At 37.9% G+C, this 53,391-nt stretch overlaps 1 protein-coding gene across 2 annotated transcripts; it reads left to right on the top strand.

The window, feature by feature from the left end:
- The first annotated feature begins 11,292 nt into the window (after positions 1–11,292).
- Positions 11,293–51,250, top strand: LIPC (lipase C, hepatic type). Of its 2 annotated transcripts, XM_056499740.1 has the most exons (10): positions 11,293–11,413; positions 11,629–11,744; positions 36,198–36,385; positions 37,938–38,117; positions 40,519–40,636; positions 42,535–42,768; positions 43,550–43,792; positions 47,119–47,239; positions 47,907–48,125; positions 50,132–51,250. In XM_056499740.1, exons 2-10 carry the CDS (start codon positions 11,663–11,665, stop codon positions 50,235–50,237), a joined length of 1,491 nt encoding a protein of 496 aa, XP_056355715.1. In that variant the 5' UTR covers positions 11,293–11,413; positions 11,629–11,662; the 3' UTR covers positions 50,238–51,250. The 2 variants fall into 2 exon arrangements, with proteins under 2 accessions (XP_056355715.1, XP_056355716.1); XM_056499741.1 differs by lacking the exon at positions 36,198–36,385 and having other exon boundaries at positions 11,396–11,413.
- The last annotated feature ends 2,141 nt before the right edge of the window (positions 51,251–53,391 follow it).

Here is a 53,391-nt window from a genome sequence, read left to right as displayed (position 1 = left end):
AGATTGCAGCACTGCTGCACCTATGGCATTCCACCACAATTCTCCAGCTGCATATTGACTTCAGTCCTTGGGACACAGAGTAACTCTTTAAAAGTCAGGTTTTTGAGGGGTTTCCTTCTCCACACCCACTAGTCTCAATGCACCCAATTTCCCTGGACAAAATCCCAAACCAACTTCCTTAACAGAACCGCACCACTCTTATTCAAAGGCTTCAGTGAAAATAAGAGGCCTTGCAGGGAAGCGCTTCCTTCCAGAAATATGGTATACATGGATATTTTACACATTAGGATACTGCCAACATTTTAAAATGCCAGTTGTTGTCAGATCTGCAGTAGCTGGGCCCTGTAGTTCATTAACAGTAGCTATTTCTGTGAAGCCATGTTCAACGTAACATTGCTTACACAGTTTAATTTAGCACTGAATTAACATAAAATACTGTCTAAATCCTATTTCCTGTTTTATTAACTGGTTATTATCTATTATTTGTTGTCATATTCTGTTGTATTCATTTTGATAAGCATTTAATTTAACATCAAGTAATTTTTTCTTCTAAGTAATGGGATCATCTTCTGCCAAAAGCAATTCCTTTTTGCTTGCTTTTTTGTTTTGTTTTATAAAATGAAATCATTACCATGTAATCCAGACTAATCACTTCACTGACAATCTGTCAGCAAAATACAGGGATACATGGCTCAAAATATAATACAAGCAAAATATGTAATGTCAAAAGCTGCCTTCCTTGGGCTCATATTTCCTGATGAAGACTGGCTATACGTGATATGCTCCATAGCAGTACTAATGGCTCTCTAAGGATTACAGCTGAAGTGATTTGCCAGCGATACAGCCCAGATATCCCTTGCTATGAAATCTGAAAAATTATACACTTTCCTTGTAATTCCAAGTAAGAACTTAATTTCATTATGTCTTTTGTTCTTCTCAAAGGGAACAGGTATTACAATGCATGAAACAAAGCCTTGAGAAAGGGAAAAATAATATCAAGAACTTATAGTTAAAACAAAAATAATCTGAAAAATACTCCAGGTCTTTGACTTAGACCAACCTGCCTAAGTCTACATAGAAAAAAATGGAGAGAATGATTAGCATTCAGATAGGCCTGAGAGGTTGGTCTGTATGAACCTCCCAAAGTTCCACAAGGGCAAGTGCAAGGTCCTGCACCCGGGATGGAGAAATCCCAAGCCCAAATACAGGCTGGGCAGAGAATGGAGTGAGGGGAGGAGGGAGAATGGGGAGGAGGACTTGAGAGTGCTGGTGGAGGAGAGGCTGGACACGAGCAGAGTGTGTTTGCAACTCAGAAACACAATCCCATCCTGGCTGCACTGAAAGAAGTGGGATCAGCAGGTCAAGGGAGGGGATTCTGCCTCTCTAGTGTGCTCTTGAGAGAGACCTGGAATGCTGCATCCAGCTCTGGGGCTCCCAGCACAAGAAGGACATGGACCTGCTGGAACAAGTCCACAGGATGGTCCCAAGTATGATCAGAGGGCTGGAGCACCTCTGCTGTGAGGACAGTCTGGGAGAGCTGGGCTGCTCAGCCTGGAGAAAAAAAGGCTTCAGGAGGACCTTACAGCTCCTTCCAGAGCCTAAAGGACTCCTAAGGAGCTAGAGAGGGACTTTGCAGGGACAAGGGCCTGGAGTGGTAGGACAAGAGGAAATGGCTTCAAACTGAAAGAGGAAAGATTTAAATCAGACACTAGGGAGAAATTCTTTGCCATGAGGGTGGTTGGGCACTGGCACAGGTTGCCCAGAGAAGCTGTGGCTGCTCCATCCCTGGAGGTGCACAGGGTCAGATGGGGCTCTGAGCCCCCTGGTCTGGTGGAACAAGATGGTCTTCAAGGGCCCTTCCAACCCAGATCCTATCATCATTCCATGATCTGTGCTTATGCATGACCTTAAAGCGTCTCTTAATGAATGATTCTTGTGAAAATTGCCTGGGGAACCTCTCCTTCATTTGAAATGGATTCTTTTCAGAGGAGATGAATTAGAAGACAGTTAAAAATCAGGAATATACAGGTTCTTTGAAAGCCAGTCCTTGGGTTATGCTAGTTGAAATATTTCAGAACTGTTCTTAAAGTTGCAATATTTCTTTAAAAGTTCACAACTTTTTCTAGTGTGAAATTTTCTAAGATTAATTCATAACAAAAATTATCATCACCTCACTGGAATCCTTAGGGATAGCTGTAAAAGCTTTTAAGCAGACTTTTTCTTTTGCTAAAAAGAGTTATGGAAAGCTTCTGCACCCATTTCAGAATTTACATTATATATGACCTATAAAAATATAATCTCATCTTCATTTCTTGATTTCTTATTTCTGCACCAAAAAGGAATGGAAAAGATTATATTAAATTAACTACTCAGCCTTAAAGTTTGAGTAAATGACTGATATGAATTTTTGCATTATGTCTTGACAAATACTATGGACAGGCAAAACCAGAAGTAGTATTTTGCAAAATTTGTTTGCTGCCATTTGCAGACTGTCATTTCAGAACAAATGGAAAAATCAGTTTTATCTTTTTTGAATTAATAAAAACTGATGTATTTAAAGTGCATGTAGAATCTCACATGGTAATTCCACTAATCTGGAGCAAACAGACTGAAAGACACATTTTTCAATACAACATGTGGTCACCAGAAACACAATAACTTTATCTAAAAAAATTAAGAGGATTAAAATGGTCCTGTAGTAAATAAAGAAAAAAAATCCTAAATTGTTAGTCACAAATTGCTTTCTAAATACTTTTCTGACCTTAGATTCATGATCCCGAGCAAAGGTGCATATTTGTTGTATTTTCTGTATCAAAGGGGAATTACTGTGTTTATAATAAATTGTGTATTTCTGTATTGTGCCATTAAGACAAAACACTCCACAATATATTCTGTTTCCTTATTACATTTTTCTAAGACTTCCCAGAGTCCATGATGAGAAACGTATACATGCCATTCAGTAATATTCTATAAATTTTGTAGAGAGATGGTTTAACCAGATAGAGAGCAAAATTTGACCTATCAAATACATAGCATAAAGCATTCATCCAATGCTTTGCCAAAGTTTCAAATAAATTTTGTTTAGTGAAACGTTTTTCAATATTTTTACTTTCTTCTCTTGCTTTCTAGAGGAGATGAAAGTCCATGACTAACAAATTCAGCCCTACCATGAATGGGTTTGCTTTTCTCAGTCACCTTTAAGAAATTGCCCTAAGCCAGTGGTATAAGTATGAAAATATTGTTAGTGTATTGCAACAACACAAACATTCCTAGTTACATCTCGATTTCAGAGTTACGTTCTACAGTATACCTTATATCTGGAAAACACACTCTTGACATCTTTAAGGAGAAGAGAGACTGAATTCTTCAATTTCAGGGTAGAGAACATAGTTGAGGTGCCTGCCTGAGGCTGATGCCAGAACCTGCATTTTTAAATGTGCCAGATTAACTAGTTGTCAGGCATGAACTGCAGAGCAGATTGGACCATCTGTGGGGGAATATGACAAGGAAGATTTCTATCCAATAATTTGAATTCTTTCTCTGCAGGAAATTTCAGTAAGATGCCAAATGGAATTTGGAAATTAAAAAGAAATTAGTAATAATTTTGAAGCTATAATTAGACACAGAAAATCAAGGAATACAGAGTAGGACATGGAGCTATTAAATCTCCATGGAAAGGCCAGCTGCCTGCCTCTGTGCTTTTCCTAAGGGTGGTGTGAAGACAGTGCAGGCCAGTGGTGGCTGCCCTGGACTTCATGGCACTGTGTAGAGTGAAGGAACACACACAGATAAGGAGACACAGGTCCATGTGCAGTGGCAGTGGCATCCCATGGATGAGGCCCTTGCAATGGCAATGCTCTTCTCCATAGTAAATACATTTTAGACTCCTCACCTATTCCCCAATCACCACAAACCGAGGAGTTAACTTGAAAATTCACAAGACTGACACCTGTGCTCTGTCCCACAGGTTATTCAACAAATAACATGTCACATGTTAAGGTTTTGGAACATTCAATCTGGGATAAACATACATGAAAGAAACTTGGGAAGTTGGTACACACTGTAATTTTGAGTAGTTTTGCAATGCATGTTATGGTCAGGGTCACTTTAATGCTTGCTTCCTTCTCTTTCTTTGTCTCTCAAGCAAGTTACTCGAAGATGAGCTTTACCATCATTTTATTGGAGTGGATCTGTGGCAACTCTCTGGGTTACTGACTTTGTTACTCCCACAGAGCTCATCTGGTCACTCAGCACTGCTTGCCTCCAGCCCTTCACTCAGCTTCCTCTCCAAAATAAAGGCACTTCTCCAGCACTTCAATGAACCACAGCTACTCAAAAGCCATAAGCACAAACTGGTCACTTGGCAAAGAATATTATTCTTTCCCAACTGACGTAATCAGCCTTTCTCAATTAGCACTTATGGATGCAGCATATGCTCCAGGGCTTGTTTGCAGTGCACTTGGCTGCAATAGGCGTGACTCCCAGATGGAGAGCTAGCTTTGTCTTATCCATGCTGCCACCCATGAAATGTTTCCACACACAAATGAAGGAACACAGCTAGGCAAAAAAAAAGAAAGTGGAGCTAGAGAAAACACCCTCATGGGGTTTCTTTTTAATTATATGCCTGCTTTTTTGGCCTATTCCACAATGCTAAAAATGAATACCACAGATGGAGGGTGGGTGCTAAAGACCCACTGAACACTGAAGTTTTACTAATCTGTTATAACAGGAAACATCTGTGCTAAATACAGTGTTTAGTAGCTCTTCCCATTTCAGCTGTGGAACATCAGTATTTACAGGACACTACCAAGAAATTGTCTGAACTCATGGTCACAGTCACTTCAAACCTAGTACTTTTAAATTTGTTGCTCTGAATCATTTCAACGATTTTGGATTTTGGAACACAAATGTATTTAATCAATTATCCTATGATTTATCCAGACATCAAAGATTTGCAGTTCCAGAACTAACATAAAAACTACTATTCCAATTCTTTCTAGTAGGCTACATTCATTTCTATTTTTGTGAACAAAGTCAACAATTTTTTTACCAATCTGTAACATTTTCAGGCAGTTTTTCAGACCAGATTTTCAGAAAGCTTGAAGAAGATTTTAAATGCATGTTTATCTTAACTATGCATAAAGTATTTAAGGCTTCTTCATCCCTCAACTAAGCCAATTTTCTCTCTTTTAATCTCATCTTTCAGTAATGTAGGAACTGCCACAATACATCAGATCCAAGGCTCTACCCACCCCAGTATCTAAGTTCTGCTAGGACTAGCAAGAGCTGTGTCTGGTCCTGGAACAAACAAAACATTTAGGTTTGATAATTAACCACCTCAAACAGTCTGCTGCCCCTCATCTACTCTGTATATATTAATCCTATTCTTCTCCTTTGGCTTTCTTGTCTATTTGTTCTTCCCTTTTCATGAAGACTCAATTTTAATGGCAGCAGCTCCACAGAGATTCAGGTTTTGCTCCTGCGAGCATGTTAAGTTCTAAGAGACATCATCAATCAGCCTTTGAATGCTGAGAGTCTTTCATGTTTCTTTACTTTGGCATGGATCTTTGCCTTTTGTGTAAGTGCCTCCATGTGTATTCTCTTCAAATATGTTACCTACAAGAAGCCCTGGTTGTCTTGTTCTTGCTGCCTTCTTTACCCATAAGAGCCATCAATCAACAAGTCTGCTTTCTATTTGTTTTTACAAATTCTCCCTCCTAAATAGAGTAGCTCAAAAGCAAGGGAGAGAGCCCTTTTGGTTTTCCTCTGTATTCATCTGTTTCAGATATGCTTCTGTTTGATGTGAAGGAGGTGAAAAAGCAAGGCAGCTTCAAAAAGCATTGCTCTTGTGTTGGTTTTGCTGAAAACCATAAAGCTCAGTCCTCAGGGGAGATGGAAACTGGGCTGGATCTCAGTGTTCCAATGAGGTTTGTTACACGTGTTTGGCTGTTTCTTACACAGACCAGTGAAGGGAAATGCCCTCAGCATGCACACTGAGGTTTCCAAAAGCACATCTGCTTTTCACAGTTACATCTATTGACACCTCAGTACTGATTTGGGGAAGGTTTCCAATGTGCTACAGCTCTGTGTAAAAGAAGCTTTAACAACAGAAAATCCAATGCAAACTTTTACAGGTCATCCCTGAAATAGGACACTGCCAACAGTGAATATCCAAAATACAACAGAATGCAGGTGGATAAGAGGTCTGCAGCTGCACTACCCCTTCCAGTAATGCATAATCATGCAGAAGATATAGTCCTGTCCGCTGAAGAACAGAACTAATTGTAATGGGAGGCAGGGAGTAAGCCAGCTCCTAACCTGTTTTAAGGCAGGGGTAATATGCAAACCCAATATTCTACATATAATGGAAGAACATGGCAGTCCAGATGTATTGGGATTTGCTCTGCCCTTTTATTTGGTTTATCAGTTCTGTGCTTTTCTGATTTGTCAATCTTTCAGAGACATAGCCCACATGAACACAGTGTGCACATGAGAAAGACAGACCCAGAAGAAACAGCATTCTAAGGCAATTAAACAAGTACTGCATTGTTATGAAAAGCACTCCATGAACATCAATCTAAACAAAAAAATGCCTTTTTTAAAAGTATGAAGTAGAAGCAGATGACCCACTTATTTTACAATTATATTTATGCTTGGCAATTGTATTTGGGTTCTCTTCTTTGTTTATAGCTATTTATAATAAGAATTACTCAGTGCAGCACATTAAAAAAACTATTGAAAGGCAAAAAAAATACAACATCTGCCTAACTCTTGGGAAAACTTGAAATTGCAAGAATGCCATTCCTAGTTCCAAATGTGCTTCCAAGGAAATTCAGATAATACTCTTGGTGATGAGTCATGGAAGAAGACTACCTTATCAGGGGCTACAGAATATGAAATGCATCTTGCAGGGAGAAATTCATACTTCACAACACTGTATTCATGCAAATTAGTGGTTTTTTTATATCAGAAAGCAAAGTTTGCTGATCAATTATTTAGCTTTGAACTGAAAAGACTGAAAAAGTCTGATGGCTCAATAGCTATTGCTGAAAAGGAAGTTTCAGACTCATGTGCAGCTGCTCCATGTTTGACATACACCATGAATCTACACACAAAAGTCCATCTAAAAATGTCTCTTCAGAGTTATTTGATATTAAAAAATCCTAGAAAAGATAAAACAGGCAGAATAAATTTTGGATTTAAAAAGTGCATTAAAATTCAACCACATAAAATTTTTCTTTTTCTATAACCTCAGATATATTAGCATAACTATCACATGAATCTTTTTTCAGATGCTAGGGTTATTATAGGAACACAGGGTGGATCCTCAGCTGGTGAAAATCATTAGAGCTGCACAGAAGCCAATTTATGCTAGCTGAAGTTCTGGCCCATAAAATCTCTTCAAAACCTGAAAGAACATCTTGTACTACAATATAACTGGTCTTCAGGTGATTGAAAAGCATCTTGATGAACATTGTGGTTTCAGGAAAAAAAAGCAGGACTGACAAATTTCTGTTCTGTGTTTCTTTCTTTAACTTGATTAGAAAGATATATTCAAGCAAAAACTTGCATGGTACAATGCATCATTAGTCACATGCTGCTTCCCACTAGTGAAACCATCAATTTTATTTTAGATGTGAATATGTGCAAGAGGTCTAACTGTAACTGGAACATTAGCCAGGAAGCAGATGGGGACTGTGATTGAGAGCCTACCTCCTGGGTATATGTTGTACAAGCAGCAGCTCAGCAGAAGAGAGAAGGCTTTTCAAGCCTCCTTACAGTATATGCAAATGAGATATAAACACATCGACATAAGCTACAAATTTGGGTTTGGCCACTGTGTGTTTAAGAAAAGATTCTATTTCATGGGAAGTTGGCATAGGAGTAGCCTTCATGCAATACAAAACATGTGTTCTGTCTGTTTCACAGAGAGCAGTTTGGAATATCTATTTCTAAATTTGGAATCCAAATCACTACAGTAGGTATGAGTGATTTCAATGTGGAAAATGAAGTAATAGCAAATATTGGGTGTTATGGAAAAGAGAGATCATACCTACAGATTTTTTTTAATGGATCCTTTAAATTTAAGAGTAACATATTTAACCATAACCATATTTACACCTTAAATTTAAACAACTTAATTTCAGACAGTTTTTAAGAATCAGGATTTTTGCAAATACCAAATTAGCCACTTTCCTTATCCAGAGCATGAGGAACAAACATATCCAATTCTAAAGAATAAACTTTCCACTCACTCTTTAAAGTAACATCAGGACACAGTGTAGCTTGCATATTCCAGGTGTCATTTCAGCCTCCCAGCCTTCTTTACAGTCCCTGAGATGTCTGTTCCCTGATTTCCCTGTACCTGTGCTGTACATTTTGTCACTGCCAGCAGTGCAGGACTGCAGCAGAACAGCCAGACAGCTCATAAGGCTCTGGCAGAACACTGGGAGTGTCTCAGGGCTATTGAGTTTCACTCAGGCACCATTCTTATGATTAAACAGTGGAAAAATATGAAGACCCAGAGCACCCTCATATTCCCAGAGGATTCTCTTTTTTTCTGCAGTGATTTTTCACCCAGAATATTGCAGCTCCTACTCTCTAGACCTCATGCAGATTCAAATGTGGCTGAAAAAAGGCCATTTAATAAGTGATGCAACATGCTGCCAGTAACTCTGAGTAGCTGTTGAAGTGTTGCTTCTGGTAAATACCTGGCTCCACTTTTTCTATTCTCATAATGTGCCAAAGACTCTTCCTTGTTATGCTTTTTGCATTAGAGTAACTAATTACTAAAATAATTTAGGGTATATATATTCATAGAATATTTTATATGCAATAACAATACAAATGGCAATTAACCCACCTAAGAGCATATCAAGCAAAGTAGTTATTAAGTGACCAGATAAACATGTTGAAAATTGCAAAGGTTATAATTTCAATATTTGGATTAATGGGAAAATTATTTACCAGGAGTTTCCTACCTCTAATGATCATTCCATTTGCAGAAGACACATTCTTTTCTTTATGAGCAAATAATAAAGGTAATTGGAAATACTCATGTAGATCAAATGGAGAAGAACAGAAAACCTAAACTCACACTCTGAAAACACACTGTGTGACAAAGCTATAGAGGCCATGGGGAGCAGCTCCTTCCTCTGGAACACAATCACATCTGCTCTCTGCAGACTAATGTGCCATAGCAGGCAATTTAGTGCTACATAAACTCATCCTCAACATGCACAGTGAAACCTCTCATTCAAATGCTGTACAATTATTCCCACAACACTGCTTAATGTTCTCATCATTATTGCTGACAATCTGTGAATACTGGAAAGACAAATAAATATCAGCAATAACTGATGTAGAATTGCCAAATAAAGTAAAAAATGCCAAAGGAAGGCAGGTTCCTCCACCTTTTTTTCCCAGTTTTCCTTTTACCAATTTAAGCAATCCTTCATAAAATTCTCATAATGTCATCCTGGATTCCTACATGGGCTCCACAGTGAGAAGTAAATCTAAACATTTATCTCTATAGATTTTATTTTGACACAATCTCTTCACAAAGATCCAACAGCCACTTCTGTCCCTGACAGATCTGCCACCTTGTTCCAGGACAATTCCTGTCTGCAGAAAGTGAAGCTTGCAATCTTTCTCCTCTAAATGCTCTCTACTTTCTTGATTACTGTGCCTAATGTCAGCATTCAACCTTTCAGTCAGATCTGTCATCTTCACATAATCTTCAGCCAATATTATTCTAAGTTCACTGCAAAGCTGTGCTAAATCACACCAGTAATTTCCACCATTCTTAACTTCACTAAAATACAGCATTTCCTGTCCAGCATCAAAGCCCAAATTCTTGTCCAAGTTCTATCTTCTGTTTCCTTTCCTTGCTCACTACAAATACTGCTGTGATCAGTATTTTTCATTTATTAAAAGTAATTTTGATCCTGTCACTTCCTTTTCTGTATTTCCTCTTTTTCAGTAGTGAGCCAAGATCACTGCCAGCTGTGGTGACAGGTATAACCTTAGAGATTCCTTGAGCATTTTCCAGCTCTGTTCTGTATCCTGGCCTCACAGCTGCTTGGAATGAGCAAGGAAAGAAAGCATCTGCACTTTCCTTCTGCATTCATGCAGCCCCCAGTCATACAGACTCTTCTCCATGCCTGTCTGGGACAGTTGAAAATAGTTCTTGATTATAAAAAAAACAGGAAAATGAAATTTTCCTCAGGATGGGATGGTATGGCTATTATTTAATATATTCTACATTTAGTAATTAACATAAGAGGCTTCATTAAAAATCTGGGGTTCACTGAATACTCAAAATATACTTTTTCAAGTTTATAAGCTCTCTTTCAGTCAATTTGACACAAAACCAGAGTTCTTGAAAAATTGTCTCCATTTGCTTTTACTAACATCAAATCCATAATAAACTATGTTTAGCAAAGAATTTACACTATGCACCCGTGTGCATGAGGGCTTCTTAATGATTCAGAGTGTGGGAGAAAGTTTCCTGTGTCTACTTCTAAGGAAAATTCCAAAATGGTGCAAAGCATGTAAGTGAGGTATGATACACCTGTCTGGCTAATTATACCTTAGCTCAAGTGTGCAGGTAGCCATGGAGGTTTGGAGCATTAACCCACATAAACGGGCAATCCAGTTATTTGTGGAAATGCAGGTGGATTTGCAGCCCATGATAAGGCCATGGCTACACCTAGCAGGCACTTTGTTCCTTTAAAATGAGCCAGAGCATTCTCAACACCACTGACTGGTGTGGCAAAACTGTGGTGCTGCAGACTAGTGATACCATGGTAGAGGCCAGCATGGTGTCCTGCTCACATGGGAGACCAGCTGGGTGTGAGGCCTGCTGCCTATCCAAGAGGAATTTTTGTCCTCTCAGGTTTTGCAATATGTACTTACTCATTGTTGACTACGTAAGCACTGTGCTGTAATTAAAATTCTGCTCTGATTTCCAGTGTAAACTACACTATTTTAGTAGAAACCTTTCCTCTGAAATGACTCCTACATTTAGTACCTACAGTTTCTTATCATTCTCTTATTGGAAGTGAAGAGAGATGTTGGTTAATTGTACTGTATTAGTAAATGTCTTATGTGTTAAAATTTTTCACCTAATTTGAAAGGAAAGACCTTGTGATTATCCAAAATCTGGTATTGATTGAATCACTGGAATAAGAAAAGTGTTTAATATATGTAAAATTTTGATGATTGCCTAGCTGAGATTTGTCTATGTTAATGAAATATTTAGATTAACCTTCAGCTCTTGCCCTTATTTTGCAATGTGTTCAGACTGAGCTGTTGACCAGCTGAATTCAAGCTGGTTGCCCTGGCCTTTAGCTGTATTTCAGAGAACAAATGCCCTCAAGTCTATGTTCAGAGCTGGGCACTGTTGAACAAGGTAAGAGGATCCAGTTCCAAATTATTTCTGCCACAAGTGGCATAAAATAAAAAGGAAGAGGTTGGAAACAGGCAAATTCCAATTTCCTTTAAAAGGAAAAACCCATGAAAGGACAAACCGGAGCAGGGGACAGAAGAAATCAAAGTTAATGATTAACGGGCAAAGAATTTCTTGCAAAGCACTCGTAATTCTTTCTTTTTCCCATCTCTTGGCAGAATTCAGCAGAACTCTCATTCAAAGAAAGAAAAAATGACAAGTTTGCAACTTCTTTCATTTCTATTGCTTTCTTGTATCATCGTCTCAGCAAATACATATGAAGGAGAGGAAGAAGGTAATATACTATCAAATATAAATATTGATCATGAACTTTTAAAAAATGTCTATGCTATAAAAATTTAGTAGTATTGACTGTCTGTTCACCAGGATGTTGGGTTTGGCTGCTATGTTCCCTAAAATATGGCATTTATTTATGTCCGTATTTATCAGAAAATGTAGTTGTTCGTAATTACCACAAGTATTTCCCAGGGAGAACCCATTTATGTTGACACTATAGGATTAAGGTAATCTGACCTTTAGCAAAATTTCTGATGAATCTAATTTTATAATGTATTATGTTGAAAATATTCACTGAATTGATAATGTTATAATCTTCTTGGGCTGGAATTATTCTGTGTGACAGATTTAGTCTCCTACTATAAATCAAAGTTTCCAGCTACCTGACAGTGCTTAAGCTTTCATTTTCTGAGTTGCCTAATGCAGACTGCCTTTCATCTCAAGTGGATGAATATTTTGAGTGAAGGAGATACATCTGCAGTAGGTTTTGTTGAGCAGTGCTGTGAAGCGTCTTTATCACTGGCATCGTTTTACAAACATTTTCTATGCATTTGTGACACTGCACATTATGTCAGTATCTGCGTGACTGCTGAGTAAGACAGGGCATCAAAAAACTGCATTTCTTAAAACCTCTCAGATGTGATTGACAAAGATAATGCCATGTTTGACCTCATTATTGATGTATACAAAGCAAGAATTAGTTTTCCTTTTTATCTAACCACATTTCTAGTACTCTAAGTCTGGAGGGGGTAAAGGTAGTTTTCTCCTTGGCTGGAAATAAAGCAAGATAAGCACATTCACAGAAGTATGGCCCCTTACTGCAGCTGTGTTTTGTATTTTTGTTAATTTATATTAACAGTTTTAGAAACCATTTGCTACAAAAATGCTTTAAATGCAATAGGCATTGTGATTTCAATCTACAGGAGGCAGGACCACCTTTCTTTGATTCTGCACATTAAATTTCTCCTTGGGTTTAACTTTGAACAATATAAAATCCCTGAATTAAAACACCGTGAGAAACTTCAATTAATGCCATAACTTGGACTGGTTTAGCAGACAAGGCTTGCACATCTTTCAGAGTCACTGAACCTTAGAAAGCTATTTAGAAACATTGAGCAATTCTGTATTTTTAAGAGAACCTAAAACAAGAGCACTAAGTTTAGTCTGGGGTTTCTCCCATCATCTTTGCTGAGATCTATTCAGAATCCACTGCGTGGTCAAAGTTTAGTTCCCCATAGATCCACAGGCAGAGGGAGGAAGTCACTGTCCCCCTGTTCTTTCACTGTCACAGGTCCTGCCTCCTGCACTCACATCCTCCCACCCCACGAGCTGTGGCACCATTTATAGCAGGGTCAGTCCTTCACTCTCTCCACTGCCCTTTCCCCTCGTGACCTAGGACTCCTGTGTCATGGACTTCACTTGTTTGCTCATGGCTTCTGCAGTTGAAAACCTTACTTGTGAGCCACAAACAACATGTCACATGTCATATTGGCACTAGCAGATATGCCCAGCTCACAGCATGTTGAGGGAAGAGACTGTTTTCAGAAGCAGAGAAGGTTTATTTCTAAAAATGCAAAAAAATCTATTACATTTTCTTCCACAGGCTCCCCACAGCCTAACTAGATCTGCTACAGGGGGTAGTTACAAGGCTAAAGGCCCTGGTATTCCATTATGTTGAACTAAGACCCTCATCTCTTGTCACTTTTAAATCAGTCCAATTCCAACAGTCCATTTGCAATAATGTGTATTTCTGCATCTTTCACTCCTTTGGTATCCTTCTCCAATCCAACCTCAGCCACACCATCCTTGGCCACAAGATAATGTAATTCCCAGTTGTCAAAACCTTGCCTTATTTCTGTAACCATTTGACTTGTCAGCAAAGCTCTGCTTGTTCTCTGTGTGTTGGCTGCACCTGGGAACCTCAGGGAGTCTTTTTCCTCATTTCATTTCTCAGTGAGGCAGATTAGTTTGCCTCAATGCAGATGCAAATGACAGGAAGGCATTACTTCACACTAAGGAAGGGAGAAAAGCTTTTAGCTCTGCATAAGAAGACTTTTAATGCTATCAAGTGGAGACAGCTTTGCATGAGCACTGTATCTGTTGTACCTGGATATCCTCCTATCTTGGAGCTTGCTTCTTGTTTTAGCAGGAACTGCAGCATAGAACAGTACAACTATCAGGAGTGCAAAGCTTTCTCAGGGATGAGTGTCTAGTACATAATTCTAGCACAAGCAATTACCTATGAGAGAGCCATTCTCTAGAAGAACACTGTGTAAAAGTCTTGGTCATTCATTTGTACCCAGAAAATAAACAACTACTTCAAATTTTTTTCTGCATCACTGAATCCACCTACACAGCAAAAGAAATCACATAAAGAAATCAGAACTTGAAAGAACTAGAATGCAGCAGGTAAATCAATTTAGATGAAAGTATGTAAATATTTTTGATCAAGTTATGTATATACAAAAATATATATTGTAGGTTCTTATTTTATACTTAATTATGCAGAATAAGATGGAATGCATTACCAAGCAAAGACAACACCAAATTTAAAACACAGACAGGGTTATTCTTAAAAAAAACCAGAGGGTTTCTGAAATGCTATGGTTTTCTTGTACATTTATATAGCAAGAAAGAAGTTCAGCATTTTTGGCAAAGGTTCATTATCTAAAAGCAGAATCTGGAATGAGAAATTAGCACCTAAAAATAACATCCCTGAAACTGAGCCAAGATGATTCTTTCTACAAGCATGTGAAAAATACATAAGCTCTTATTTATTTTGATTCTTCTTAACAATACATAAGCTCTTATTTATTTTGATTCTTCTCTTGTAAACATAAAAGTAAGTGGGAATATTTTCCATTATTCCACTTCCTTGTGTAGAGCAGAGTTATACACTAGTTAAGATGAAAATGCATGCTGTTGAGCTGGTACTTATTCAATAGTCTCACAGCTGGCAGTGAGCTGCACTTTTTTTGCCCAAAAGAGAAGGCAACAGCTGTCATCCAATTCTGCTATGTTTTAAGTACTGCAGTGCTATCATCACCTTAGCATTATACACAGGCCATAGGAATGGATTATACAAAAATCTGAATAGCTGTTATCTTTTCTTTATTGCCCAACTGGATTACAGATGCAAGAGATATTTGGTATAGCAAATATATATCAAAGTCTATATAAAATTCCTCAACAAAATGCAATGTGCAAGGTATACCCTATCAGATCCAAAAAACTACCAAAATTATAATTTCTACCTGAAGTGGAAAAACTATTAGAAACACAAAAAAACCATAGAAGATTCAAAAGCCATGTAAACTGTAGAGACAGAGAACTAAAGTTAGCCCACAGAAACAAGTCTAAAAACCATTAATATCTCTTATTTATTTCAATGGACTTATTGATCACCTCTGAAGTTTAAATTCACATCCCTTCTAGTTAGATCACCTAAACAGGGATTCAGGAGCTAAATTTTGTGACATACAAAAATAAGGGTCCAAGAAGACCTGAAATTTGAAAGTTCAGATACCCATTACACTAATGATCTATGTTATGATATTATCAGGAAAAGTTCTGCAAAACTATTTGCTGCCATTTTCTGACTGGCTGTGTTTAAGATTTGCTCCCAAGAGTCTTGGAATTCTATCAAAACTCCTATGACTTAAACCAGTTATTTTTCCTTTTGTCATCTGGAAAAACCTACAAATATGATTTCAGACATAATTTTTCACTACAGGATGCAAAATATAATCATAGTTTTACTAAAAGAAGGTCATTTGCTTTTCCCATGAAGAGAGACAATAACAGGAACCCAATTGACAAAGGAACTATCCATGCACAAAACAACTTTCAATATTTCTACTAAAGCAAGTGATTGAACATCTTAATGAGGAGCCTAAATTCACCAGTGAATTGCAATTCATATGAACTTGAGCATTATATTCTTGTGACTATTGCTGTCTGAATAGTGCTTGCCTGTGGCACCAGAAAAATCTGAACATACAGAACAGCTCTTGGTGATGTGGCACTGCCATCTTAACTTCTTAACTGATGATCTTCCTTTTCCTCAAACTAGAGAAGGCTAGAATTACTTTTAAATACAAATACACAGTTTCAATGGAAAATAAGTATCAATAAAAACATACTGCATCAAGCTCTGGGATCCTCAGCACAGGGAAGATGTGGACCTGTTAGAGTGGGCCCAGAGGCCACAAAGACGGCCTTCATTCTCCTATGAAGGCAGACTGAGAGAGTTGGGGCTGGAGAGGAGAGTTCAGCCTGGAGAGAGCTCCAGGGAGACTTTATTGCAGCCTTTCAGAACCCTAAGAGGGCTTATAAATTGGAGGGAGAGGAACTTTTTATATGGGCAGACAGTGACAGGACAAGGGGCAGTGGTTTCAAACTGAAAGAGGGTACTTATACATTAGGTAGTAGGAATAAATTCTTTGCTCAGAGGATGGGGAGGCACTGGAAGATGTTACCTAGTTGAGGATGCTTGATCCCTGGAAGAGTTCAAGACCAGATTGGATGGGGCCCTGAGCAGCCTGACCTATGAGAGTCATCCCTGATCATGGCAGGAAGGCTGGAACTAGAGGATCTTTCAGCTCCCTTCCAACCCTAACCATTCTATGACTAATTATTAAAGAGAACATTTTTCTTTTCTTCTTATTTTGTGGTTCACTCTAGGTTTATATTACAGGTTTTCTTTTAGAAAACCTAGTTATGGCAAGTCCATGTGAATTTTAAGGGTTGTTAATAGGGTTGCATAAGCAGCAGTGCAATAGTGATGATGTAAGTCCTCCCACCATATGGTCCCCTTGGGTGGCCTTAGCACAGTGACCTTTTTTCCTATGTTAGATGGAGCTAAGAGTCTGTTTGCTGAAGCTGAGTCGGACTCCTCACACAGTGGAATAGCTTGGCAGCAGGTGGATGGGCCAGCAGCCACTTCCAAGCAGCATGATTAAGATTTCCTGGCAACATGAGCAATAACTGGCAAAAGAGACAGAAGGGACCATCTATCTGTGCATGCCAAGACTGGGTGATAAAGTTCACTGCTTTGGCCATAGGCCAAATGTGAATTATGACCCTTGCAAAAAAAAAAAAAAAAAAAAAAAAAGTTTAATGTCTATGCTCCAAGTTAAAATGACCTCTTTCACACTTTTTAGACTTCCTTCTAGAAAAATATACTGGATTTAAAGTTAAATTACTATGATAACTTTTTCTTGTTTGTTCCTTTCAATATTTCAGATTGTTACAGTTGCTAATGGTCTCAGAAAGCATTAACTGCATAGGATTGCACACCCTTCCACATACCCATGATAATCAGCCAACAAAAGCTTTTGATTGTGCTGAAATGCTTCTAAAACAAGATGGTTGCACAAACAGGAGTTGTTGGCTAAAATTGCAGAAATTCTCTGGTTTGCTTGCCCAGTCCAGTAAAGTCTTTTGAATCTTTATCAATAATACTGTTTATATTTGGGCTCCTATTTGGCCTCCAGAATTCCTGGTGTTGCTCCAACTGCAACAAATGACAAAAAAAAAAGAGATGTAGAAATACTGAATATGAAGAAACAAGGTGTTTATATGCATAATGCTCTCTGGAATTAAACCAGCATGTCCAATCTGAAAACCCAAATTTTATGAGACAAACCTTTGAACTTCTGCTGTTCTGAAATATTTGATCTGAAAAGCCTTTTCTAAATTTGTATATTGCTTACAGAGAGAGGCACTGAACCATGGAGGAGATGATGACAGAGCAGGTCCAAGGACAAAAATAAAAACATACACATATGTTTGATTTTGCTTTGTGTCTGGAGTTGACAAATTGCCCTAAAATTCTGCTACACTGGCATGCTCTCTTGTATCTTAATGCTAACATTGTAAACCATTAGATAGAAACACAGTTGAGAGGAATTATTTCATTTTAAAATTTTGTCTGTATTAGATCACTTGTGCTCTGCTTTACACGTCAGGCTCAAAGTAATCTATAGTGTCAGAGTGAGGAATTTATTTACTCTTTCAAGCACCACTCTTCTCCCTTTCAGCAGCAATGGGTCATAATGGATGTTGGAGGACATCAAGGTTTTACTCCATGTTTGCCAATCTGCATTTCCAAAAGTCACTCAGATTAAAGATTCTGGCAAATCGACGTGGCAGTGGTGTGTATGTGTGTTCTTTAGTGGTAGTAATAGATATAGATATAGATATAGATATAGATATAGATATAGATATAGATATAGATATAGATATAGATATAGATATAGATATAGATATAGATATAGATATAGATATAGATATAGATATAGATATAGATATAGATATAGATATAGATAGATATAATAATTTTTTTAAAAATATATAAATACATATGTACTATCAAAATACATTCTAATTTATTTACCAGGCAAATCACTGTATAATTAATATACAATACAGGTAATTATCATGTCTTGCGACTAAAACTTGTCCAGAACTTACCTACCTTTGACTGGAATTCTATGAGTCATTATAACAATACAAATAGTTAAATTATGTGGGCTTTCTGACAAAAAAAAAAAAAAAAAAAAGGTGTTAGAAAATAATATTCATTCTGAAGAGGCTAGTATTTTGGTTTGTTATATTTATTGGGTTTTGTTTGTGATGTGTTGTGGTGAAATAGTACTGCTAGTTTTGATATTTATGTCACTTGTACTTTTGACTTAGGATCACAGTATAAATGCCTTCAAAGTTTGCTCTTTAGGGTTTGACACTAGGAAGGGAAGGGACATGGAAGAAGCTCTGATTTTCTTTTTGAGGAGGAAATGTTTGGGCAATTTTTTATTCTGTACAAAAAAATATTTTGAATGGTATTATGCAAGTAATTCTTTCACCAGAGAGCTAAATATTTAAAAAAAAATGTTTAAAAGTTTAATTATTTGTATGAATGACGGATACTATTTAAAACCCTTATAATTATTTTCAGAAAGACATGAAAGCTACTGCATTTCTGAAACTGATTACTATTTACTGAAGCAGAGTATTGCTTTCAGTGCCTGAACCATGAGGAAGAAATAACAATACGAATTAGTAGTACTTTTAGGACATGTGGAAATGAATTAACTTCCAGTTTGTTGTGTCAAATACATCTCTGTAAACTATTCTTCTTTCTTACTGAATTACATTATGTAAAAATGCCCCAAAACCTTCTAGAGGTATTGAATCAAGTCCTTGGTATCTACTTGAACTCCTTTTTAATGTCTCATCCTAGACTGCAGTCCCTATTAATGCTTCGCTATCACTCTTCTGTGAGTCACTAGAGTCAGCACCTTTATAACCTTTCAAATATCTGAACAATTTCATAACTGATCCTGACTAAAATAGCTTGTCCACGACAACATATAAATTGCCACCCACACCATAGTGCTTAGCTAAACAACAAGCAAACCTGACAGCCCTAATTGCATTTAATGTGTTTATGCAAATGAGAGTAAGCTGGATGAAGCATGACCCAGAGCAGAGGTTCACCCTCAAGAACAAGACTTTCACAGGCTAAATCTGTGCAGGATTCCCCAAATCTGCTTTCCAAGTTAAGGACCAACTGCAACCAGGAGACAAATGGAGTCTTCTCTGAACACTTGAAAGTAACTCCAATGCAGTTTCTGTGTATTTTCAAGAAACAGAGCAAATGGAGGGAACTGTGACTAGAGTACAGTTAATTCTCTGCCTTGCTCTTCTCTCAGTACAGAAATGAGCAGAGTGGGACTGTAGAATTAGAGTCTAGACCTAAAAGAAAGAAAGAAGGGAATGGAAAATACTCAAATATAAAAACTGCATCTACTAGCATAAAGCATTAGTGAGTGGATCTCTGCAGCACTAGGAGTTACACAGAGAGCCAGCTGGCACATCATCTGAAAATCTACTGTGGTCTCTATCCATCATGCTTACCTTCTGCTTACCCAGAAATAGAAAGTAGAGCTTGTTCCTTTAATTTGGAACCATTTTTTTGTAAGGAATATCATAAATTATTGTTTTCTTAGTAGATGACATCAATTGGTCATGAAAGCTGAGGTACTAATGAGGTGTTTTTATCAGAAATCCCAACAAAGCTCTGAAAAGGCTCCCACACACAACATTTCAGTGAGCAGTCCTGAAGTTACTCTTCTGGTTTTCATTGACCACCACAATGTAATTCAGTCATCTCTGTTCCAGCTGGGCTGAGTGCCTCACTATCCCAGGCCCATGGCTGACTGCAGAGCTCTGCAATGAACACTGAGAGCAGCTGAGAGCACTGCCTCCAACACAAAGACAATTCCCCCTGTTCCAGCTGACCTACACCTACTGCTCTCTGGGGCACACCAAGGGAGGCAGAGAACAAAGAACCCCTGAAAGCATTCCTTCAGCCAGTAAGGCAACAGCATTTCAAACACAGTGAAATACACAGAATGTGTGCTGAGCACGAGAGTTTGCTTACTACACTTCAGCCTCCATCCTACACCAGGACAGCAGTGTGCCCCACAGAGCACATACTCTTTCCCAAAACTTATTGTGCCTTCCCTCTCTGTCAGAACTCTACCTCCATCCCAAGAGCAATCTCCACAGTTTCCTGGAGAGGAGTTCAGCATAATCCTGAAGTATGCCATTAAATAGCCACAGTCTCTTCTCACATGCTCTGTGACCATAATGTGATCTTTTACTTTAATATGTTAATTTAAAAGAACTGTAGCTTTTGTATGAAAATTCAGCCAAGAAATGTGTCCCTCAGCACCTTCTGGCTTGGTAGTGTCAGTGTCACCCTAAAGAATGCAATGGAGCAAACTTACAGTCTCTGATCCAGCTCCCAGAGGAGACACTTGTGCTGCTTGCTATTTTAATCTCTCCAAATCATATCTCACAGGAAGTGGCAATGGGAAAGGCTGCTGAATACATTGTGCTCTATCTGGAATTTTAGGTAGCAAAAATTAGCACAGCTACTACTGAGATTCTTAGAGAATAAAAATAAAAAATAAAACCAGGAGTATGATGTACTATTCCATCCAAGAGGAATTTTTGCACATCCTTTCTCACAATGCCACCTCTGGAATTTTAGCAAATTCAGAGGATTTACATCTTGTGTTAGGATTTCTCTTATGATTCCGTGCCCCTTTCTATCTTTCTATTCTAGGTTATGAAGATTGTGTACATACATTAAAAATGTTCAGTTTTACAGAACATCAAGTGCTAGTCAATTAATTCCACTGAATGATAGATGCTTGGCCTTAACATGTCTCTTTCTGTTAATTTCAATAAAATGTTACTCCCCTGAACACCATCAAAGAGTTGATGATATTTATGGACCTACTAAAAATATTTAAATTATTAGTTATTTTCAATCTATGAAGTATCAATGCTAGCTCTTAGAATGGCTTTAGGGAGAAAAGCAATTTGGATACTTTGACTGTGATAATCCTGATGTGCAGAAGGGAAACAAATTCTCAGACATCTGCTCAGGGCCTGGGTACTCTGAACGGAGAAAGATTTCTTACAACACAGGCATCAAAGCAGCACTTGGTACACTGCAAACCAGCACTTCATTGCTTCTGATCTCCCTGTCATACATTCTGGGCCAAGTCCAGAGCAATCCAAACAGATTAATCTTGTGTCTATGACAAGTGATTGAAGGATCTTTTACAGCTCCTCTGTAACTTACTTTAAGTCACAATTCAGCTACTGGCTACCCGTGTTTCTGTTTTTCAAAGTCAACACAGCCACACAACTGTTGTACTACAGAACACTCTGAATCCCTAGAATTTCCAGATGGAAGACTGCTTGTTTCAGATATCCCTTCATTTCATAAAAATGTAGTAGCTTTCCCCAAAGACTTTCTGTGAGTAGACACTGCCTTGGGTATTTCCACACTGATTGTATATTGCACTCTCTGGGATGGTGTGGGTAGTTGGAAAATGCAGTAAACCAATATTTTCCCTCTAGCTGTGCAGCATGTTAGTGCCTCAATTCAGATTTGTGCTCCTGAGCAAGCTTAATTGACTGTAATAAGGCAATAAAATGTGAATATTCTTTGCTCTTTGATTTCTACTATACTCTTTAACAGCAACCAAAAAGAGACTAAATACATTCTGCACCTTTGCAGCTCTGGGGAAAAGCAAGGCTTCATATACTTGACTTTTTGTGCTTTGAACTTCACCAGTGTGCAGTGATGGCAGACATCTCAATGTAAAGGGAAGGATTGTTGCTCATGACCCTCTTGGTGACATTAACAGCTGAAGCAGCCCTTGCCTGTGGCCACTGCTGCCAGTACTTCAGAGGGCTCTCCCCTGTGCCAGCACAGCTCCTGGAGTCATGCAGTGATCCTGCAATTCCTCCTATAGCCAATCAGCTTGGAAACTGATCCAGCTGAAAAACAATCCTATTTTTTCTTGGTCATCCTACTTTTTAGCTGGACAAGCTCCCTGATCTTGTTCACTCTGCAACTAAGAAACCAGTTTAGCTGGGACTACTGAAGGTCAGGAGTCAGAGGGTGGGAAGATGGGGAAGAAGTCTGCTTAGAGTTGCTTGGGCAGCACTGAAGCCAAATGTCTAGTTAGGAGCTAAACATTGAGTCACATTTTTTTAACTTGAAATTTTTATCCTCAATTTAAAAAATAAATAAATCTGCTACCTTACCAGTGTTTCCGTTATCCAATTAAGCCCCTATTAGTATTTTAAAGACCTTTCCTCTCCTCAAATTCGATTGATTTTCAAAAATCACTTTAGCAAAAGAAAGGGAGGTTAGAAAATCCCCTAATTTGTCACTCCAGCTCATAAAGTACTTGATTTTTCTAGCTAATGTTAATAAAATTTATATTAGAGAGGTCTAGGGCAATGTCCTTGAAAATACAATTGTTTTCTGCACCATCAGCAACCTATTATCCAGATGAAATAAAAATGTCATACTTAGGAGCTTTTTGTGTGTTTGCTCAAATGACTGCTTCCATTTTCCTCAGGCCCCCCATATATATTTCAGCAGAGTAACCACAAAAAAAGTAACAAAATGAGAGAGACAAGGTTTAATTTTGAATAATCCACTTCCTAATCCAATGGTTTCCTACTACTATTTCTAGTTTTAATAAGACTATTTAGACTAGAAGAGAAATCCCTTTAATAATGGAATATTGGGGTAGTATTTTTGGGAGGTCTCTTTGCCTTTTCTTCCTCTTGATTTCCCAACACCACCCACTTCTTTTTTATTCACACATGAGCACTCACTTGGTAACTGTGTGTGATCACTAAACACAGGAACAAGTAGGCATGAGCGTACCTAATCAGACATACACAGAAACAAAATCTCTGTCCTTCAAGGACAGGGCAATTTCTGTCAGGCATTTTAAAGCCAAGGCAGGTCATTGAAGTTATTATTAGCACTAATTAGCACTCCCACAAGCTGTTGAATTCTTCACCTGCAGCCGAAGGGCACCCAATATGGTGCAGAATTTGCTCACATCTTTGAGAGAATCAGAGAACTCGCTTCTCTTTAGAACATGAGACTGCTCTATCGCATGTGAATAGGCCTTTGATAAAATTGTATCTGATCCATGTACCAAATGATCTACAGAAGGAGAAATATGATGAAACTGGCCTAACACAAAGAGATGCTACAAATGTCTAAACAGACTCTTAGTCAGAAAAGGAAAACATCTGGTCTTACTTAATGTAGTGGTGCTGTATTTTACCTTTCTACCAGGTTACCATCAATTCATTCCCCACAGTTACAGTGCTGTTCTTTTAAGGTAGTGTTTTATATACGACTTTGAAGACAAGTCTGTATGAAAACTGAATTTTTGCCCTTGTGAGCAGCCTCCCTTGAGAATTACAGAGATCTGAACTGAATCACTGAGCTCCAAATAAAACACTTACCCTAATTGTGATGGTGGCTAAGTGATGAAAGCCCAGTGAGCCATCACTTTTGTATGTTAGGCACATTTCTAACAAAGTGTGATAACAGGGAAGCCTGGCAATAGCTCTCATTAGTCAAAAGCACTGCTTCAGAGCAGTTGCAGGATTTATTTGAAAGAGGGGAGAAAGAAATGTGTTAAAATCAGCTATTTTGGGTCTATGAAATAACTGCCAGTATGACCTTTAGAGATAAATTTTCTACAACGACTAAGCAAAACTATAAAAGCACTCAAAAGAATAACATATCACCCAAAACAAATAGCAAATATTTCTTATAGAACTTCCTTTGTGGGAACCTAAAGGATTCATCTCCAAAAACAAGTCAATGTCCTCCAGGGCAAGAAGTTGAAAACTTGCACCAGTAACAACAATGGTCACAATTTTAGCATGATCAGTATTATTACTTCTGCTTTCAATTAGACACCAAAAAACCCCTGAGCCTCTAGCTACTATGAGAGTATTCAGTGTGACAACTGGAATCCTTGTTTTCAGCCTCCTTGTCCCATTCTTGAATAATTTTGTCACACTGAAGACAGCAATGCATTTGTTCTAAAACAAATATACAAATAGCATCAAAATTCTGGCCTGCACTCACTCAGTGCTAGTACCATTATGAAGATGAATCATGGTCACTGCTTTGTTATTTTTGTTATCCACTTCTTGAAAAGGAAATGCCACAAACTAAGACATGACACTGACAACAGAGTCTCGAGGTTTTTTCATAATTTTCAAAATGCACATCTATAGCATTTCCATTACTTAGGCACTTGATTTCCTAACTCCATTGCACAGCTAACAAGGTGTATTTCTGGGAATGCATAAATGGCATGATCTATTTCTTTTAGGATCATGCCAGTAGTTGAAGGGTGAAATAATTGCCTGGAAATGCATTGAGTAGTTTCATTCCACTGAACTAATTAGGATAATGGGAATTCTGGACCTAAGTCTCTGGACATCTGAGTAAAATGAAGCCTTTTAAACACAATGACAAAAATTAATGTCTAATGTATCAGGATCACTTTCCTTCACAGAGACAAACCTCTCTACAGAAACAAGCACTACTAACTAATAGTTAACTCTCAGAAAGGAAAAGAGAATAATTTTCTAACTCATTGTGATGATTCTAACCCAGCTGGCTCACTGACAAATAATTTATAAGGTCACAAAGTCAAGTAAAGGTTGCTGAGTAGCGATTGTATACCAGGGTCCTGGGATGCCTTGGACATCCATGCAGAGATTCTATTTACCAAATAAACAGGAGCTGGATACGTTCAAAGAATGAGGGTAGTGCTTATTTTAGGAGACATTATATATGGCTTCCAGCCTGTTTCAACAAAAAAGTTGTGCAAAATTAGAGAACTGAAACAAAAAATCTCTGTGTGTTGCTGTGACATAAGGGATTGTGATTCTATTATCTCAGGACTAGAAGGTGTGTGTACCACCCTGCTCACTGAAGAACTTTAAAATGAAAATAATCAAATGTACAATGCATATTTATAAGCAACCGAACTCAGCTAAGTTGTATATGAGCATTTGTGTTTCACTTTTGGAAATAAGGATTATTCCCTTCAAATCACTTTCACTAAACTGAGACCCATGTGTTGCTATTGTATCTTTGAATTTTTCCCACACCTTTTGGCATATATCAGTTCAAATGTTTAAGACATTTGATATACTTCAGTACAACAGCTGTTATCTCAGAGGAGGAATCTGACCCTGTAAGAATCTGCTTTGGCAGACTTTGGTGCTCACCTGACATTTCCAGGCAGCCAGTACATCTCCTGGTGAACTGGGAGGGTCAGCATAGTAAAAGCAATGGTAAAAACCAGGGGATTATAAAGTACATAGAAAACAAACAATTAAAGAACTTCATACTTAAGTATTAAATATACCTAAGTATTAAGTATACTTATATACCTAATCTTTAATGTCAAGATATATAATCAGCTTGATTTCTTTATCACCTATGCAAAACTGAGGAAAACAATGCTGAGGTAGCCATATTTAAAATAATTCTTTAAAATCTCTCTCCTATATCAGAAGAACATAATCTTAACATTACATTGTGACATTTGCTATTAGAAAAATCAGTTTTCTGTTTTCATCAGCATTGACACATACTGTAATCCATTGTGCATCAGTTACATGAGCTACCACACAAGGAAATGACATTGACCATTATCCACTCATCATGAAATAAGACAGTAAGAAGGATTCTAAAGGACAAAAATTGTTTGCAGTTTCCATTATTACTAAAACTAAATGTTCCAATTCCTTACTTTCCAATCCAAAAATAATGCTTCTCTCTGATCACTTTCAGTTTCCCTATTAGGAGTTACACAAGAACAAATTGCTCAATAAATTAAAACAATCCTTTCATTGGTCTTTCATGGTATCTTTCCATGGTCAGAAGAAAAACATTCAAAAAACGCAGATAAAATTTCACATAAAAGTCTACATTCATGATTCTTACATGACCACTCTGGTTTTCTGGATCTGCTCAAGCCCAGTGATTTTTGGCAGTTTGCTCCATCCCATAAAAATCACATGTAATGCAAACTTCAGCAACTTCACCATTTTTCAAGTTTGTTCCTGGAAAGGAAATAATGCCATCAGAAGAAGGGGACAAAAATAGACTTATTCAAGAGATTTAAATTTAGGTGTTTTTTAAAATCAAATGTTTTTTTAAATATAGGCATTCCTCACAATCTCCAGTTGCGACCAGTAAGTCAGAAAGCAGAAAGACAATTCTTGAACATATTATTACATGAAGATTAGGCCCCTGAAATCAAGCTACATTCTTAACATCCCAACCAAGCTCTTTAATGATGCAATTCCCTGAGAAGTTTCTTGCTTTGTGAAGCAGTCAGATAAAATATTCATGTATTCATGTTCTCAAATAGAACTGCAAATAAAAAATAAGCAAGGGCAGGCTGTCAGTGTTGCTTGCAATACAGTAGCAAAACATGAATGAAAGTAATAGAAAATGGCATGCCAACAAGGTAATTTGAAAGCAGTTAAAGAGATTTATTTCCTTCTTGTTTTTTACTTCTTCTGGATTTAAAACTAATTTTTAATAATATCTCATTTGAGACTGAAAATAAGTTCCCCAAATAAGATAAGCAAGAAAAAAGCCCCAATATTCAATTAATAAAAACACATTTTCTTTCTGCTTTGGTGCACACTCCAATGCAGCATTGTGACCAAATATGAAAACAGAACAAAGAGTTTTATATTCAATCCACAGCCTCCCTCAGCTTCCAAGAGAGTATAAATTTAAATACTAAAAGAATATGGTGTATAAGAAAGACAGCAGAAGTGTGTTTTATTTAATCTATTATTTCTTCTTTAAAATATTTTGTATTTGCTCTAACTACTATTTCTTCTTCACTGGCAGCTAATTATCTTGCTATTAGATTATAAGTATATCATTCATCACATTTATATCATGTCACTGCAAGATGTCCTACAGTGCAATATGAGCAGGTCCGAGCAGTGAGACATTTGGTGCCACCAAAGAAAGCCCACAGAGGCCTCTGTGGCAGGGGAGTGCTGGGAATCACTCTGGACAGGTTCTGGTACTGGAATCACTCTGTTCTGGGGATGAGGATCCATGGGAAGCTGGAGAACATCAGCTACACTCCAAAAGCTTTGGTGTGGATTAGGCTGTAAGGAGCCTGCTCTGTGTGCCCAGATCACTCCCCAGTACAAACCAAAGCATGGGGAGACTGGGGGGCAGCCTTAAAGAGCAGTCCTGGTGATTCACTCATCCTGGTGCTGAACAAAAACCTTCCTAGCTGCACCTCACTTGTACTCCCATTGAAACAAAATGCCTCAATTCTCCTCTCTTGACACAGACAAACTGTTTGCCCAGGCACTTTCACTTATCATCTAATTGGCTTGAGAACATAAGAATAAGGCTTATCTCTCCAATTATGAGGAATTAGTAAATCATGGGCTTTGGAATGGAAACTGAAATATTGTAATTAAATTCAGATAATAATTTTATTTCCAGATATATTTTCATTCAAAAGCAACTTTAAAAGGTCTCATAGCTAAGATGAATGGCTAACAGCCAGGCTGAGCAGGACTTCCATTTTTTTAAACACGATATGTCAAATCGACATTTTTTTTTTTTTTTAATGTTTTTTACAATGTCTAAACAAATTTTACACTGTGGCTGAAACATATTACAAGCAGCAATTAATTGGACACAATACAATTATATAGCACGGTGAGATTTTGTGAGAAACTATCATTAACAGAAAAAATTTTTTTTCCTAACAATAATTTGTGCAGCTTGTTTCCTTTTTTCTTTCCCTTGATGGTACATCTGGAAAAAATTTTATAAAGAATCCCCTCCATCTCCTTGAAAGTAAACTTTTGTTTGAGTAAATGTAGCATCAGCTCAGAAGCAGAGCTCTCACAAAACCGAATGGTTTCACACTGACTCCATCTCTTTGCTACTCCTTGTTCCCACACCAGGCACGGCCCTTATTGCAGCTTGCATTGCAAAACCTTCCTGCTCTCAACCACAAAGCAGCCAACAGGTTCCTGGGAGCCACTCCCACTGATAGATGCACTTTCCTTTCCAGGGAGGCTACTTATGACACTTTGGATTAACAAAAAAACAACAACAACAAAAAAGAGGTGGGAGGAGATAAAAGCTCATTTATAATGAGATCCCTTGATTGCTGGTGAGCTTTGTGCCTGCTTCCTGCACACAGGCTCTCTCCTACCATTGCCTTTCATTGTGGGGCTGGAGAATACCTGGTGCCAGAGAAAGACTGAGACAAAGTCTCCACAGTGGAGATTTAGGCTCCTTTAAAGTAACTTTAAGACATGGCCATACGCCTAAAAATCTATCTTCGATTTATTTTACAATGAGCTCAATTCTTCCCAAATCTATTTATAAATTCCTTCATCTTATGCACACTGAGTATCTTGCTAACAACATTTTATTTTTAGAAAATTCCTTTGCCTGACAATTTTGCTGATTCTACTCAACCAGTCTCCTGAAAAATTCAAATTAAAAACTTGATAATTAAATACAGAGAAGTATTTCATCCTGTCATAATGGTTGTCTGAAACATCAGAAGCTGTTATAAAGAGAATTTGCCTCTATAGCAAAAAGAAAGAAAGAAAAGAAAAAAGATACCAAACCTGTCTGAGTTCAAGAATCATTTGGACAATGCTCTCACGGACATGGTGGGATTCTTGGAGGTCCTCTGCAGTGTCAGAAATTGGACTCAATGATCCTGATGGGTCCCTTCCAACTCAGCATATTCTGTGACCCTATGAAGCTTGTCTGCTTTAATTAATCTGTTGCAAAATAGCTTTTAGAACCACCTAGGCAAATTTTAGGCACCTTCCATAAGGTTTGGTGTTTGAAGAGATGTTTATTCTCTCATTTTGCAATAACATTGACTCAGATTCCAGCTCTCTTTCTCATCTTGGTACAGGAGTTGTTTTTGTCTCCACCACAGAGACTATGGGCCTCAGCTAACAGTTCCTATGCTGTGTGTCAAATTGCTGTACTACATTTTATCCACAATTTTAGAATTTGCTGTTAGATTAAAATACAAACAGAACCATATAAATAGAGAATCCTCCAAACAAACTCATTATTTGCTGAGCAATAATTTTATCAGAGATCCATTAGTCACTTAAAGCTTGTCTCTGTCTACTTCATATTTCTTTCTCCACAAGATACTCTGCCTTCCTTTTCAGTACAGTCTGCACAGCCCTACTGAAAGTTAACTTTCTATTCAAGCTGGCAAAAGGCCAGCTATTGTGTCCTCTCTGAATCCTGCTTTTATCTGACAGGTCTATGAGCCAGCAACATCTTTCCTAAATACTCACTTTTATTATCACATGCACAACCGCGACAGGCCCTTCTTCAAACGAATGATGTTCAGAGAACATGCCCTGGGCATGTCTTGTCCCAAACTAATACAGCAGCAGCAGGATTTAAACTTATAAAGCCTCTTACACATATCTCAAAGCTACCCTGACTTTTAATTTCTGCCTCCAGACAAAGCTATCTTTCCCAGCTGCACAGAGCAAAGCGCAGCAGCAGTTAAGTCACAAGCCTCAGAGGCGTGGGAAGGAGGGAGGCGGCCAGGCCTGCTGCTGCTCTGGCAGCAGTGTTTGCACACCTACACCACATCCACTGGAAATGCAAAGGGTGCCCCATTGTCCAGGCATGTTCCCTGCACGCTGGCCAAAGTCTCTGTTTGCTGACACATTCCCATCCTGCAGAGCCAAGCACATGATGAAGAAGGCTGACTCAGCTCTAACCTGCTGCCTGGGAGGTTTAGGTGCTTCAGTGCCAGGGAGCAGTTCTCTACCCTGGGCTGAAATGCTACAGTAAGCTTTGTATGGTTTATTGCCAAACTACGTTCAAAAGAACTTAGCAGCTCTCTGACTGAAGGAAAAAAGGAATCGGTAGAAGCTGGTGGCTGCTACTGTGCCACACCTCACCCTAGGCTGTAACCCCAAAGGTGGCTACAACACAGAGCCCTACCTCAGGACTGCACAGCACCACAGAAATTAGAATAAGTGCTGCTTAAAGTTAAAATTCAGAATACTTAGAATATCAGCCCTATCATTACACAGAAGCATAATTACAGCTAATTACCTTAAAGGTTAGGAAAGAATTTGTGCAAAATAAAGGAAGCTCTTTCTTCTGCTAATGGAAGGTTTGGGTAATAGATTTGTCAGGTCCAGGTAGAAGAACATGTATTTATCTTTTTAAAATAACAAGCCCTTTATGTGAATCTATAGTGGAAAAATATGGGAGTTATTAAAATCACTGTAGAGGGGGAAGAGATGATTCTAATTAAAAATGAACTGAATAAAGTGTGACTTTTGCTGCTTGCAGTAGCAGTTGTTTAGTTTAGGCAGTCTCCCGTAAATCTGAACAACACCCATGACACTTCTGCAAAACAAAATGAATACCAAAGACAACAAAGAGCTTCACTTTCATTTCTAACAACTGAGTCAGCTCCCATGGAAAACATGTGATGTATATCCAGCTGATAGATACAGGGCCTGAGAAGCCCAGTGTATATACACCAGCTATCAACACAGTTGCATATGGATTATCTATTATCAGAGAGACACTTAAAAAAAAAATCATTACATGCAATCACAACAATGTCCCATCAGCAATATTAGACATGATGCTGGAAATTGCAGAACAGAGGGAGTTGCTTGTTGCTGCCAATTACAGCACCCAAAGTGTGCCCCACATTGAATTTGGTTATAAAAATGGTATTAGTTATTACAACTGAGGTGCATGATGTGCATCTTTGAGAGGAAAAACTCAGGTGCACAGGCAAGAGTCTGACGTGCTGTGCCAGGGAATGTGGATGCACAGACTTTTGCCTCCCTGTTATCATTAATTCCCACATTGTCCCAGATATCAGTGTGGATGCACATTATCCCTCTCCTCGTGGTTCTTTGAAGAGCAGTGAATTGACACAGAATATTTCTGCTATCCTTATTCCCTTTCAGTAAAGTGTAGAATGCAGGTGTTGCACATTTCCTTAACTAAATATTGTGTGTCCAACTGTCCATGCTGGTTTTGTTACACTTATGAGCCTTTGATAAGCCCAAGAAATAAGCCCTGATAAGTCCTGTTGGAATAAATGGCTTTTCTTGTAGATTTTTTTCTGCCTTTTTCAACAGAAGCTTGTAGATTCTTTTCTGCCTTTTTCAACAGAAGTCTCCCAGGAGAACCTGAGAACTGGATGGTGAGGCACATGCCCCTTGTTACAGTGCTGTGGGGTCCATCCAGCAGGATTCACTGGCCTACCAGCAGCCAAAAGGGAATTTGGGGTTCATTAGTATGCTGGTGATTCTAAGCTTATTTCCTATATTTTACCAGAAATGTCATTCTTCAGCCAAGATGCAGGCATGAATGAGAACAAACTTGGCTGGAGCTGACTCTGCAGTGGACAAAGGCAATGCTGGCAGCTGGCACTGAACCATTCACACTGTTCTAGCCTAAAAAGCAGCATGCACTCTGAGATCACTTCTTGCATCATGCAGACTTTTACTGACCAAGTTAGCAGAGGCGATGATGAATTTGGTTTGGTTTGGTTTTTCAGTGTCAAGTCACTAAGACATTCAGGGAGACTGGAGCATCTCCAGCTCTAGAACTTGCTCTGATGACAGGATGAATGTCCCATGTGCAGCATTACACACAGCATCTTTTTTGGGAAAACACATGTCACTGTGCTATATTTGGTTGCTTTGCTATATGACAGGGAAGATTTGAATTGTCTATCTGGGCATGTGGATTTTTCAGCCCATATAAAACAGCACAATGCAATGGAAGGCCGTATTTTCGAAAGCAAATATTAAACACAATGTGTTTTTTAAAATTAGAATCCGATATGAATGTTTACTGGATATTATCAGAGCTTTGAAAGGATGGACCAGAGGGAAAAGGAAATTATGCAATGAACTGGAAAGAGGAGACATGGAAAACAAAATTTTCTGGCAGTATATAATACATTATCACCTTCTGTGACTTAGCCACATAAACTATGACTATTATAGCTTTGTTTTTATGTAAAGAACTTAGCTCTGAGAATTCTAGGTTGAATTCAAATGTAATGCCAAATAATAAGGCTGATAAATTCACCTACTTGGTTTTCCTGGAATGACATGAAGAGGCAAATAATTCTGTTTATCTGTACTGTTTTTCTTCTGACTGTACTACCAGGTTTGCCACTAGAGATGAATGAAATGATGGTTTAGAGATGAAAGAAAGCTTTGGGATAATTCGAGAACTTTCTGTTGATTAATAAAAGTGAACAATTAGAAATTATTTTCGGGTACATAAATTTGATAAATAGATATTACTGCTTGCTAGAAGATGACAATAAAATGCTGTCTATTTATAGCTAATTTCTGTGTATTTATACTATAGTGAAAAGATTCCAATGTCCACAATAGAACTGAGTGAGCATCACACACAAGCCAATATATGTGAAAGTGTAAGGAGCAAAGAAAATATCAGTGAGGCAGTTTTCCAGAAGTTAGCAAGTGATTGTATGTGTGTGTCTCAGGCCATTAACAAACATCCTTGGTCAGTCAAGGATTACTGCCTGTAGCACCCCACCCACATTTATAATTTCCGGACAGCTACCACTTTTATCCAACTCCTGTAGGAGATAAGATCACATGAACATGCCCAAATTTCTTTCAAGCAATATAAATTAGACCAGTTTAAACCAGTTTAAACAGTCAAAACAGGTGATGTGAGGTAACCTGGAGATTTTCCTTGCAGAAAATGGGCAACATTGGAGCATTGGCAACAGAACAGCAAGGGTGGTAATTTCTGGCAGGTGGGAAGTGACAAAAAGCTGGAGGTGGTAACCTCTTTGCTGGTACAGATGGATGCAGACAAGGATGCCAGTCCTATGATCTAAATACACTCTAAAGCACATTTAGGTTCTTATATACAAAGAAAACTCTGCATCCAAATAATTCTGTTTCTACTGTTACAAAAGTGGGGTTTTTTTTTAAAAAAAAAGATGATTTTAAACTGCCAAGTCAATTTATATATAGTGAAAAAGAGAAGCCTTCTGGCAGAATCTTTAACTATTGTTTTACACAAGATTCCCTCCCATTTTGTGTCTTTAATTCTTTGCATATGAATAGCAGTTCCACTTTCTTTGCCCTACAAAATATGACAGATTCTAGATAAAACATGCCAACCAAAGTCAGAAGCATGAGCTACAGAGTTATATGCACCACCTATGCACAATATGGTAAAGCAGCTTTTGACAAACTTGAGTAGTAAAGAGAACAGTGCAGACAGGTAGTCTCCATATTTGTGCACTCAGGTTTCCGCTGCCCCTGTTATTGCTGTCTCCCCCATTCCCAGAGAACCAGAGTTCCAATACTTTGATCTGCACCCACCTGTTGCTGCTCCCTGTGAAATGTCCCTGCCCAACTTAAATCTTTCCAGTTGGGTTCACGTCAGTCTACAACTGCTAAAAAACCCCATATAAATAAAAAATAATCCAACTGAAAATGAATGTTAAAAATTTTCCTTCAATGTGACATACTGTTGCAAAATACCTAGGACTATTACAGGAACTGAAATAACAGATATAACCAGAGACACCCAAAAGATCTGGTCACAGAGATATCAATACTGAATGATCTACAAAAAAAATTTAAATTTATCTTGAAAATTTGTGGTTGACTTATGCCTTGAAGCATTTTGAAGTTATCCAACCTACTGCAGCTGTTCAGTTCACATGTCCTTCCTCTGCATTAAGAGCTATGCTCTCAGCCTGGAAAAAGTGTTCAGCAATGCACGGATGCACAGCAAAGATTTAGAAATTGGATATTTTATGTATATGGTCTCTGAATATTAAACACTTGAATCTTCTAAGACAAATTCCCAAAATAATGTTTCATTCACATTAAATGCTGTAATAATGAGGGGAATATCATATGTTTTATCAAGTGCATGTAAGCATTTTAGTATTTATAAACAGCATTTAATAACCAAATATATATATATTTAAATATACATGTTTCTATGTGTGTACGCACTTTGCACAACAGTATGTAAGATAATTATATAAATTATTTAGCTATAATGGATGACTATGGACCAAATTATACACTAACATAGAATTATACTATTACATAGCCCTCCTTAGCTGCCCTCTAATACATATTTACTGCTACTGGTTTCCAGAGTTTTGGTCCCAGAACACCTTAAAAACCTACAAATTTTGAAGTTACCAGGAAACAAAACAAAAGAAGTATTTTTTTCTCTGCCCATCTCGAATTTGGAATTCTGCACCCAAACCTCAAGTACTGCCAAAGGCCCAGAAACTGAATTCTCCCTGTCACTGCAGAAACAAGTTAAAATTGCAGCACTGCATGCAGCTTTATTTCACTTGAAATTGAGATTTAAGGCTTTGAGTGAGACACAAATCACTGTCTAGCCATCTAACTCACTGGACCTTAGCATCATGACTTTTAAAAAGCAGGTTTTATCATTTTATACATATTTTCCCTATGACTGGAATCACGATGTGTAAAGGTATCTGGAGTTACGGGTAAAACAGATAAGACTCCTATTAAAAGTTTTCTATGCTGTTAATACTTTTAGTAACATTTTGCATTTACCATGTGGATAGTATCAAGTATTCCACAAAATGGTATCTTCTGTAATAGCTTTCAAAGGACTCCTGGAAAGGCCTTCAGAGCTCAGCAACAACTTTGCCAATTTTAATAATGGCTCACCCCAAACTTAGAGAGACAAATCTTTATAGGAGACTGTTGCGAGACCGCTTTTACTAAAAGAGAAAGTTGTACTAGAGCACTAAACAAATGAACTTCAGAAATTCTTTGTGAACATTGGCACAAGTGATGGCAATTGTTATACTCCAGTCTCTGTTCATCTATACAAGGAAAATTGTAACAAAAATTGCATGACAGTATTAATAAAAGTTCTAAGACCAATTCTGTACACAGAATGTACTTAAAATACATCCCCTGTAAATTCTTCCTCTTAGTTTAATTTTAAAACAAATTCATTCAGTATTTGATAAAAGTCTAATTTCTAGACAGATTTGCATGGAAATAACTTTTGTAAACAGTGTGCACTGCAGAGGCTTTAGGAGAAATAGCTACAGGCATCTACTATAAAAGATCAGTTTGGAGACATTCCAAAGGATACACTTAAAACGATCAAAGCCTTTTAATACTGTATCAGTGAAACCATCAAACTCTTGCTTAGATGGACACACCAAGCAATTGTCAAAGCAAAAAGTGTTTATCTGCTGGAAAAACAGGATTTCCCCTCAGTTATTTTGGCTTAACTAAGGCTTTCGACAAAAACAGTAAAATAAAACTATTCTATTATTTTTAAAAAAATTATTAAAAAAATCAAAGGACATAATGGAAAAAAACAGGAACTTATTGGAGAGGCAAGAGAAAAGGAGATAAGAAGAAAGGGAGGAGAGAGAGTCTTTTCAGAGGAAAAAAACATTATGATGTGGTCTATTAGTTTTAAGCAGTCACCCAGGCCTCTGTGCAGTTATAACCCTGAATAAAATGGTTATTTTAGTGTAATGATGCTTGTTCAGCAATTACTAGTGAATGCACATTAGTAGAAATGTTCTGTAGAGTTAAGAGCCTCTGAATTATCCTGTCTGTGCATGCACTCCATGGTCAAGTCATAGCACCTGTACTGTGATCTTACAATCCTTAAGCATTTACAAAGGCCCATAGCAATCAGATCACTGGTCCTGTGTAACTGCTATTGGTTCACATAGAGGGACTCACATAGAGGGACTCAGAGGCACATCTAGACCATCTCAGACTTTGAAGGACATCACTTTTTTGACCCAAAATGTACATCTTAGCCCCAGCTGGAACCAGCAACAGTTATACATAGGAAAAGTTCCAAGCTTACTCATTTACTGTTTTACAAAATGTGCACTAGTAACTTCTTCAGGTTTTCAATTCATTCCTATTATGACTGTTGTCACAAATTTCATTTCAGAGGTACTGGGATCACAGAGTGAACACACTACAACAAAGAAAGATCAGCAAAACTTAGAAACCAAATTTCGACTCTATACAGATACAGCTGAAGACAGCTGCCAGATTTTTGTTAATCAGTTGGAGACTCTTGACAAATGCAGTTTCAATGCCTCTCTTCCTCTGGTGATGATAGTCCATGGCTGGTCGGTATGAACTCACATTTTATTTTTAATTCATATTACATGCAATTTGAAATACTTCTCATTTTGCTACAGAAGGAACTTCAGAAGTAAGATTGTGATACAAAGATGATAGATTTCACTGGTAGCTATCATGGCTAGAAAAAGTACAAAGTGGATATTCCCGACAGATTCTGAAGGAACAGTTCACGAGCAATTTTTCACATGGGACTCCCATGCCAAGGATTAAATTCAGCCCTGGTTTAAAGCCAGCAGAGCTTGAAAAAGTAGCTGAATTAATGTGCCATGCCCTGGAGAGCTGAATAACAGTTTCATTTCTCTGATATGTTCACTGCCAGATATTTACAGACTTCTTGAAAAGTACCCACAATGTCCCCACATCTTTCTCCCAGATATACCTTTAAAAAGAACTTCTTCACAAGCCCCTTCAGTTCAAAGCAAAACCTTCACCATCAATTAATTATCACTGAACTGCTTCCAATTAAACTGTAAAAAACCAATTCACCATTAAAAAAAGATTTCTCAAGAGCATGCCAATACTAAGAGTGACTTTTCATCAGCTTCTCAGCTGGAAAAGAAACAAAAGAAAAGGCAGGATAAGAAACCAAGCAATTTTAACAGATCCTTGAATTCTCATAGAATCAATGGAATCACATAAGGTGGCACAATGAATCTTTTTGCACATCTGCAAATAAGCAGAGAAACTTTGATCACCTCATGTGGTGCACATAACTCCCTTAACAAGTAAGAGAAATACATTTAACTCCCTTAATAAATAATAGCCAAGCCTTGCAAAGAAAAAATTGTTCAAAACCTACAACCTCCTCAAACCACAGGCCTGAAGCTGCTGCCATTGATGTTCATCATTCACATTAACTTAATCTGCAGAGGTGTTGGGCTCTTAGAGGAGTGTGTGTAGAAACCAAGACCTGAGACTCCCAAATTCTAATACACTAGAAGAAGCTATTTTATCAATTGAGGAAACACATACCACTAGAATAACAAATCTGATAGACTCTAGTCCATCAAATCAGAAACATGCTTTGATGGAAGAAAATTGTAACCAGAGATTCAAAAATGAATGACTCAAAACAAGCAGCTTTCAAAATGGAATGGCTAGAGATGATAAATGCCTGCTGGCCTGCAATCCTCCAGCTTTCCTTCTCCAATTCTTTTAGCTTATACTTACAGGGATAGCTGCTCTTGAATGAAATCAGACATTTCCTGGCCATTTCTGTCAGTGACTGTCTTTTTAACCAGTACTACCAGTTATCTCCAGGCGACTTAAAGTATTTGGGGACATCATTTTCATTTATAAGAGTTCTTACTACAAAACATACACTATTATACCCTTATTACACTGACTCTTAATTTTTTTGGTCCACCAAAACCTAAAGATTCTCAGCACTGAAGAAGGCTGAAGTCCCTAATACCTAGTTTTCAGCATTAACCCCTCCATGTTCATACTATGATTTTTGTATCCTTATGTTTTTCACAACAATATATTTGGCACAGACTGTTTTTTTCTTATTGTTTCGGGTTTTTTTCAATTATAACAGGTGGATGGGATATTAGAAAGCTGGATTTGGAAAATGGCAGCAGCTCTGAAGTCTCAGCATAACCAAATGAACGTGATCATTGCAGACTGGCTCACACTGGCTCACCAGCATTATCCCATCGCCGTACGGAACACACGCACCACAGGACAGGAGATAGCACAGTTCCTGCAGTGGCTGGAGGTGAGAACTCCCACACCAACACGTGTTCCTCTGGAAAAGATGTATTTACTTGTTCTTACACTACCACAGCCTTTCTGGAAAACAGTGCTTGCTAATGCTCTCATTTCAGTCACTCACGTTTCTTTAATGAAGTGCACATTTTCCTTCCATAAACTTTCATATGACTTAGTAAAACTTTCATCATGCAAGAGGAAAAACAAATGGTCTTGTTTATGAAAATATTTTTATATATCTTTAGAGGTGAGATAGTTTCCTGTTACTTTGACTTTTCCATAAGCATGTGTGAAGGCAGCTGACACTGTTCCACACATAGAAAACAGGAAGACATCATCATTTGTAAGACATTAGTACATGAAAATGAGTTTATGTTATCTGTGCTTAACTTCTGCTTTTAATGCAGAATTCAATCCTGACACTTTGATTTTTTGCTGCAGTTTCCCAAAGATTAGGATAAAATAATGGCTCAGAAATCCAGAAGGTAAAGGGAGACCTTTCAAGGGGACTGTCATGCTTCACAAAGCAGACAGCATGGAGGCAGCAGTGAGTACAGAGCCACACTAATGCAGTGACTATTTATCAAAACTCCTGCTACATGAGAAGCAGTGGCCATGGCTGGATTGAAAAGGCTGCAGCCAGTCTGCAGAGGATCACTGGTGTCCAGCACAATTTAAGAAAAGGCAGAAAACAAACAGTAGTGAGAATCATTTATACAAACCAGGAATTCTAAGCAACTCCTATAGTATCAATCAATCAATCATATTAAGCTACTTGATTTGAAATGAAATTATACTTCTGTACATGACAATGAATTTTTGAATATATTATTTTATATATAGTGAGGCTTAAGGTGGAAGAGAAATGCACTGCAAGACTGAAAGGTTTGTAGCAAATACCATTAAAGGCCTCAGCAGGAATGGCAGGACTAGAAGAAGCTGTCAGGTACCACAACCAGTTAGGGACAACAGGCACAAAAGATAAGGCAGGAAAGCCAGAGTCACTATTTTTCATTGTGATATTAGAAGAAACCTCAGCTCTTTGTCAAATATAGTTTAAATTGCTAGAGCCTAAAGTAATTTTTTGAAGTTGTTTAAATATTGAATTAATCAAATGGTGGACTTTGATCAGCTCCCAGGAGGACACACCACAATGTCAATAAAGATATTCTGTGATTTCTCTAGTGTCAACAAACAAATCAAGGCTGGAATAAATTACTCCTTGCTCCAGTATTGTAGGTAGTTACTCCTGTACTGCAATGAGTTCCAGAATTAAAATATATCATAAATTTTCACAGCATCGAGTGTGTCTAACCAGTAAATGTTCCTTTTATTGAGAAGCACCCCTCCAGAGTTTGAGAGTTAAAACCCCTTCATTCCAACTCCCACAACTATCTTCCTGCTATGGTTCTGTCAGATAATCAGGCAGATAATTATTTCAAAGATTCTCAATGGATGTAACAAAACCTGCAGTGCTGCACAACATTTTAATAAAGAATAAACAATAAGTCTTATTCCAAGAATTAATAGGGCATGATTAGTAATATGATCAGGCTCAATAGCATCTAGTTCAGCACCATCTGACAAGAAAATTGGTCAGATCTTGTAATTTCTAAGAGCTGTCTCTCTCACAAGAAGTCTGCCAAGTGTCACTTCGTCTTCAGAAGAGATTGGTATTGAGACTGCACAGCCACTCCAATGGGACAGGCAACATCCACAAAGAAACTAAAAGTGAGGTTTGTCTTTCCTGCAAGCAAAATATGCCACATTTTTCTTTACAAGTCAGAAAAACATTGATCCTTGCAGCTCAGGTGAAATGCTTAAGATGTACACAGCATTGATTAGGTAAAAAGAAGGGCAATTCTGCTTCAATAGGTTTGTTACAAATCAAACACACATCTTTGTACTAGAAATATCCCTGCTGTATCATTTAACATGTCTGATCAATATTATGATCCCTTTTGTTTGGCTTGTGCTGGTATCTCAGGCAAAAAAAAAAAAAAAAAGCAAGGCCCTTTTGTAGAGGATTGTTTTACCCGAAGTTAAAGAACAGATATCCATTTTACAATCATAGGAAAGTCAAATGCTGCAGACAAAAAGCTGTGAACATCTGCATCAAATGACAGTTGCAACAAACAACAAAAATTCCACTGTGTTGATGATTTTCCTGTGCATAGAAGATAAGTGGCAGTGCCCAAATATTGGGCATTTTCTTGTTGCATGAAAAAGAAGCAAGAAATAACACTCAGCCAATAGAAATTTACTGAATGATTCATGCCTCTCACTCAACCACCATCAACATACAAATTTCTTGTGGTATAATTCACAGTATTCCTAGCTTGTAATAAATATTTCACTGTTTACTTTTCACATTTCTTCATATAAATCAAGTTGCCACTATCTTCCAGGAATCCATTCAATTTTCCAGAAGCAATGTTCATCTAATTGGGTACAGCCTAGGAGCTCATGTTTCAGGATTTGCTGGAAGTTTTATCAATGGTACAAAAAAGATTGGAAGAATTACAGGTAAAAGACTTATACCTTTAAGAAAAATAACAGTCAATTGAATCAAGTTATGAAGATATTTGACATATCAATGTCATATTAGCTGTTGAATTTCATATTCAGCACAGTTTAGAAGTTTCATCTCATTGGTTTAAAAATTAGATTCAGAAAACTTAATGAAAATATTTTTGAGAATTAGGTCTCCTACCGTTTCTATCTTTGATCCTTCCTACCTCAGTCCAAATTATGACATAAAGAATACACAAGCATGGGGACTAGAAAACATAAACCAAAGCCTCAAGCTGCATGTTGCTTAAATTTATCTCTTATCCATTCCCAGTAACACCTTAAACAAAACGTTAGCCACTAACCTTGGATCTTTGGCCACTATCTTGACCCAAAGTCATTCAAATGCTGTTCATTGTTAGTAATTTAAAAATATATTAAGGAAATTGTCTGACTGTGCTTGAGTTTTCAATCGAGGGACACTGCCCACATAGTGAATTCAAAACAGTTCTCCTGTGGCAAAAATGAGAGCTCTGGCTTACATTTTACTAGAAGCATATCATTAGAGTATCCCTAGTAGATGCTTAGAGTAAACAAAGTTAACCCTAACACCTGATTGACTAGTGACATTCTGAACCTTCTATAATGTTTTGTAACTGTACTAATTATGAGTGTAATGAAAATATATTTATAATATTATTGATACATTGTATACAGTACCTCATCTAATGCATAGTGACAGCTTAAAAAACCCAAACAAAATGAAAACAGAAGTGCATTTTACACAAGACCCACATTAGCTACATTTAATTTATCAGAGAAAACATTTTACTTAATCAGGCAAGTACATATGGCTGTACTTTGAAGTCACAATTTTGATCTTGGATTCACTGCCACATACCACAGTCTCTCTCACACAACTGGTTCTTGTGGCAGTGCCTGCATGCCAAGAAGCTGACTTTACAAAATCTGTCATGATATTACACCAGTGCATGCATTGAAGGACTTGATGGACAGTTCCACAGTGCTGCTTGTTCAAACCTTATTAGAACATAACACCTTGAAAATTATTTACTGCTAAATGCATTCTTCAGCAAAAGGTTTTCAGATTTATAACAATAAGCTCCAAAAAGTGATAAAAGTTATTAAAGCTAAAAAGAAATGTATGCCTTTGGGGGGTTTCCCTGCTTGTTGCCTGTGTTACTAGTCTTGTCTGGTTATATCTCTGCAACTATATTATTCCACAGTACCAACTGAAGAATATAAAATTTAGAAGCTTGTCCTCAAAGGCTGAATGCAGCTTTAAATGAAGCACAAAGTTCTCTTCCTAAATAAATTTCCAACCAAGAAGAGCACCATGCAAAAAAGTCCAGAAAACAAAAATCAGCAAGACTCCCTAAGTGGAGCATTATTTCTCTGAATACTGTAATAATCTGCCTTGAAGTTTTTTTTAAGCTGAAGAATATTATAAATAAAATCTAGCAGACATACAGAGCTTTTAAGCAATAAGTGGAGCTTTAGAAAGTTTCAGGACCCAAATGTGGGTTAAAAGTCAACCTTGTTGTGGGACTAGTGTTTCCCAAAGAGCCTCTGAAACACACAACCACTAGTTTGAAAGAACAAAATTACGTAAAGGTCCCTCAAGCGACACTGGCAGCAGGCACAGTTTGTCTCTGACAAACACGTCTGTCCCTGGGCCTGTGTCCTTGTGCAGGTCCCAGTTAGTGTTTGTTACAGTGTTTGTGTTTGCTTTAGGTGTAACCATGTGGGACAAGCGTTCTTATTATTTCCATCAAAGAAAGACCTTGTAAAGTACCAGGTGCTGCCTGTTTTTAGACATTTATAACATACTTACAGCAGCAGAACAGCCCTTCTGCAGTATATGACAATGGGATTATTTGCATTTATTGCAGGCCTTGACCCTGCTGGACCCTTGTTTGAAGGGATGTCACCAACAGATCGTTTATCTCCAGATGATGCAAACTTTGTAGATGCAATTCATACCTTCACTAAACAACACATGGGCCTCAGTGTCGGCATCAAGCAGCCCGTGGCTCATTTTGACTTTTATCCCAACGGAGGCACCTTCCAGCCTGGCTGTCACATCCTGCATGTGTACAACCACATTGCACAATTCGGGATCGCTGGTAAGAGCCAATGGCACAGAGTGGGGGCAGCAGGGCAGCTGTACTGAGTCTGTCTGGCAAACTATGAAACTGTGACTTAAAGAGCATCTAAGTATTATTATTATCACCTTATATGCAAGTTTTATTCTTGTTTAGAGATCCATTACCTGATTTTTACGTCTTGAGTTCATATTGGTTTTACTGACTCCAGTAAGGAATTCAGCTGCCTAGCACTCCTGAAAATGAGGCCATGAGCATCCTGCTGTCAAGCACCTCTGAATAATTTAATGGTATTTGTTTCAGCACTAGGGGAGATGAGAACATTTATTCTAATTAAGCCAGATTTGTCTAGTGTGCCATTAATTACTTCAAATCAAATAAAACACAGGTCTGTACTACTCACCTCCTGAGTTCACCTTTTCCCTGCTCCATGTCCTTCAGCAGCACAGCTGACACTCTCTCCAGGATCTGACTCTCAGGTTGTATTTTCTATTGACAAAACCAGCCAGAACAATGAAATCAAGGTTCACAGTCTGATACAGTCAGGCTAGAGAAGTTTAAGCAGAAAATTATTTAAGTTTATTATCATGGAGGTTGAATCATTCTATTTTTGAATCATCCTAGAAGTAAAATTGCTACAATGAATGATTTCTGAGGCAAAACCATGTTGTAAAGGGTAGGGGTGTGTGGGGGGAAGCAATAACATAGGTTTATAGTTTATAGCTGGCTACAGAACTTCTCTGCAGTTGAAATGGAAAAAAGAAACAAATGCATGTAAAATTTTGCCGTTGCATTTTTTCAGGCATTACTCAAACTGTGAAATGTGCCCACGAGAGGTCAGTTCATTTGTTCATCGACTCTCTGCTGCACAAGGACAAGCAAAGCACAGCTTACTGGTGCAATGACATCAACACTTTCAACAAAGGACTGTGCCTCAGCTGTAAGAAGAACCGGTGTAACACCCTGGGCTACAGCATCAGGGAGGAAAGGCTGCCCAAAAGCAGACGACTCTTTCTGAAAACAAGAGCACATATGCCCTTCAAAGGTTTGTGGAAATACTTTTTACAGTACAGATCGATCACAAAGTGGAAGACTGAGCCTAAGCTTTGTGATCCTATTTCCTCACTCATTAAAGATTATAAAATCTGTGAGAATAATCAATTTGCTGAGACAAGTGAGAATCCCAGTAGGCCATCTTGATGCCCTTTCATTAAGGTCCTGGCTCTCATACTTCTATGGGAAAAAGCACATTTATGCTTGCCCTGGGCGAGCTGTGGAGCCCAGGGCTTGCAGATGCCCGGGGTCCTGATCTGCAGGATTTTCCTACAACTGGACTGTGCAGGTTTGCTGTAAGGTACTCAGGCATACAGCCAAGCCAAAAAAAGCAGCAAAAGGAGGCCTGTAAAACATCCTGTTCTGCGTTTCCCCAAATTTTATCTACAATTAGACTATGAAATTGCATATAAATTACTACTTTTCAAACAATGGACAGACAACAGAATAGAACAGACTATTGCAAGGCTGAGCTGTAGCACTACAATTAAGACTGGCACTCTGGCTTTAGCTCTACTACATTATTTTATTGGGTCAGCGTGGATTTTTGGCTGCATGATCAGATGAAGAGGCCACGGCCTGACAGGGACGCAGGGCCCTCCTACCAATCTCCATTGCGCTCAGCCGAGAGCCCACTGCTGCTGTTGAGCAGACGTTCCCTTCCACTGGGAAGGTTTACGTACATTTTAAAGCGAGAACAAGCAGGACGATGTGGGACAGCTCCTTTTTGAGGGGATGTCAGTGCAGGGGCGCCCGGCTCTCCTCCACACCAGCTCCTTACCCGGCTGCCATGAGGCGTGAGGGGAGCGGGAAACCGCGCGAGCAGGGCAGGGCTGGGCCGCGGGCACGGCCCACACACACACGGAGGAGGCTCCCCTCAGGCGGAGGCGCTGCCTGACCCCGGCACAGCCCCGCAGAGCCCCTGGTACAGCCCACACACACACACACACACACACGGAGGAGGCTCCCCTCAGGCGGAGGCGCTGCCTGACCCCGGCACATCCCCGGCACAGCCCCGCACAGCCCCTGGTACAGCCCCGGCACAGCACACACACACGGAGGAAGCTCCCCTCAGGCGGAGGCGCTGCCTGACCCCGGCACAGCCCCTGGTACAGCCCCGGCACAGCACACACACACACGGAGGAGGCTCCCCTCAGGCGGAGGCGCTGCTTGACCCCGGCACGAACACTGAAGGGATGAAGAGAAAGGCTTTAAAAGGCTGCGTGCATTATACAGCTTGTCTCCCCACAGTGCCCGGCTACCAGAACAAAACCCAACAAAAATTCAGGTACTTTTAAAATAATTTTGGAAGTCTTCCACTAGCACAGCTGTGAAATATTCAGTGATGACTCCAGAGGGATCTGGGCAGCCCTGAATGACACTCAGAGCAGCTCAACCTGCTGAATTTCTTCTTAATTCTGTTTAAATTGCTCAGGAATCTACTTGGAGTAGATTTTAAAACTAGATATTATCTTGCTCCAGCACAGCCAGGGTCAGGTCCTCATCAGAATCAGAGAGTGACCAGCTCTGTGCTTGTGCTGCCTGCTGCTCCCACAGCTGGGCACGGAGTGGGGATCCTGTGTTGTGCTCCTCTCTGGATACAGAGCTAGTTTCAGCGTGAGGTAAAATATCTCTGTCCTATTGGCTTCAATTTCAATTAAACGTTGCATTTTTATGCTTAGAACTGGCTTTGCATAAAAAACCATCCTTGGCACGTATGTGGATAAATGTACCCCAGACAATGATCTCCTTTCACAAAAGTTCCCAAACAAAGTGGCAACTGTAGGAAGGTGCTTACAAAGTCATATTTGTAATCCTTTAAAAAAAAGTTTGGAGATCATGTGAGAAGCACAAACAGAAGAAATTTGAGAAACTCAACATTACACTTCACAATCCTCTGTGTCTTCACAAAATCTAACATTTAATTTTCAAGTTAATGACATTATATTCTGGACCATACATCAATCCAGCTCAAACAAAACCCCCAGTTTCTTACACAGAAGGTTAAATTTTTAATAAAGCTGTGACGGTTCCCTGAGTTTTTATATGATTTTCCCTTAAAGTAAGCACCATAATCACAGGAAAACTTTAGTCTGTGTTTGATCATATATTGAAAAAATCAGTTTTTACACAGAGAAAAAACCCAGAGAAAAACATATTAATTATAGAAGTGATCTGTAAACAATCCTCTCTGCCTTTGTCCTCATCAGAGTTATGGCACAGAATTATTTTGTTTTCTACTGATAGGGATATATTTTCAAAAGAATTTACATTGTTCACTAACATACAACAACTATAAAACAAAAAAAAGGATACAGCTGTTCCAGAAAATACTTTTCATCATAAGTACTCTGAGTAGTATGAAAAAACCAAACCAAAACAATAAACAAAACCCCTAAAATCCACAAACAAACAACTGTGCTTATGCATAAAAAGATGATTCCATTAGCAGTATAAGGAGCCATTCTCAAATGTAGTCAAGACTGAACTGGGTAAAGATGCTCTAGTCAAAAACTAGCATGCAATAATATTCCTTCATATTTAAATCTATCAGTTTTGTCTAGAAGATTGCTGGAAGAATGTGCAGATAGAAGAGTTCTGGACATTCAAATGTAGCTGACAGTATCTGTATTCACACGCTCAAGATTTATATTGTTGGGGTTATCTTTTTCATAATTTACAAAATATCAAAAGCATTACTTCTTAGGCATTTTGCATGCTGACAATACTCTGTTCAGACTTTCCTAAACAGTGTTGTTCTAGAAACTCCCCAGACCTTAAAGCATTAATGACATTATTAACAGATGCGTGTTAAGCACAACATATCATTATGCAGTCAAGGAAAGTTTGTGAGTCATCTGTTTTGCAGGGTAATTTTCCAGTTGATCAGAGAAACAGCCTGACCACATTGCAGAAGGTCTTTGATCTGTATCATACATCTCTAGTCATGCCCAGTCACAAGGATTTGCCTGGTCACTAGATAAAGGGCTTGCCAGAAATTCTGACAATTAAACTTCAGAAAAGCTAAAATATTTCCCATGGAAGAATATTTTATCCCAAAAAGAAACTCAACACTGATTATCTTTTCCTCCATCCTTTAAATAAAGCAAGAGGGCCTCAAATGCTAACAGATTACACGGTACAGCAACAACCAGAAAATATGACAATGTTTTAATTTCAACAAATTAGTTTGGAAAAAAAAAAAATGGAATAACCATCAACTTCCTGCTCTGAAAGGCAAAAATATTTTGCCTAAGAAACCTACTGATTCTTTGATCATTCATTTTGCCACTTTTTGCAAATTCTTCCTTCCTACAGTGTATCATTATCAGTTCAAGATCCACATCATCAATGAAATACAAGGCAAGCCAATAGACCCAACTTTCACCATGTCTGTGGCAGGGACTAAGAAGGATGCTAAAAACCTGCACATCCCACTGTGAGTATTGTATCACATGCAATTGTGCATGTGACAGAAGATGCCAATTTGTAATATCATATCACATTGATACTCATGCTATGAGGGAAATGGTTTAGTACAGCTAAGTGAAATTGTTCTCTCTTCACTCCCCCAAAAGTCACAAGTTCTTACAATGATCATACAGCTTGTGCAGAAAAAAAATTGTAAGAAAACAAACAGCAAATTTGGAAATTTTTCTGTCCACTTACTTTGGTCCATCCCAAGGCTAAGACAGGGAGGTGTAATCAATTAAAACATAAATCAACTGTAATTAAGATAAAGAATTTTGACTATTTGTTATGTGTGTTAACGAAAGCAAAGGCAAGAATGTAGGTCAGCATTTGCTCTAGCAGGCAGAAGTTGTAACATAGATGCTATCATGGGACACCTTTTCTTTTGCTGTCAGAAACCACTACTGCTTTATCAGCTGTTCAAGCTTCTACCACTTCTGCTTCTTTCTTAGCATGTTGTCATATTTCATCACTTTTTTGCAGCTGGAGGAAGAACATTCTTGAAACATTAATGTTTTATCCTGGAGAAGGAAACTGTTCTTCCTCTGGTTTTCAGGGGGTAAAAATAAAGGTTTTTTTCCACTTTAATTCATAATAATTAAGACAACATTATTCTCTTATCTTGTTTTCCATAGAGTTGAAGGTATTACTGGGAATAAAACCTACTCCTTTCTCATCACCCTGGACACTGATATCGGTGACCTCATAATAATCAAGTTCAAATGGGAAGGAACTCCAGTTTGGGAAAATATCTGGGACACATTTCAAACCATAATACCGTGGACAAAAGGCACCCGTCGACCAGGACTTATAGTGAAGGCAATAAGAGTGAAAGCAGGGGAAACACAGCAAAAGTAAGTGTAAGGAGAGGCTCAGTAACACCACAGGTGTTTGGCACTCCATAAGGACCATATGAAATTTCAAAGAAACAAAATACTGTGTGAGTTAAATAATGATTCCAATGTTAACATCATTAACTGTTCAGTTTTCTACTTACAAAAAATGTGCCAAACCTTAATTATTTGACTTTCAATACCTACTTCCTAGAGAAACTCAGCATCATTCTTGAAAATACTCATTAGAAGGATCATGTGCTCTACTACACAGTCCTCTGATTATTTTGGGTGCTCTTCTTTCCCCTTTTTACTGCTTTGAAAATCGATCACCAAGTCTGAGCAGCCTTGTTCTTTACATACAGCAATGCTAACAACACATTTGAAACTGCCTACTATACAGAGAAATTTCAGCCAGAAGACAGAACAAAAAAAACTTATAATGATTCTCACTGCTTTATTCCTTTGGGAATTTTAAACTGAGCAGTTTAATTAAGGCTAATGAGAAAAGCATGCCTTACCTTGTAACTGAGGCTCAGTCTTAGAAGGCAGTTTTTCCTTGGTATATTCCCTTTCTTCACCACCATAACTGGTGCAGAATTCCTGTGGAACAACTCTTATTGGCAAAACTGCATCTCCTTAATATTGACACAAAAAACAAATTAGACAATTTAAAGAGACATTTCATAAGACAATCTGTGCATGCTGGGAAGCAGAGGAAGGATCATATTCTCCTAGGTTGAATCCTCCTGAAAATGTATTTTGGAGGTTTGGTTTTTTTTCCTAATCTAGCACTTGGCACATGCTCCTGCCATTAAAATAGAGTTTCTCTAACATCTGCTATTTTAAAAGCCACCACCCAAAATCAGTACTGACCTAGCTGGCAAAGCAAATTAAAGCAAAGCATACAGTGCAAACTAGGGAGCTCTGTTTAGGTGCAGGTGCCTGTACCTTGAGATAAAAGGTATGAATGTGAGAAGTAATTTTCCTCATCAGGAAGCTTTTGTCCAATGCAGCTCTGCCAGTGACCTGGCACAAGCCAATTACAGCTAATGTACTACTTTCCTTATCTAGGAAATTATTAAGTGAGGGGGGCACTTATACTGCCAAAAAATGCTGGTATCTGCAGGTACCTAATGCTTCTTAGAAGTTTTTTTGCTTCAAGTGGAAGCATTTTGTGCCAAGCTTTTAGTGGATGCTGATTATGTGCTGGGTTTTGTTCTTTGCAATCTGGGCAGTGACATTCAGTTATCACTGAAATACTGCATTAATGTTTGGGGGAGGGAATGAAAGGAAAGATTATTAGGTGGTTCTAGAAGGAGAAACAAAGGACACTCAAGGAAAAGTATTTTCCTCAAAGAAAAAAGATATGTAGAGTTCTGCCTTCCTCAGAAGACCAAACATAGTATATTGCAAACTTAGCAATTTTGGAAATTCAAAAATTAAAAAGGGTAGTAAACATAAAATGTATTTTTACTTCTCTTGTGCTTTCTCAAACATTTGAACAGTTGACAATATTTTATCTCTGGGCATCTCTACCTCTAGATGTTTGTGATCTTTGTACACATGATGAAAGATGCTTTGTTAGATTATCTAATGGCAAAGACTGGAGATGTAACAGCATAAACTTAAATAGCAATTAACAAACAGACCATTATGAGTAATAAAACACCACATTCCAACATTTGGTTTTAAAATATTTCTGTAGCATATGCAGTTGCTGATGTTAACATCCTACAATCAGCCATCCTATACATAGCTGATTTTTAGCAAACTCCCAGCTAAATACCAATATTCCAGCAGCCCAAATAGGGCACAATGCACTCAGTACCCAGGAGCTGCCTGCTCCTCTTCTCTGTGCCTACAGTCTGGCAGGCAGATACAACTCTTTCCTCACAAGTCTATAAAAACAGAAATACACCTTCCTGTAAAAGACATGAGGAAGAACTGGCTAAAGAATGGGAGATTCTAACTAGCATTATGCTTTCTAACCAACATTATGCTCTTATGCTGTCTTTTCTTTTCAGATATACATTTTGCCCTCAAAGCATTGACAACATTCACCTTCATCCATCCCAAGAGAAGACATTTGTGAGGTGTGAAGATCTCTTCCAGAGACAAAACAGAAAATGAGCAAGAACACAAAAAGGCAACTCCTCACCAAAATATTCATATTATGATACATCTAGTAAAATATTTTTAAAAAATTACAGCATCAAATATCCTAGCAGTTTAAGAGATGGTGAAAAGACACATAAAGATATTTAATTTTTGTCATCTGACAGTAAACTGAAATATGTACTTTGTTCATCTAGGACCATACTCTGAAAATTATCAATGAGCAGCTTATCAAGGCAACTGTCAATTTTCAACCGTTTAGAACTGAAAAAGAATCAGTTCACCAGAAATAAAAATATTATTTGATAAAATAATTTTAGTAAGCCTTTGAAAAACTTAATTTTGTTGGATGTAAGGGGAAAAAAGAAACTTTGTTTCCTGGTAAATACTATGAAACATTAATAGCTATGACTACCAGTTAAAATTTTATTAAATTATTTCCTAATGAAGGGAGAGTTAAATAGTTCATAAAAGAAAATACTACCAAATAGACATAAAAATATAAAATGCTGTAATAACCAAATTAAAACCCCAATAATAGTACAATCTAAAAATTCTATAATAAACCTTGTTCTCTTTGAAAAAGCTTTGCTTTTTAACTATTTTAATTAAAGAACTGATTTAAATTACTAGCAATTTAATTATTTGAATGATGCTTAGTATATTACACAAAATTCAAGCACAACTAAGTTCAGTTAATTTTTGCATTTAAATCATATTTATCTGTTCAGGTAAGGTCTGAGATTTTTCGATTCTAAATCTTTGCATACGAGATTCTGGCATGACTTGAAACTGCCAGAATAAATGAAACAGCTTCAGAGAATAAAAACAAATTTTTTAAGGTCAAACATAGATAATTCCCTTGTTTCCTATGTCAGAATATAAACAACAAAAAGAAACATTGTCTCAGATTGTTTTTATTCTATGGTTTGTTTGTACTGAAACAGAAATCAATATATATGTATTCATTTGTCACTTTAATGCTAAGCACAAGATTAATTAAAAATTAAGGTTTGTTGAACTCTGAATTTTGAATGTAGTTTGTGTTAAATGTTCTCTAAGTGCTAAAAAAATGTGCAAGAAATTGCTAAGATCTGAAGCAAAGCATATTTTTTAATACCAAGATATTGCAGGGAATTTTGAATCAAAACATCCTGATGTTATCAGTAATAAAGCAGGATTTATTTAGATAGTCCAACAAATGAACAAACTGAGCAGATCCTGCAAGCAGTGAACAGTGATCAGATGCTGAATGCAGGGATCTCTGCCAACCATTCAAACTATTAATTTATTTTACAAGCTGTTTTCAGTAACTACCATCTCTTTAAATGAACAGGAATATTCAATACAGAATCAGAAAGGCTCACAAACTACAACAGGAACTGAAACACACTTAGATCTCAAGTGAGAATTGTTGTCCATCCTGAGGTGTATATTCCAGAAACTGTTCCAATTTTTAAAATGGCTCCTAGGAGTAACATCTTGATTAGATAAATAGTTATCTATTTAAATACAAATTCCATGCAAAAGAATCCTTAGTTCCTCACTGAAAACAAAGGTTTTTGCTTTGAAAGATTTTGCTCAATGAAGCAAACTGGGTTTTTAAACATAATAGTATTTCCACCTTCTGTGTCAAAAATTACAATTTAAGTAATTAATTTCAAGCTTCAGGTTGCTATCTCAAATATTTAAATTTTGAAGCATAATTATTTTATGAGAGTTTCTGTGTTTGTGTAAGAATCAATTGCTTAAGTACATTAGCTGAGTCAAACAGGAGCATGCACAGAAGGGAGTTTCAGCCAAAGGTATCTGAGAGAGTTAGGTAAGCACCAAGGCTTTTGTTTGATTTTTTACATTTGCAGTAGCTATAATCCACTGAAGAGACACAATTGCTAGGGACCCAGTGACAGCATTTTTAGGGGCATGAAGTTACAATGAACCATGTCCTGCAGAGTGACAGGCAGAGAACAAAGGACAATGTGGCCATTTTAGTTTTCCAAAGCACAATGGAAAACTGGAGAGTAAACAGAGAGGGAAGTATGTGTGGCTAACTCTAATAAGGCATCTCTCTAGATTGTTTCTAGAATTGAATTGTTGCTTCTGCAAAAAGCTAAAGGCCTGCCACTTCTGTTGCAGGGTTTTCTTTTTTTTTTTTTTTTTAATAATTGTCTATTTAGAGAATAATTTAATACTGTCACTGAGATTGCACTTACTTCAGTAACCACCAAATTTCTAAGCTATGAATTTTTAAGCTTTCTGAACCAAAGCCTACCTCTACTCCTCAAACAAAGACTTTAGATGTTGAAGGATGACAGAGCAAGACACAAAGGCTAAAAAGAATTGGGCTGTACTCCTCCAGTACAGAAACTACACTTTTAGAAACATTTCAGACATCACAATTGGCATTTCTTGCAAATTACTATCACTTACTTGATAAGACGGCTGATAAAGGGATCTAAACTTCAGGGGAAACAGGCATTACTTCAGGAAAAGCAGGTAGAAAAAGGGTCAGAGGTGTCTACATTCTGCTGAAACTCAAGAAATGAGGATACTGCAGTTTGATGACTTCGGCTGTTTTTTTGTGAAAAACCATTCTCCAGTTCTCAACTAAGAGAGGCTGGCATAACCTCAAATAAGACAATTTGAAATGTTTTTAAAAGTGGGAAAATTAAAAAAAAAACAACAGTATTTGAACTCCTACAGATATGAAGATACTTCTACTGATGCCATTTTTCACAAATCATATACCAAAACAAATTCTGCCCCTGCTTTGAAAGCCATTACACTAATTGCTGACATAAAAATGGAATAAAGCCCAAGCTGTAATATATTCTGTCTCACCATGCCTGAACATAAAAGTCACACCTACAATTTCAAGTGCCTATAGTGGTGCCTTACTCTGTGCTCATTGGAATTATTCCTGTCCCACTCCAGAGAGCTGACTTTAGACCTTGGAAGTCACCAGGTGCTCACTCCTGTCAGAGCACACACAGCTCAGAATGACAGAAGGGCTGTTGACCTTTTCATCACCTCTCTGTAATAATGAGCCTCCAATATTCAGAAATAAAAAACTCTTCCTTCCTTTTTGTGTTTTTCCTGAAAGAAATACTGAATTACACTGATTAAACACTAATTAAAACCCAAATTACATCAATGGTATACAGTTTCA

This window comes from Oenanthe melanoleuca, chromosome 10, assembly GCF_029582105.1.
Source record: "Oenanthe melanoleuca isolate GR-GAL-2019-014 chromosome 10, OMel1.0, whole genome shotgun sequence".
Lineage (NCBI taxonomy): Eukaryota > Metazoa > Chordata > Aves > Passeriformes > Muscicapidae > Oenanthe > Oenanthe melanoleuca.
Note: the sequence above shows the minus strand (reverse complement) of the source record. Positions and strands in the feature narration are given on the sequence as shown.

Bases quoted from the DNA above. Each gene is read 5' to 3' on its own strand.
- LIPC (XM_056499740.1), top strand. From the start codon at position 11,663: ATGACAAGTTTGCAACTTCTTTCATTTCTATTGCTTTCTTGTATCATC. The intron at 36,386-37,937 runs GTATGAACTCAC...CAATTATAACAG, and splicing joins TGATAGTCCATGGCTGGTCG to GTGGATGGGATATTAGAAAG. The intron at 48,126-50,131 runs GTAAGTGTAAGG...TTTTCTTTTCAG, and splicing joins GCAGGGGAAACACAGCAAAA to ATATACATTTTGCCCTCAAA.